The sequence below is a fragment of the Theropithecus gelada genome, chromosome 3 (assembly GCF_003255815.1).
Source record: "Theropithecus gelada isolate Dixy chromosome 3, Tgel_1.0, whole genome shotgun sequence".
Classification (NCBI taxonomy): Eukaryota; Metazoa; Chordata; class Mammalia; order Primates; family Cercopithecidae; genus Theropithecus; species Theropithecus gelada.
This window is the reverse complement of record NC_037670.1, coordinates 37,200,458-37,272,050: the sequence shown is the minus strand read 5'-3', so window position 1 is coordinate 37,272,050 and position 71,593 is coordinate 37,200,458. Positions and strand designations below refer to the sequence as shown.

The 71,593-nt window shown below is 38.4% G+C and overlaps 3 protein-coding genes and 1 pseudogene across 20 annotated transcripts in view; 2 read left to right on the top strand and 2 right to left on the bottom strand.

The window, feature by feature from the left end:
* JAM2 (junctional adhesion molecule 2) overlaps window positions 1-6,982 on the top strand; it is a 78,544-nt gene extending 71,562 nt beyond the window's left edge. The window contains exons 8-10 of one of the 3 annotated variants that reach the window (XM_025380111.1): window positions 1,464-1,479; window positions 4,380-4,422; window positions 6,702-6,982. In XM_025380111.1, the coding sequence (XP_025235896.1) occupies window positions 1,464-1,479; window positions 4,380-4,422; window positions 6,702-6,734 (92 nt within the window). In that variant the 3' untranslated portion in view covers window positions 6,735-6,982. Of the gene's footprint in view, window positions 1-1,463; window positions 1,480-4,379; window positions 4,423-6,286; window positions 6,636-6,701 lie in introns of those variants that run through there. The other 2 variants (XM_025380112.1, XM_025380110.1) reach the window with 2 other exon arrangements.
* A 9,673-nt stretch (window positions 6,983-16,655) lies between these two features.
* ATP5PF (ATP synthase peripheral stalk subunit F6) lies at window positions 16,656-27,882 on the bottom strand. 14 transcript variants are annotated; one of them, XM_025378840.1, is made up of 5 exons: window positions 27,062-27,862; window positions 26,545-26,587; window positions 21,744-21,914; window positions 17,384-17,508; window positions 16,656-16,833 (listed from the first exon to the last, which is right to left on the bottom strand). In XM_025378840.1, the coding sequence occupies exons 3-5, from the start codon at window positions 21,905-21,907 to the stop codon at window positions 16,796-16,798; spliced, it is 327 nt and encodes a 108-aa protein (XP_025234625.1). In that variant the 5' UTR covers window positions 21,908-21,914; window positions 26,545-26,587; window positions 27,062-27,862; the 3' UTR covers window positions 16,656-16,795. The 14 variants fall into 14 exon arrangements, with proteins under 14 accessions (XP_025234625.1, XP_025234624.1, XP_025234626.1 ...); XM_025378839.1 differs by lacking the exon at window positions 26,545-26,587 and having other exon boundaries at window positions 27,198-27,882; XM_025378841.1 differs by lacking the exon at window positions 26,545-26,587 and having other exon boundaries at window positions 27,524-27,863.
* GABPA (GA binding protein transcription factor subunit alpha) lies at window positions 26,676-64,646 on the top strand. Of its 3 annotated transcripts, XM_025378829.1 has the most exons (11): window positions 27,830-27,930; window positions 29,111-29,164; window positions 33,805-33,907; window positions 37,453-37,597; window positions 41,454-41,538; window positions 44,381-44,626; window positions 50,469-50,663; window positions 54,775-54,828; window positions 56,602-56,742; window positions 56,987-57,179; window positions 61,209-64,646. In XM_025378829.1, exons 3-11 carry the CDS (start codon window positions 33,831-33,833, stop codon window positions 61,435-61,437), a joined length of 1,365 nt encoding a protein of 454 aa, XP_025234614.1. In that variant the 5' UTR covers window positions 27,830-27,930; window positions 29,111-29,164; window positions 33,805-33,830; the 3' UTR covers window positions 61,438-64,646. The 3 variants fall into 3 exon arrangements, with proteins under 3 accessions (XP_025234613.1, XP_025234612.1, XP_025234614.1); XM_025378828.1 differs by lacking the exons at window positions 27,830-27,930; window positions 29,111-29,164 and adding an exon at window positions 26,676-27,279; XM_025378827.1 differs by lacking the exons at window positions 27,830-27,930; window positions 29,111-29,164 and adding an exon at window positions 27,227-27,787.
* LOC112620371 lies at window positions 55,398-55,784 on the bottom strand (annotated as a pseudogene).
* Window positions 64,647-71,593: the final 6,947 nt, after the last annotated feature.

Genomic DNA, 71,593 nt, shown 5'->3' with positions numbered 1-71,593 from the left:
TCCCACCTCAGCCTCCTCAAGTAGCTGGGACCACAGGCACATACCACCACGCCTGGCTAATTTTCTTTTATTTTTTGTGGAGACAGGTTCTGGCTCTGTTGCTCAGGCTGGTATCGAACTCCTGGGATCAAGCAATCCTCCCACCCCAGCCTCCCAAAATGCTAGGATTACAGGTGTGAGCCACCACTCCTGGCCTTAAAAAAACATTTTTGTGCCAAAATAAAACTTAAATATAAAATGTGTTCCTAATAATACCTACAATTAGGTATTACGGCTCATAAAATGTTTCTGTGGACGTGGATTCCAAGAGATGCCCTATAATTAAGAATAACTGGGCTGGGTGTAGTGGCTCACACTTGCATTCCCAACACTTCGGGAGGCCGAGGCGGGAGGATCACTTGAGTCCAGGACTTCAAGACCAGCCTGGGCAACATAGGGAGACCCTTTCTTTACAAAAAATAAAAAATAAGCCAGGCATAGTTGCACACGCCTTTAGTCCCAGCTACTCAGGAGGCTAAAGTAGGAGGATCGCTTAGCCCAGAAGGTCGAGGCTGCAGTGAGTTATCTCACCACTGCACTCCAAGCTGGATAACAGAGCAAGACACTGACCAAACAAACAAACAAAAAGAGCTGCTCTGTCAATTAATACTTGTTCAGTGCTTCAATGCAGTCCACTGCAATGTAACTTTATGAATTGAATCCAGCTGTGTCCCCCTGCTGGTCATCAGCGAAAGTACAGACAAGTAAGATGACTCAAAATTCTTGTCATCTTTATACCCTAAAAGAATACCGGTCTGAGTTTTTTAACGAGGAGTTAGTAAACAAATTTTCCTAAAGTACTGAATTAATTAAAAGTTGACTTGAATATTAGGGGTTCGTTACCTAAGAATGTTACTCTCATTTGCATCTAGCAGAAAAATCTATCCAAGAGAACCATATTCTTGAACTTATGTTTAGGACACAGGTTGGCAGACTAATACCTGTGGACCAAATCTGTGGACCAAATCTGCCCTCCCCGCCTATTTTTCTATGGCCTGTGTACAAAAATGGCTTTACAGATGAACATTTACAATCTATTTGATGATAGGGACTACTGACTTTGAACCCCAATTAAAGAGAAATGTTATCTTCCCCAAAAGAATTCCATTTCTCTAACTAGTAGGCCTGCTTTTCAAGACTTTTATTATTATTATTATATTTTTTATTTTACCCTTAAAAATGTTTGGAAATTTGTTTGCTCTCTTGTTTTAAGTACCTACATAGTATCCTCTTGGCCCCAAAGCCTAAAATGGATGCTGTATGGCTCTTTATCAAAAGAGGTTGCCAACTCTTAATTTAGAAGGTATAAATGTCAACAAGATTAAAATTAATAAAAATAAATTAAACCCAAACTCATTTTTATATGAATCTGTATCATACCATAATAACCCTTGCATTAATGATATATATTTTTTCTTTTGTAGAAGAAACCTCCTTCCAGTAAGTATACTTTCCTACAATGCATGTTTCCTCTATGTCAACTACTTTTCTATTAATCATCTGTTTAAAGTCAAAAGAGGGAAGTTGGGTTATTTGTGTAGGTTTACTCTCCCAAGAAGTTACTCAAGTTTATCAAGAAATACATCTGTATTAGGCTGTTCAGCAAGCTTTGATAACTTGCTGATCTGTTGGATGTGGGCTGTGAGAGAAACAGAGAAATACCTGAGACGGGGTAGTTTATTTTAAAAAGAGGTTTAATTGGCTCACAGTTCTGAAAGTTGTACAAGCCTGGCACCAACACTGCTTGGCTTTTGGGGAGGCCTCAGGAAGCTTTTACTCATGGCTGAAGTTGAAGCAGGAGCAGGAACGTCACATGGCAAAAGCGGGAGCAAGGTTGGGGAGGTGCCATATACTTTTAAACAACCAGATCTCAAGAAAACTCAGTCACTATTCTGAGGACAGCGTCAACGGGGTGGTACTAAACCGTTCATGAGAAATCCGCCACCCCATGATCTCATCAGCTCCAACAAGCCCCACCTCCAACACTGGGTATTACAATTCAACATAAGATTTGCGCGAGGCAAATATCCAGACTCTATCAACATCACACTTCACACTTCATACCTACTTGTAAATGACAGTACAGAGAGAATGATGATTACCCAGACAAGAAAAATGGTCACTAATTTGATTTCATAAGCATATCTATAAACTAATTTTAAAAAACATATTCACTGTATTTTGCTAAATTGAAATTTTTCACATAAAATTTTAGTTAACAGTCATTTTTTACATTAATTGAATACCAATTTTGTGCCTAACACTGTTCTAAGGACTGGGGATACAGCAGTGAACAAAACAGGCCAAAAACCCCACAAAACTCTGCCTTATGGAGCTTACATTCTAGTAGAGAAAGGCAGAAAATAAACAGATAATAGTATATAGTATATCAGATGGTGGTATCATGGAGAAAAATAAAACGAATAAGAGAATATAGAATACAAAGGGTAGGAGTGGAGATTGTAATTTCAAATAGGGTGGTCGGGAAGGATCTCACTAATAAGGGATTTTTGAGAAAGGCCAGAAGACGGTGAGGAAGCAAGTTGTGCAAATAAGAATGAGAAGAGCGTTCAGGCAGAGGGGAGAGAGCAAACTGAAAGATCCTGAGGCCAGGCAAGCCTAGAGTATCTGAGGGATGTCAGCGGGACCAGGGTGGCTGGAACAGAGTGAGAGAAACAGAGGAGATGAGTGTACACAAGTAACGGTGGGGGCAGACTGTATAGAGTCCCTTTTAGGCAGTTGTGAGGAGTCTGGCTTTGGTCTGAGTAAGATAGAAAGCCGCTGGAGGGCACTAAGCAGAGGAGTGGTGTCATCTTAATTTTTCAAAACTCACACTGGCTTCTCTGTTAAGAATAAACTGAGATGACAAAAGATGGAAGCAGGGAGATCAGTTAGCAAACTACCACACCAAGTGAGGCAAGAGAAAACGGCGGCTGGTGCGAAAGCAGTAGCGTTGGAGATGCTGAGAAGTGACAGTGTTTTGGATATAATGTTTTAATAACTTGCTGATCTGTTGGATGTGGGCTGTGAGAGAAACAGAGAAATCGAAGATGGCTTCAAGATTATGAGAAGGATGGAATTACCATTTACGGAAGTGTGGAAGATCTTAAGAGGAGAGAGTTTGGGAGTGGTGATGGGGATAAGCGGAGAGGTTGGAGTGTTTGGAATTTTAACATTTGATATGCTTATCTGATTCCAAGTGGAGGTAATCAGTAAGTAACTGAATATTCAAAATCTAGAGTTTGGGGAAATAACTGGAAATGGAATGGTAGGAGTCATTGGTACATGAAATATGGATGAGCTCCCCAAAGCCCTGCAGTTTGTGCTTGTTTTATGACTGTCCTTCTTGTATGAATGGATGTGGCAGACCCAACTTTGGCTCCATAGGCGTAGAGAGAAGATGGATGACAAACTATCTGAGGTCATGGCAGTTGCGAGTGGAGAAGATACACTGAAGCCACGGCTTCAGACAGTTTGTCATCTCCTAATTCCTTTGAAGAATCAGCTGCCGTTGACTTCCTGTTCCCAGATTTCTGGCTCAATCCTGGTCTCTCAGTCTCGTAAGATCCTAATACAAGTCTAGGTTGAAGTTCAAATTATCGAGAACTAGCAGTAAGAAAGCCAGTGAGTTCAGAAGGGCACAGTAGCCTGAAAGTGTTGCTACTTCCCACCCCTAACCTCCAGGTGATTGTGAGGACTTCCGCTTTTATTGAGTGCCACAGAAAGTAATTGGAAGGTTTTGAGCAGAGCGGAGACATCGTCTTACGTTAAGTGGGAAGGGTGACATGGCTGCAGTGAGGGAGGTTATTCTTCCATCAGTATCTCTAGCAAATCAAGTAGTCATCTGGTGGGGAGTAACTTCATTCCTAGACATATGCCCTCACATTCATTAAATCTGTGGCCTTCAAAATATGTTGAATGACAAAATGGATGACTGGAACCCTAGTCACCATGTAAAACTTTTTCCATGGAAAAATAAAATAAATTTTGAGATTATAATAGTCAAGCTTTCAAAATGTTAAATGTTAATATATTAAATTAAAAGTTAGTCAGTCTCTGGTTTGTGCATTCCACAAAAACCTTTCTTTAGTATACCAGCCATAAGCTACATTTACGTGCACAAGGCTTCACACTGATGTTTTGTTGCGTGAGTTTCTCTGTGAATATTGTCTGTAAACATAAGGAATTCAGCAAGAATTCTTGTCTTGTTTTCTACCTAAGATATATGTTCATGTTCTTGCTGAGAAAATGTATGGAAGTAAAATTAACTAAAAGAGCATATGTGTTCCAGATTGGAAGTGATAATGCAGTAAATATTGTCTTTTATATTCCACAAACAGGAAGAGTAATTCTTCATCTAAAGCCACGACAATGAGTGAAAATGTGAGTAGTTTTAAAGCATATTTATAGAATGAATGTGTTTAGGGAATAGGGCAGGGAAATGAATTATATGGACTTTGTGAATTTTCACTTTTAATACACTTTGCACCAGTGTCTATCACTGGTGTTTAAAAGGAGCTAAATAGATGTTAGCTTCTGTACCCTGTCTAGGATGGCATGATAAAGATACCTGGCATTTCCAGTTGCAGAAGTGATCTTTAATCATATCACGATTTGTTTCATGGTATTTTCTATAATTAGTCTGTCTTCTTAGTCTCACTAGGTCTGGCATTATCGGCTCTCTTTGACAGATGAGTAAATTAAAACACAGGTTCTTACAGGATAACAGTGGTGGAGCTGGGACTCAGGCCCTTTTCTTCCCTGTAGCTTGACCAAGCAGAGTGGTTCCAGCAGATCTGTGGTTCTAGGACTCACCTTTGGTTATGTGAAGTACTTGGAACATTTTAGGGCTAGGCAATGTCTTAGTCATTGACTAAGGACTGCTATAACAAAAATACCATACACTGGGTAATTTACAAACAACAAATTTATTTTCAGTTTTGGAGGCCGGGAAGTCCACAGTCAAGGCGCCAGTAGATTCAATGTCTAGTGAGAGCCTGTTCCTCATAGATGGAGCCTTCCTGCTGTGTCCTCACACAGTAGCAGGGGCAAAACAAGCACCCTCCGGCCTCTTTGATAAGGGCACAGTTCCATTCATGAAGGTCCTGCCCTCATCACCTGATCACCTCCTAAAGGCCCCACCTCTTAATATTATTGCATTAGGGATTAGGTTTCAACATATGAATTTTGGGTGACACAAAGATTCAGACCAGAGCACAGAATATCCTGTTATAATTGAAGGAACATTTCAGAAATGTTTGAAAAGATGCAATAGTTACCTAACTCAGAGCGTTTAAGGAACATAGACATTTGGACCCTTTGTAAACACTACATTGATGCAGCAAATACCATTATTACTCAGATTTTGTAGCTCTTTGGATGGATATTCAGCCTTCTGGATGATTTTCTCAGGAATATAGTGGGTTGGGGCGGGGGGAGTTCCTATGGTTTTAGAGGCCTAAGTCGTTTCCTGAGAAACAAAGCATGGGTTCTCAGAAACACTTTACTCATCTATGGCTGGAATTCTCTCAGGTTTCCTCTCAGTAGAGTCTGGAGGGTGGGGCAGGGCGGGGGTCGGGGGAGGGGGGAGCCTGGACATCAGTATTTTAAATGCATAAGTGATTTTAATGGATAGTAGTGTTTAATATTCATCCACTTTTCTGTACAAATTTGATTTTTAAAAATTGTTCCAGAAACTATTACAGAATTCACCTTATTTTGTGGTTTACTACACTGAAAACATACTGATGTTTAATTAGGGGACAAGAAACTTTGTTCCTACCATTTTTGTTCCTACAGTTTACAGAAAGTACTCTCAGAGTGTAGAATCGAATACTCCCATCCCTCCAAACAGTATGAAGCACATTGTGGCTAAACTGAATGAACAAAAGCCATTTATTTTTTCTTTGCCTTCCTCTCAGTCGCCCTCATGAGCTAAGACCTAGAGTCTCCTTCAGTTCTCTTGTGCCCTACACCACAGGGTTTCTCAACCTCAACACTACTGATACTTTGGTCCACATCATTCTTTGTGTAAGGTGCTGTCCTGTACATTGCAGATGCGTAGCAACAGGCCTGTCCTCCAACACTAGATGCCGGGAGCATCCTCCTAACAGGATTTATCTGCCTCTGCCTTCCAGTCCTACCTCTTTACTCTCTGGGCAAAGCTTCAGAGTACCTTGTCTGCTAGGAGTTAGTTAATTAATTCCCCATAAAACGGGTTTAATTAAATATATACTGGTTTGGCTAGGTGCAGTGGCTGACGCCTGTAATCCCAGCACTTTGGAAGGCTGAGGTGGGTGGATCACAAGGTCAGGAGTTCTAGACCAGTCTGGCCAATATGGTGAAACCCCATCTCTACTAAAATACAAAAATTAGCTGTGCATGGTGGCATGTGCCTGTAGTTGCAGCAGATTGGGAGGCTGAGGCAGGAGAATCACTTGAACCCGGGAGGCGGAGGTTGCAGTGAGCTGAGATCGTGCCACTGCACTCCAGCCTGGGCAACAGAGCAAGACTCTGTCTCAAAAAATAAATAAGATAAATAAATAAATACTGGTTTTTACCTGTAAAATTCTTACAATAAGTATAGCTTGATATTCATAAGATTTATGTTTCTTTAAATACGAATTAATATATTTAAACTTGTTTTTTGTTTCTTTTCCTAGGATTTCAAGCACACAAAATCCTTTATAATTTAAAGACTCCACTTTTGAGATACACCAAAACCACCGTTGTTACACAAATTATTAAACTATTATAAAACTCTGCTTTGTCTGACATTTGCAAAGAGGTACATGAGGAAATGAAAGTGGTATTTCATTTTAATTTTTATGACTACTAACTCACCTGAACTTGTTATTTTAAACAAATAGTTCTGTCCACACCTAAAATACAGTCTGGCTTCTTGTGTCTGGACTAAGTTAAAAGAATCAAAATACTTTGTAATATTCTGGGCTTTGGGAACTGTTAACCATATCCTAACTTCTAGAGAACGTTACTAAAATGTAATATACTGATTGTGAAGTTAATCCACAGATCATGAAAATATAAATCAGACTCTGCGCGAGAGTCTGATTTAGGGCGTCCAACAAATACTCTGACAGATGCAAAAGGAACCTCTGGTCTCATTTCTGCCAGACTCCTCTTTTCTCCCCTCATATCATCTTATTCCGATGCTCGTTCATCACTAACATATCCACAGAAAGGAGGAAGCGGGATGGGTCTTAGGCCTGAGGATTTGCACTTAGTGTTTACTTCCATTCCTGAGAACTAAAAGCAACATCAAAAGAAATACCTAATGGCTGGAGCCCACAGGTGTGCACCACAGGATTCGCCTGCTGTGTGTCACTGATTTCTTCATTAAATGTAATTTTGACGGTCAAACACAAACCAAAGTGGCTTATTTCACCCCTACTGCTGCTTGCCACTGCTTCCTTCTCGTAAGATTTCTTTGAAGAGGATCAGTGACCTTGGCATCAGAACTCACCACTGGAGGCTACACAAGTTTGCAGATACCTTTCCCTGCAGGAGTGGTGACTTCACATCTTTCTGTCTCTAAAAATTGTGCAGTGACATTCCGGGTCAAGTTCCTTGGTCAGGGGTTGCCAATTCTGCTTTTGGAAAAGGAGGGATGTGGAGGGAAGAAGTAATTGTCTACAAGGAAGATGAGATGAGAAAGCTCACTGACTCCCTGCATCTGGTACCCCTCTTGATACATAGTGGGCACAGGAGAAATGGCTCAAATGAAAAGTGGGTCTAATGTGGGTTTCTCAACTGATGAACCACAAAAGCCTCCAGCTACTATTACAATGTGAAAATTCCAATGATCCATTTACCAGAGCAGTTAGACTATGTTAAAAATGCATATCATCTGTAACTTCTTTTAATTACCGAATTGATATTAAAAACAAAACATGGCTAAGGCATGTCCTGTTCTGGGCAAATCTGGATGAAAAGGTCACTTGCTACCTTTGACAACTATGAACATGGTTAATCTTCTTTCTTTTTTTTGAGACAGAGTCTCACTCTGTTGCCCAGGCAGGAGTGCAGTGGCACAATCTTGGCTCACTGCAACATCTGCCTCCCCTCCGCCTGCCAGGTTCAAGCAATTCTCCTGCCTCAGCCTCCCAAGTAGCTGAGATTACAGGCATGTACCACCACACCTGGCTAATTTTTGTAATTTTAGTAGAGACGGGTTTCACCATGTTGGCCAGGCTGGTCTCGAACTTCTGACCTCAAATGATCCACCCACCTCAGCCTCCCGAAGTGCTGGGATTACAACCATGAGCCACCGCACCCGGCAGGTTAATCTTCTTTCAAAAGAATCTTATCTTTCTACCCAATTGGCAAAGCAAATCCTCAGGATTCACTGAACAAATGGATTAAGCACCCACTGAGTGCCTAGCATGTGCCTGGACACCAGGCCACTGGGAAGATGCTCCCCCTTTGACTTAGCTGTGACATTCTATGTCTCTCACCAGATCCCTTCCTGGAGGTCGGGCTTCTGTAACATGGCTCTGCCCCCAAAATCAAATTTTCTTTTTTTTTTTTTGAGACGGAGTCTCGCTCTGTTGCCCGGGCTGGAGTGCAGTGGCCGGATCTCAGCTCACTGCAAGCTCCGCCTCCCGGGTTTACGCCATTCTCCTGCCTCAGCCTCCCGAGTGGCTGGGACTACAGGCGCCCGCCACCTCGCCCGGCTAGTTTTTTGTATTTTTAGTAGAGACGGGGTTTCACGGTATTAGCCAGGATGGTCTCGATCTCCTGACCTCGTGATCCGCCCGTCTCGGCCTCCCAAAGTGCTGGGATTACAGGCTTGAGCCACCGCGCCCGGCCAAAATCAAATTTTCACCACATGATCAGGGATCAGCAAATATTTTTTGTAAAGAGCCAGAAAGTAGATATTTTAAGTCATAAGGTCCTTGTTAACAACTACTTGACTCTGCCATTGTAGCACAAAGGCAGCCACAGCCAAAATAAGCAAGCGGTCATGTCTGTGTTCCAATAAGACTTTATTTACAAAAACAGCAGGCACAGACAAGATTTGGCCCACAGGTATAGATTCCCAACTCATGGTGGTGAAGGACAGAAAAAAACACCTGTTTACAAGCTTTTGTAAGAAATCAGGCTAAATATTACCTGTTTTGGTTGGAAGATTTCTTTGGTTTGAGAAATGCTTTCCTCTTGCCTTGGCATGCCAAGAGGATAGATGACTCTGAACGACGCCTCTTCAGACATACCTGTCATCACACGAGATCAACTTCTTCAGTTTAAATGACACAAATCCACATTGTGGAGGGAAAATATGTAGTGCCTTAGCTTCACTAATAGTTGTAAAACTTCTTTTGAAGACATCAAAGGCTAGAGGATTCATTTTATGCAGTGTGAACATCTAACACTCTCTGTGTCAAATATATATTGTACATTACCTTAAACTATTGTAATAGCTAGGTAACAATCCTTGTATAAAGAATGTTTTCTCCCACACAAAGGGCACAGTATTGAGCACTAATTTCCTAATTATTAAAAGTACATATATGTATCTGTGGGTCACTGGTGTCCAGACTTGTATTTCCATTTGTGTTTACTTGAGGAGTTTGAACACTAACAATTGGTAAAATCCCATTGTAATTCTTACAGCATTTTGACTTTACTTTCTTGCAGTGAATTGTGTTGTGTAAAGATTAGGGCTTTAAAATCTTTATTAGCAAGCTTTGTTTTGTTTTCATTATTGTTGATGTTGTAACCAGATTTAATTTATTTTTAGTTGGAGGTTTGACCTAGCTAAATCTGGACCAATTGTTTTTCAATACAACTTTGCAAAGAACTTCCTTCGTCCACAGGTGGCTTTGTTTGATTAAAGTCTACACTAATAAAAATAGCTGAACTTGTTAAACTTTTTAGCCCCGTATAACAGTGCAGGGAAAGAGTCATCCACCTATTGTTATTCATAAAACCCAGGAAACTACACCCTTTTACCTTCTGTAGCTACAAGGCTAGCTGCTGGTTAGCTGTTTAAGATTAGAATCTCATCATCTCTGTTTGGATGGCTGCCAACTTCTCAAATGCTGAGAAAAATGCTCTGAAAATAAAAAGCAAAAACTATTTATTGAACACTTCATATATGTCAGAGGTGGAGATGGATGGGGGTGAGGATGTATAAAACGTCATTCATCTCAACGATACTATAAAGTGGGTAATGTCATCATTTTGCAGATGAGGAAACAGTTACTGACTTGCCAAGTTCACGGAGCTGAGGAGTGAGGAATCAGGGTCTGTGGGGACCCAGATCAGTCTGATCCAGGATGTTTCACACACCATGTTTTTCTCCACCCCATGATTTCCTTTTAAATTCCTTGTTGTTATTGTTGAGATGGAGTTTTGCTCTGTCACCCAGGCTGGAGTGCAGTGCCGCAATCATGGCTTCCTACAGCTTTGACTTCCCAGGCTCAAGTGATTCCCCCAGCTCAGCCTCCCAAATAGGTGAAACCACAGGTGTGCATCATGCCCAGGTAATTGTTTATTTATTATATTTTATTTTTGTAGAAGCGAGGTCTTGCCATGTTGCCAGGCTGGTCTCAAACTCCTGGACTCAAGCGCTCCTCCCTCTTTGGCCTCCAAAACTGCCAGCATTACTATAGGCTTGAGCCCGGTCCTTTTACTGACTGATTGATTGAGACGGAGTCTCGCTCTGTCACCAGGCTGGAGTGCGGTGGCATGATCTCGGCTCATTGCAACCTCCAGGGTTCAAGCAATTCTCTTGCCTCAGTCTCCCGAGCAGCTGGGACTACAGGTGTGCACCACCACACTTAGCTAATTTTTGTGGTTTTAGTAGAGACGGGGTTTCACCATGTTGGCCAGGATGGTTTCGATCTCTTGACCTCGTGATCTGCCCACCTCAGCCTCCCAAAGTGCTGGGATTACAGGCGTAAGCCACCATGCCCAGCCAAGCCCAGTCCTTTTAAATTCTTGTGTTATTCTCTGTTACTTTCCCTTCATCCTCAGTTATCTCTGGCCCCTCCACGGCCTTCCAGTCTCACTGTCAGACAAAATGCCTTTTTGTCGTGCCTTCCCCCCAAACCAGTCTAAATACCACAGTGGACCATTTCATTCTCTTCCACTCTCCTGTCATTCTCCGAAGATGCCCAAATCTCATATTATTTTGAAAAATATTGAGGCTAACCAGGATGAATGCATTTAAATCCTATCACCACTACTGCCCCCTCCTATCTCTAAATCTCTCCATCTTTAGCCTCCCATTTACATTGACTACATCATTCATTGTCTTATTTGATTCTTCAGTCTTTCACCTTTATCTCAGGCTTTCACTACTATCTCAACTTTTGTCTCCTGGGAACTTCTACCCTCAAGTACCCTCTCACAACATCAATCTCTCCAGTTCCAAAGGCTCCTTTTCCCTCTAATCTCTTCTTCCCCTGACCCCGTCCATTAATTTGCTCCATTTCTCTTGAACCATGTCAACTCCCTTCTTCCTTCCCCTGGCTAAAACCCTTTCACTCTTCCTTTACCTGGTCTATCACAAAATCTAAACTCCTCAGCCTGGAATTCAAGGTTTCCCACCCATCACAGACACATCCCGTCATATTGCCACAGCCTATGTATTCAGCTACATGTTCTACTAACTTCTTTGGTTGCCTTATGCACCCATTAAACTGAGCTATGGTCATTTTCTCTTAACCTGTTTTTCCCCCTCCTCTATACATCTACTTATAATACCCCATCCACCTGGAATGCTAATTCTCGTAAACACAAGACTTGTATATTCTATCTACTCATTAAGAGACAGGTCAAATTCCACCCCCCCAGGACAGCCTTCTCTCATTTCCTCTGCTGGAAAAGGTTTCTTTCTTCTCTGAATTTCCATAACCCTTGATTCACTTACTGGTTTCTATCCCATGATAGGAATGAACATGTTTGACACCCCTACCAATCTGGAAGCATTTTGAGAAAAGAACCATGTTTTACACAACCTTATAAGACCCAAATAATTTAACAGCATCTAACACGTGGTTGGCATTTAATAAGTGATAAATGAATTTTTCAAAATCAAAGGAACACTTGTCAAAGAGCAAATTTAGCATTTAATTATAAAATTTCCCCATAAATTGTTAGAATATTAATAAATGATTATATTCTGAAATATGTAATTACAATAGTTATCTAATATGTGAAGTTACAAAATTGTTCCATGAATGAAGGTTGGATAGAAACTATTTTTCTCATACCAGTCTTTTAGCAATTAGACATGAATTTCCACACAGTTCTTAAGAAGCTCTTCAAATATTTTTCCAACTTTAAAATTTTAAAATTTAATTTTCCATCTTTTGTTTTCTCTTTTTGGAACACTTTTAGCATTAACAACTGGTTAAGAAATCCAAGGTAAACTAAAAGCTTTCATTTGTGATACTTTCAATATTTGTTTACTTTTCAATATATGCCAAGTTTTTACTTGACCAGGTTTGAAAAAATGTAAGACAAACTAGAGTGTAAAACGTCTTTTTACTTTCTACCAAGAAAATGCTCTCAAAACAAGTGAAGAGTGTGTGTCAACAAAGGACCTGTTTAACTTCTTTGAAACTGAAAGTAGGCTGTTTCAAAGCTCCATCTCATGATCCCTTTATTTTCAACTTCAAGTGTGCTATTTATAAAGTTTCTTAAAGATGGTATAAAAATAGAGATTTACCAAGAGCTATAGTTGGAGTCCTAAAGTTGCTTATGCTTTTTTTTTTTTTTTTTTTTTTTGAGATAGAGTCTCGCTCTGTCACCCAGGTTGGAGTGCAGTGGTGCAATCTTGGTTCACTGCAGCCTCCTGAGGTGCAGTTCACGCGATTCTCATGCCTCAGCCTCCTGAGTAGCCAGGATTACTCGCACTGGCCATCATGCCTGGCTAATTTTTGTATTTTTAGTAGAGACAGGGTTTCGCCATGTTGGCCAGGCTGGTCTTGAACTCCTGACCTCAGTGATCTGCCTACCTCAGTCTCCCAAAGTGTTGGGATTACAGGTGTGAGCCACTGCACCCAGCCAACTTCTTTTCATTCTCAAACTTTCTTTCCAAATATTTACTATAGAATTTAACTACTGATAAATTGAAGTTACTGTAGGTTAATAAACATTTTATTTCTAAATTTTAGGATAACATACACCAAAGAGAATGAATAAGCATCTCTTTACAAAGATGCTATATTCATGTAACAGGATGTTAATTGGGACTTTCTCTGTTGCTCAAAGACTAAAAACAAGTATCCCACTTTCGAGGGAAAATGAAGGCTGGACGCAGTGGCTCACACCTGTAATCCCAGCACTTTGGAAGGCTGACGTGGGAGGATCATTTGAATCTAGAAGTTTGAGAACAGCATGGACAACACAGTGAGACTGTCTCAAAAAATTGAAGAACTAGCTGGGTGTGGTGACATGCGCCTGTAGTCCCAGCTACTCAGGAGGCTGAGACAGGAGGATCACTTGAGCCCAGGAGGTTGAAGCTGCAGTGAGCTATGATCACAGCACTGCAACTTTAGCCTGGGCAAAAGAGTGACTTTGTTTCAAAAAAAGAAAATGAAAAATACATTGGGTATAAATACCCCTTCACTGTTCATGAAGAGACAGCTACCCTGAAATAATTACTCCAGTCCACCACTACTCTTTACGCTTCACCTCATCACACAGTCCTTATAAGCTGAAGTGTATATGGATGGATTTGGGATGGGAAGGAATGAGGGGACAGAAAGAGACAAAGAATGAGTTTGCCAAAGTCATAAGGAGTACTATTCCCCAAGTCACCCCCAAGGGAAGTAAAGAGAATGTTTAAGAGAATCACTTGCAAAAACTGAAGGCACCTGCCAAGGAAACAGGAGCTATTTGAGCCGATGGAAAGAGAGCTGGAAAAAAATATCAAGAAGAGGGGGAGGGCCAGGCGTGGTAGTGTGTGCCTACAGCACCAGCTACTCTGGAGGCTGAATTGGGGGGATTGCTTAAGCCCAGGAATTCAAGGCTGCAGTGAGCTATGATCAAGCCACCGCCTGGGCAACAGAAGAAAAGCCCATCTCTTTTAAAAAAAAAAAAAAAAAAAGGTGAGTGAAGTAGGGGAGGATGGTGAAACACCTGTTTTCCCAAGATTTCTTAGGTCAAGGACATGAGTGTCCCGTGGGTCCAGTAGGCACCACTGGAAGTAGCTGGCCTTGAGCCTTCTTGCCAGTGCCTCCCCAGAGCAAACATCGGAAACAGTGTGTACTTATCATTCCAGTGGGAGCTAAGGGGAGTTTGGAAGGGAGTAGGAGTGAATCTGCCATTTAAGAGAATGGAATCTGTACGACTGGGAAGACCTCCTCGGCCACAGGGCCCCCCACAAGAACTCATACATGCACCTTACTAGAGAGCTAGCATTTGGAAGGCTGCTACTACCCCAGGAGCAGCAACAATCAGAGAAACAGTAACAGCCAAAAACAAACAAAAAAAGCCTACACTGAATGTTAAATAAGTAAAAATTGCCAAGCCTTCTTGGGTTACTATTAAAGGTAGTGCTATGTAAGTAACAGACACATGTCCCTTTCTAGTTCTCCTTACCTCTCCTCAACTCAAATTTCCTCTTCGTATAAGGACACCAGTCAGATAGGATTAAGACCTACCCTAAAGGTCTCATTTTAACTTAAAGTCCCTATCTCCAAATAGTCACATTATGAGGTAGTGGAAGTTGGGCTTCAATTCAATCAAGTATGAATTTTAGGTAAACACAATTCAGTTCATAACACCAGGCAAGGGGGAAAATAGCCATTTTATATAACCACAAGCCTGAGATCGTTTGTCATAATCACATAAAGTGGTTCTGAATGGTTAAGTGCAGGACAAGGAGTGACCTGGCAGGCTGAAGTGCTGCACAAAGGCCAGCGTTTGCAGGGTTGGAGCAGTCTAGCCAAAAAGAGGAAGGGACTCTGAGGAAGATGAAGCCTTGGTTAAGATCCCTGACTCACAGCACCACAAGAGGTTCAGCTGGAAAACAGGGAGTGCTTGCTTGACCAAAAGTTAAATGTAAATGCACAGCCCTGTAATATAGGGCACGAGAACAGGATGCTTCCTACAGTCAAACAGAACCCTGTTTCAATAATGAACAAAGAGACTGGGATATTCAAGCAATTCTACAGTTGTGAGACAAGTAAAAAATGTGTTAATGAGATAAGTATGTGTTAGCTGATAAAAGGTACAATTCAGCTAAACTCTGAATGAAGAAGGAGGTAGAGACAGGGAGAGGAAGCATATGCAGAAAAGGTCAGTTTGTTCTCTACTGACTGGCAGTTCCAGCTGACACAAGACGGCTTTGCAGCCACAGGTGGGTGGAGGAGAGCTGTTTCAGGGTAGGTTAGAGGAAGACACTGGGTCAACTAGACTTCTGTGATTACCTTTAGATAGTGCCATAGTTAAATACCTGATTCTCTGTTCCAACGCCTGCAATTATTTAAGTAAAAGTAGTTCAACTGCTCTGTCACTGCTTAGCCACATTTGAAGAAAAGTGGGCTGTTTCTTCCTACTGTACTGCCCTCCCCAATTCCTTCTCTACACAGCATATTAATCGTATCTACATAATTAGGAAATATCTGTAGATCTTTCAAAAAGGTATTCCCTAGTAGGTTTTGCCTTCAGCTATAGTATGCCATAATAAAAATCTATTCCCTTTGGCCCAGGCACAGTGACTCAAGCCTGTAATCGCCGCACTTTGGGAGGCTGAGGCAGGTGGATCACCTAAGGTCAAGAGTTTGAGACCAGCCTGGCCAACATGGTGAAACCCTGTCTTTACTAAAAATACAAAAATTAGCCAGGCATGGTGGCGCACACCTGTAATCCCAGCTACCCGGGAGGCTGAGGCAGGAGAACTGCTTGAACCTGGGCAACATAGCAAGATTCCATCTCCGAAAAAAAAAAAAAAAAAAAAACACTGTTGGCTTCACACTTTTACAGAAAATCTTAAAGATCTATTAAAGACCTATATTTAACACATATCAGAGATATTGTCAAATACTAATAAGACATGGCTGTTTTTCCTTTAAAATTTACTTTTTTGTAAGCCTGATTTTGACCATTAAAAAAAATTTTTTTAAGTAACTTGAGAGCCAGTTATAGTCACTAAAATTTTGACCATGTCTGATATGACACTTATCTAGAATGTATCTGTTGGAACTCTTCTTATTAGGACAAAACAACACCATATAGTTTACTCTTTTAAAGTAAGTTCCTTTATAGAACCCCATTCATCCCTACCTTTCCCTCATCAATCTGAACAGAATTGTAACATACACCGTGACCTGCAAGCAAAGATGAGGGACCTGGGTTACTAGGAGAAAATTATTTAACATTTGAGGAGATCAAAGTTAAAACACAATAGATGTTCCAGGACATATAAAAAAATTACACTCAGATTTCTGAGAAAGCTATGACAAAGAATTTATAAACCATTTCTTCATGTTCTAAAGGAACGGTAACGTCCCTCCACGACAAGCAGGGTTACGGGCGAGTTGTGCCCAATTTATCCAAGGTCTTCATCTGCTTAATTATAACCAAATGAAAGGATCTAAAAACATCCGTAACACACAGCACTTAACTCATCAAGAACACACTCAACATCACCAAATAATTTATTTGGACTCAGAATTAAAAGAACATTTGACAGTTATGAAATGCATGTTTATTCTGAAACATCTAACTAGTTGTACAGCTAACCCATGACAAATTACCAGATTAATTTTACTTTATTTCTTCAGGCCTGGGGTTTTTCGATGACTTCAAATTCGGGATCTAAGAAGAAGGGAAAAAAAGGGTCAAGCTTAGCTATACTGCAGGAAAATGGATTATGTAAAATGCTCAAGATTTAACTCATCAATCTTCTGATTTTGTTAGTAAATATCTACTGTTTGTAAACATTTACATAGAAATATAGCTAAACATTTATGCAACACTTTCTATGAGCCACGCATTCCATTAATTGACTTTGCATATATTATGTCATTTAACTACATATGCAGAAGATACTATAATTCTCCCCTACTGTCAGATGAGGAAATATGCAACAGTTAATTACTCAAGATTACACAACTGAAAGTGATTGTCAGGATTCAGGATCAGGCAATTCAATTTCAGATCCCCACCATTTAATCGCTATGTTATGTGATTTCCTATACTGCTCTTATTCTAATGGCAAACATTTAGCCGGCAGCTTCTCAGGCACACATCATGGTCCTAATAAATTCACGTTAACACTGTCATTCGATTCTCCAAAAATCCAAGTAAGGGTAAATATTCTTCACTTATCCCCCACAAGAATGAATCTGTGATTCACAAGATGTACCTTCAAATTTGAAGGTGGGAAATGTATTCATGTCTGCTTTACCAAACATTTGCTTGAGCTTAAAAAGCTCCTTCTCCAGCTCTTGCTGATACTCTGGACTAGTATCAACAGGTCCTCCAGATGTCCTGTTAAGTAAATGAGCAAACAAAAATTAATTTTATGTACTAGTTTACTAAAACAAAATTACTCTTCACCACATTTCAATAGATCTTTTTTTTTTTTCTTTTTTGAGACGGAGTCTTGCTTGGTCGCCAGGCTAGAGTGCAGTGGCACGATCTTGGCTCTCTGCAACCTCCAACTCCCTGGTTCAAGTGATTCTCCTGCCTCAACCTCCTGAGTAGCTGGGACTACAGGCGCCGCCACCACACCCAGCTAATTTTTGTATTTTTAGTAGAGAGGGGGTTTCACCATGTTGACCAGGATGGTCTTGATCACCTGACCTTGTGATTCGCCCGCCTCGGCCTCCCAAAGTGCTGGGATTACGGGCGTGAGCCACCACACCCAGCCAATAGACCTTTTTAAAGCATTCATGTAGTCGAAGAAAAAACTTCAGAAAGAAAAGTATTTCCACTTCAATTTCAATTCAAACTATTTTATTATGATGAGGTTTCACATAAATGAGGTAACTTCAAACAAATCTCTAACATTCAAGGTTTCTTAGTATCACAGACACTAAGTCAGAATTTCTCAGGGTCTAAGTTCCAATAAGGTGTATCATTAAGTCTACGGGCTCTGGAGTCAAAGACTGGTTCCATTTGAGTGTAAGTTCAACTATTCAGCAACTGTGTAAACCTGAGCAAGGCACAGAGCCTCTAAATTTTAGTTTCCACATCTAAACATGAAGTTCCTATCAAACAAGGGTGTAAACGCACACATACCTCTAAGCACAGTGCCCAGCACACAGTGAATACTCAATTATTATCTACTATTATCATTTGCTTTAAGTCAACCATCACTAAATGGCTTTTAAAGAACTTAGTAACTTTTAAGTTTCTACAATAGGGGTTCTATTAAAGAAGCAAATTATTTCCTACCCTCAGAGATTTTGCAATTTAGAAGAAAAAAATTACATGTTTATAAATATTTATGCTGTAAAGGAGTGATGTGGTGAGCTTCAAAGACATGGTTTAACAAAAAGCTATTCAAGTTGAGGAAGAGATCACTTTTGCTAAGCTAATCAGGGAAAATTTCATTTTAAAAAGGTGGCATTTGAGAAACATCAGGCATTTGGGGCCAGGGTTTATTTTGAGACCTTCTAAGATGGAAAAAGCAAAGACATAGAGGTGGTAAAGGATTGACTATATGTGGGGAATGCTAAGGAGTCTAGATGGAAAAATCAGCAAACCCCAGATCATGAGAGGCCTGGAATGTTAGGCCTGGGAGTTTGTATTTTATTTTATTTGCTAAGCAACAAAATGACAAAATTAGATGTGTGCAGTTTGGGAAAATAAATATAGCATCATGTACCAGCAGCAGGGCCAATTGGGTCTAATTAATTATTTGAAGAAATTCTTCTGTTTTTGTCATAAATATTACTGCCTACCTGGCAATGAACAATATTCTAAACGTAAAAAAAAAATGTACACGTGAAAATTCCTTCAAGGGTAATAACATTTTTACACATGCCTATGATCAAAGTATAGAGTCTTATTTAAGTTAAAGAACGTGCACAAAAAAATACATAGGTGGCTCCAATTTAAGAACTTGTTAACAATGTTTCTTGTTAGAGATCCAATTTTCTTTCAGATTAGCACTGTTCGATAGAACTTTTTGTGATGTTAGAAATATTCTCTGTCTGTGTTGTCCAATATGGTAGCCACTAGCCATATCTGGCTATTGAGCGCTAGAAATAGAGCTAACATGTATGAGAAAATGAGAAACTGAATTTATATATACATTTAATTGTAATTAGAATTTGAATAGTCTCATGGATAATGGCAACCGAAATGGACAGTGTGGTTCTAAATAGATCCTTCAACTAGATACTCTAATACTGGTTACTGATGGATGATGGCTATTTTAACTTTAATATGCACTCTTGTGATAAAAAGAGGCCAGAAATCATCTACCTCCTCAAATGAATGTAAGTCTTGCTGCTTATCTTGTTTATTACTATATCCCTAGGCTCTCACATGGTGACATGGTGACTGGGACAAAGCAGTCACTCAGAAGACACTTGTTCATTTCACTAGCAAATACTAGGCACGCTAATGTACTGAATCATTTAATTTTTATAATATCCTATGAAATGGGTAAGTACTATCATCATCCCCATTTTAGTAAGAGAAAACTGTCCTACAGAAGGTAAACCTGCCCGAGGTCATAGAGCTCATTAGTGGCAGTGCTGGATGCCAGCCCAGGGTCTATCCTCAGAACTCTCCATGTATGTGTTTGCACAAACGAATCAATGACCCACAAACAAGACTCCTTAGATTTCGGGTACACCTAAGAATTCACTTCTTACTAGATAGGCTTTTAAGGACAGTTAAAATGATGCGAACAGCATCAATACTATAACGTAACACCACATTTGGACAGAAGACACTCAAAATTCCCTGACGAGTCCTGTACATCTGGTTACTTCATAGTATGATTTTTGGCAAATTCTAACTGTCAGCCTTGGTTTTCTCATATATAAAACTGGGGTAACATCTATAGGGTTGTCAAAGCACATAGTAACTTACTACATTTTTAATCCCTTCACTATTTCTCCTCAGTTTTGGCAACAGTAACACCTTTGTTAGTTACCTCGCCTCAAAAGTCGGTTTTCTTTTATTGTTCCCTCTCCTCTTCCTTTCCAGCAGCTCACCAAAACCAGTCATCAGTGTTTCAATGTCTTGACTCTGTCACTTTTACATTATCACTGCTATAAAGTCAAGGTTCTCATCAACTAATGTTTAGGTTACATTTTGCTAACATATCTATCTTTGCTCTCTTCCCATTTCAAACCTAAGTTATCCTCCTAATTCAGAGTAATCTTCCATCCCCACAGTCATGTTCAAAAAGCTTTAATTTCTCATGAATGCCTACCACATATCTTACTTGCTCAGTCTATAATCAAGGCCTTCCATAATCCCTCATTCTAACCCTATACCATCCTTATACTCTTCATATACCCTATACTTCAGGGAAACAGAATTATACCATTCACCAAATGTATCTTGTGCTTTCTAGTTTTCATGCCTTAGTTCACACCATTCTTTCCTCCTAAAAGATACTCTCCTCCTACCTTCATTTATCTGTCCAACCTTCATACACTGATCTTTAGAACCTAGCGTAAACCCCTGGGTTTAGTGTCTACTGAAGGCCTCCTGTGGGTTTGAGAACCATTTCATGCTATAAGCAAAATCATGTAAGTAAATTCTTCATGTTTGTTTCTTTAAACTGGGAAGATGATCCACAGTTGTCCATGAGATTCTCAAGAGGGATGAATACCCAAACACTGCCTTCCAAAAAGCCTCTAAAATGCCTCTAGCTGGAAAAGAGTATTCTTTCCTATGAACTCCCCAAGCACTCAACGTTTCCCTATCTTAGCACCTAACTCATTTTACCTTATATTGTATTTATTTGCTTACTAGCTTTCTACTCCTGTCAGACTTTAAGAATATTGTAAAAAAATGCCCTGTGGCCCATCACAGTTAACAGCCAGTGCTTTACACACAGTAGACAACTATATGAAAGAAAATGGAACTATGAATTGATGCACATCACTCTTCCTAAGACTTGGGCTTTGGACCTGATGACGGCTAAGGTGGTCTTCATTTCCAAAACTAGGGTTCTACAATTGTTTTTCTTGGACTTACATTATGTCATTTCAGAGTCTTTTGTCCTTTAATATATATTCTCAGAGATCTTAACTATGGAAACAGCGTTTTAAAAAAAAGAGCTGTGCTTATACATTTCTCCCAAATTACGAGGTCACAGAAAGGCCACTAAATTGAGGGCTAAAATATACTATGATAATACATTTTTCCCCAATTAGTTTTATGATCTTAGGCTAATTAATGTCTAAGGGAGTTACTTCTTTCAAACTTAGCTGCTAAATGATTTCCAAGACCCTCTGTATTTCTATGAATTGATGTGGTTTATAATATATGACATTACAGTAAGGATATATTTGAAATGGCAATAGATTTAATAGGATTTTCCCTTATAACTAGTACGAGGAAGATACAGTTTATGACTTAAAAACATCAAGATCCTTACCTTCTTTTCTGAGGGCACCTAATGAACCTCTGTGTCAGAGATGAGCTCAGTGAAGGTCTGACACTTTCAAATACCACGTCATTTTTTATTACCACCTTGGAGCTTACATACTTTTGAATATTTATATTTACACTGTAGTTATTTATTCACTTACTGTCGCTTAGATTTGTATTCTCTAATCTTGTCCACAAAGAGTTTCTGTACAGGATCAAGTTCCTTATTAAATGCTACTGCTGTAACACCAATGTTCCTCCGAAAATGGACTGAGACTGCTGACCGAATGATAGAGGAGAACCTGAAGAGCCTCTGAAGAATCATGCTGATTCTGTTACTGAAAACAAGCATCAGAAATGTTAATATACTTATCAGAAATCACCTCTAAATATATCATGAGATTCAAATTCTACTAATTGCTACAGAATTACATCATATCAGATCTCAGTCTATACCTGACCACAGTTCCCTTCTCCTCCTCATTCCCCATTGCAAGATTTTTAGGTCTTAACCAAAAGTCCCTGGGATATAGGAACAGTTAAAAACTCAGGCCTGAAGCTTCATCAAGGTTAGAGCACAAAATGTGAGGTGAGGTATTTCTTCTCCCTTGAACTTAGTCTTGGATCAGAGAAAACAGTAGAGGTAGACTGTTGCAACACTGTCCACTCCTAACAGGAAAAACATACTGGTCCCCAAACTGATGTACAAGGTTTCCCATGCCTCAGCCAGGCATGATAATCTGAAAGCGTGGACTTCTCAGGCCCATAGAGGGAGAAACTGCTCTGTCCGTTACAACAGGATTCCAGCCGTTTAAGAATACTGTAACAACTAAATCAAAGTCCAGAAGAACCAGCAAAGAAAAACAGCAGCCATACCAAATAAGCTGTGCATGACACGGGGGAGGGGCTGGCAGTCCAATTTTACCAGTGAAATAAATTGGTGAAGGAGATGGAAGCCTGAACTTTATAAATAAGGACTTATGGCCAGGTGCTGTGGCTCATGCCTGTAATCCCAGCACTTTGGGAGGCCGAGGCGGGCAGATCACCTGAGGTCGGGAGTTCGAGACCAGTCTGACCAACATAGAGAAACCCCGTCTCTACTAAAAATACAAAAATTAGCTGGGCGTGGTGGGGCACGCCTGTAATCCCAGCTACTCGGGAGGCTGAGGCAGAAGAATCGCTCGAACCCGGGAAGCAGAGGTTACAGTGGGCCAAGATCATGCCATTACACTCCAGCCTGGGCAACGAGAGCAAAACTCCGTATCAAAAAAAAAAACAAAATAAAAAATAAGGACTTAAAGACTTTCGAATCCCAAGACTTCCTTAAGCTAAAATATATTATTTTCTAACTAAAACATTTCAGTAGAGGACAATCCCTGTTGAGATTTACTTTAGTGATTTAAAGATCAAATGCAAAAAGTATTCCAAATTACAACAAATAGGTGTAAACAGGAATTCTAGAAGAAAAGGAATAAAGAGGGCCAAGCACAGTGGCTTGTGTGTGTAATCCTAGCACTTTGGGAGGCCAAGGCAGGTAGATCACTTGAGGTCAGAGGTTTGAGACCAGCCTGTCCAACATGGTGAAACTCTGTCTCCACTAAAAATACAAAAATAAATTAATCCCAGCTACTTGGGAGGCTCAGGCAGGAGAATCGCTTGAACTAAGGAGGTGGAGGTTGCAGGGAGCCCAGATCACACCACTGCACTCCAGCCTGGATGACAGGGCAAGACTCCAACTCAAAAGGTAAAAAATAAAAAATAAAAAAATAAAAATAAAAAAAAAGGAGTGAGAGACCATAAATAATTAGAAGAATACATTTTTCTCAGATCAAGGCCGAGTCTATACATTGACAGGGCTTGCCAAACCCCATATTGGAATGGTGACAAAATGCTCACAATGCACCACAGCCTGGTAAAATTTCTGAATCATTTTTTTTTTTGAGACAGGGTCTCACTCTGTTGCCCAGGCTGAACACAGCTCGTTACAGCCTCGACCTCCTGGACTCATGCAATCCTTCCACCTTAGCCTCCCAAGCAGATGGGAGCACACTTGTGTGCCATCACACCAGGCTAATGTTTACTTTTATTTTTTTGTAGAGACAAGGTCTTGCCATATTGCCCTGGCTGGTAAAATTTCTGAATCTTCGAGTGAAAACCTGATATGCTAACATGCTTCCATGCCTTCCCAAATTTCCTAATGACAATACCAGTCATCATCGTGTTGACACTGGACTTCTACTAAGTCACAATAGGACTAGTGGAAGTATACACGCTATGTTATTGGTCTAAAGTAATACAGAAATTAGATATAAGTATTTAGAGGTCAGGTGAGGTGGCTCACCTCCCAGCACTTTGGGAGGCTGAGATGGGAGAATCACTTGAGGCCAGGAGTTTGAAACCAGCCTGGCCAACATGGTGAAACCCTGTCTCTACTATTAAAAAAAAAAAAAAATTAGCCAGGCATGGGCACACCTGTCATCCCAGCTACTCGGGAGGCTGAGGCAGGAGAATCACTTGAACCTGGGAAGTGGAGGTTGCAGTGAGCCAGGATCACACCACTGCACTCCAGCCTGGCCTACAGAGCAAGAGCCTGTCTCAAAACAAACAAAGAAATTAGAAATAAGCATTTAGAAACTTATAACGACTCAAGAGGTAATTTGTTTGCTGAATTTAAAAATAAAAAAAATAGAGCTTATGAACCGGGTGTGGTGGCTCATGCCTGTAATCCCAGAACTTTGGGAGGCTGAGGAGGCAGGATTGTTTGAACTCAGGAGTTCAAGACCAGACTGGGAAACATGGAGAGAACCTGTCTCTAAAAAATTAGACATTGTATTTTAAGTGACTTCATTGTTCTGTTTTTTAAATTTCATTTCTTTTGTAATTCATTTTCACTGTACTCAAAAGTGTCCACAAGAGCGGGTGTGAGAATGGCCCTTTACCACTGACAGTTTGAGAAGCACTAGCTAGAAAACTGTAGAGTAGCACAATAGTTCTCAAAATGGGGTTGGGGGTGGGGGAAGAGGTGAGATTTTCCCTCCATGGAGACATCTGGCAATGTCTTTAGACATTTTTGGTTGTTCTCACCAAGCTGAGTGCTACTGGCCTATAATGAGTACAAAGCCAGGAATGCTGCCAAACACTCTATAACGACAATAACAGCCCTCTCACCCACAAGAATTACCCACAAGAATTATCTGGTCAAAATGTCAATAATGCCAGGGTTGACAAACTCTGGAATGGCATGTAAAAATTATCAAAAGAAATCCTACAATGAGCCAGGTGCAGTGGCTGATGCCTGTAATCCCAGCACTTTGGGAGGCCAAGGCAGGAGGATCACTTGAGCCCAGAAATTCAAGACCAGCCTAGGCAACATAGTGTGACCTCATCTCTAAAAAAAACCAAAACAGCCAGGTGTGGTGGTGAGTGCCTGTAGTCCCAGGTACTTGGAAGGCTGAGGCAGGAGGATCACTTGAGCTTGTTAGGTAGAGGCTGCAGTGTGCTGTGATTGTACCACTGCATTCCAGCCTAGGTTACAGAGTGAAACCCTGTCAAGAAGGAGGAGGGGAGGGGAGGGCAGGGGAGGGCACGGGAGGGGAGGGGAGGGGAGGGGGGGAGGGGAGTCCAACAATCAAGCCAGGCACCACGGCTCACGCCTGTAATCCCAGCACTTTGTTGTAATCCCAGCATTTTGGGAGGCCAAGGTGGGCGGATCACCTGAGGTAGGGAGTTCGAGATTAGCCTGACCAACATGGAGAAACCCGTCTCTAAAAATACAAAATTAGCTGGGAGTGGTGGCACATGCCTGTAATCCCAGCTACTGGGGAGGCTGAGGCAGGAGAATCGCTTGAACCCAGGAGGCAGAGGTTGCGGTGAGCCAAGATCGTGCCATTGCACTCCAGCCTGGGCAACAACAGCGAAACTCTGTCTCAAAAAAAAAAAAAAAAAAGAAATCCTACAATCAATACAATCAAAATATGCTTCACCTGAATGAAAGCAAAGTATTTGAAGAAATTAAAGAATTCATAACATATCACTTTTATACCCCATTAGGGAAAAACACTTGAGAAAAGGCTACAAGCAAACAACAAATGACCTTTCATAAGGTCATGTGCCACTTATTAGCATTCCTATGTTTAAACATACAGAAACTGAGGATTAGCATTATCTGGTCAAAGTTACACAGCAAAATCTAACTTAACACAAATATGTAAAAAAACCAAAAACTTGTGCAACTCAATGCCTACTTTCCTTTCTAGCAAACTAAGGACATGCTTAACATTCAGCAATAAGTTCACCCAACATTTGCTCGGCCCTATATACTGTGTAAAGTACTTCCATATATATCCTCTCCTTGTACCCTTACAGCAATACTCTTAAAAGAGTTAGAAGAAAGTGTTCTTATCCCTGCTTTACATATGATAAAACTATATCTAAGAAAGGTGAAGCTGCACATAGTCACACAGTTAATTTGCTCTAAGTCTGACTGCAGATGTTATTCCTGCTACAACATGGGTAAACTTCACTTTCATTGTTTCAATTATCTAAGTGCCTATGATTCCCTAATCGCATTTCTAATTTTAGTATTCATCCTGAACCCCAAATCTATACACAGTATTCAACAGTTCTCGTCTCCCTTACAAGTTCTACGAACTCATCCAAAGAACGAACACATAATCTCATATCAAAACTTGTTCCTTCTCCTTTAATCATTTTCATTTTTTTCACTGATCAGTGAATGCGTATTGTCCACTGACACGCAGAAGACAGTCATTACACAAATAGCTGTGAAATACCACCTGCCATAAATTATCCATTCCAGTACCATCGGGTGCCACAAGAGAATATGATAGCGTCTGACATGATCAGAAAGACTTGGGAAGGCAACAGTAAGAAAACACTAGTCTGAGCAGAGGCCTCGTCGTGGGCGGGGACATGGTTCTCCTATTTATAGTGATGACTGACCGGCTATAGGTTAGTAGGTTCGCTGCCTCGTCAGTGCATATTCCTAAGAACAATCCATAAAGTCGCCTAACGAAGTGTTAGCACTATCATCGTTTTTAGGTGGGATGCAGACTTTCAAGATTGTAACTATTCTTTTCCCTCTTACGGTGCCCGTTCTGCCTAAGTAGCTTAGACGGTCCCGTGCGCCCGGGTAGGCCTGGCCGAAAACCTCTCCCGCGCGCCTGACCTTGGGTTGCCCCAACCAGGATGCGGGCCCGAGACCCCCAGGCCTCCCTTACCCCCGCGCCGCCCCATTAGCCCTCAGAGAGGGTATCGATCTTATTTCTGGGTCTAGGCAAACTCCCAGGTCTAGAAACGTAGAGGTCAGCTGTGACCCCGGGCCAAGCAGCGCAGGTATCCAGGACACAGAGCTGCTCTCTCCTAGTAGAGTAAAGGTGAGAGGCAGCCCAGGCCTCGTGAAGAAACCCAGAACTGGAGTCCCAAGAGGCCACGCTGATCTAGCTACCCTCCCAGTCACCTTGCACTCAGTCCCGAGCTGCCAAAGCCTCCGCCGCCACCGCCACCGCTCTACTTCCGGCCCTGGCTCCGCCCCCACACGCCTACCCGCCATCGCAATGCATTATGGGCCGCCGTTTCAGTCGGTCGACGCTCACCGGACAGGAAGCGTCTCGGAGACAGTCTGCGACCGGACGGGTCTAGGTGAGACAGAAGCCAAACAGGAGGAGGAAGTGGAGGGTAAGTGCTTCCGGGTCCCCTGGCAAAGCCTCCGCCATCTTTTCTTCCCCTAATTTGACCCGTTCTTTTTCCCCTCCTTGAAACCTTGCTCTGTACGCATGCGCCCTTTGACTGGCCTTTCCCCTAGTTCAAGCTCCCCTCCGAGTCAGCGTCTTGTTCGTTAGGGTTATCGAGGTGTATAATGGTGCAGGGAAAGTGAGACTATGTAAAACAGAGCGGATTGGGGCGTTGTGCTTCCTTGTGCCTCGTGAGCCTCCGTTGCCTTGGGCGTTCGTTTTGCGCACCCTGCTGGGAGTTGTAGTCCTGGACCCGGAGGTGCCTGGGAGGCGGGAGGGGGGTTGGGGCTTCTCAGCGCCGATTCCGCGGGAAGGGCCCTGGGGCCTCACACTTGTAGTCGCGGGAGCTGCAGGTCTTACCCGGAGAGACACTGCACGTGGAGCCCGCGCCGCTGCCGTTCTTAGCCGGCTCTGGAGTGCGGGCGGGGGCAACAGGGCCGATTCCGGAGTGGGTGAGTGCGGCCTCCGGGGAGGAGGGGAACGCGGGCCCGCGCGGGCCGGCCTCGTTCCGGGGCCTTTTCCCCCACAGCGGCCCCCCCGCGGCCGCCTCTGTGTTTTGTTTCCGCTGGTCCCCGACGCTGTGACTCCCATTTCCGTTCGTGGAGACTTGAGGGAGTCGGGTGGGGAGGGGCGGGAGAGGCTGTGCGGGGAGCGAAGGGGAGGGGCGGGGGGCGAGCGGCCTGGAACCCGGGGGGACCGGGCGCCGCCGGGACCCGCGCCGGACGGGTCGCCTGTCGCCGCTCCCTCCCTTCCGCGTCCCTTCCTCGCCGGTCCACACTCCGCCGCAGTCTCAGCCTGCTCAGCTGGGATGTGGTCCTGATGCCCCCAGATTTTAAGAGCAAAAGGCAGACCCTGTCTCATCGCGGGACTCAGCGATTCACTCACTTCAAATCCAGTGTCTTTGTAGAACAACACAGTTACACGAAAATCATTTATCAGCGTATATGGTAGTCATCTGGGTTTGGTTTTTTTTGTGTTTGTTTTTAAGCGAGGAAGTAAACCAAGGAGATAACAATGGGTTGTCTACTTTTAAAGTTTTTTGTGTGCTGGAAGACACGCTGTGTGTGCGTGTTTGGATTTAGGGACCCCAGTTTGATCGGGTTAGCGACCGAGAGGTCAGTGCCTAATATTGCACTGCAAGATGATTAGAAATGTAGACATAAAGTTCACTTCATAAATAGTTTCCACTAATAGCAGTAGAGCTGACTCGTGAGAGGAGTAAAGATTTAGCAGGATTCACTTGAGCGAATTGTAGAACGAGGCGGTGATAACATTCCTAGGTAGTGTTATCTTGAACTTCAGAAGAAACCGCTCAACTCTTCAGCAATTGCTTGAGGGACCAGCCTGTCTCTCAGGGTTCCCTCCAGGCTTTCCAAGCTGCTTTATTTTTAGACAGACAGTGACGCTGGGTGGACTTAAGTCAGTTTTACCTGAATTGTGTATACAAGAGCATCTGTCATGAGGCGTGTATGGTAATGAAGTAATTAAATCGTGAGCTAGATGTTAGGTTGAAGTAAGTCATCAGACCGAGTAGTAAGTTAAAACTGTTGACTTTAGCCTTCCCTCAGCTCTTTATACATAAAACTCCAAACCTATGGAAAAATTGGGGAAAAAATCATACAGTGAACACCCATATACCCTTCACCTGGGGGTCCCAACTGTTAATCTTTCACTGTATGTACTTTCTGTCTTCATATTAAATAGATGTGCATGCTTTGCTTTTTCTTAACTGCTACTTTCATTTTTGAAATAAAAATGTCTTTTAATTTCCTCAGACACTGAAAAGCATTTATTTAATAACTTAGGAAAATGTGCAGTAAATTTCGCAGGTACTCCTACACTCCACTTATATTTATAATATATTGGGAAAAAATGTTCTAAGTTCTGTAATTAATAACGCACTCCAATGAAGGACAATTCTCAAATTTATCTGTAATTTCAAAAGGTAATGTTACATCTATCTGTATTTTAAAAGACACTAGCTGTTCCCAGAATTTTTCGTTAAATTCAAGTTCAGTTTGTATCCCATCTTGTGAAACATTCCGAACCCCAGGTTGGATTTAATCCAGCAGAACCAGAGTGTCAGTGAAAGTATATGAAATTGGTCTGTGCAGTTCTGGCGGGGGCAGCCCTTAGATGGAGAAACTGCTAGTAATTTTCTCTCAGTTTTCCTAAGTGTTGACGTAGAAGCCTGGGGAATTGGTTTCAGAAAAAGAGATAAGACTCACTCAAAAACTGATATGTAAGATTGGGACTATTTCTCAAATCTCTGTTTTGCTTCTCTAGACTAAGCATAGATAGAGAACCTGGAGAGAAAGATCATTTAAGAGACTGAGTAATATTTTTTGAAAGATCATTTAAGAAACCGAGTTTTATATATATATATATATATATATATTTTTTTTTTTTTCCCTCCAAAAGGGCATGAGTTTTTGTTTTGTTTTTTTCTCTATTTGGCACTTTCGAGGGATTGGTCTATAAATTTTTTGAAAGATCATAGGATACATTTCTTTGTAGCAACTTCCTATATTAGTGTTTATATTAGGGGAGCCCCAGGTGTCCCTGTTGGCAAGTCATTAGGGCCGCTTCTCAGCCTCTGGCTACATCATATGCTTTTTTTTCTATTTTGCCAAAGTTTCCAGAAAATTATGTTTTCTAATCATTAAAAAATGGGTTGTGGAGATGGGAGTGGACCTCTTTATAAGCCCTGAAAATAAGTGATTTTTTTAAAGTGCTATTCTGCTGCCAACCTGATTCTCACTGTTTTCTGTAAACAACAGTTTTTTATAATTTATTTATTTTGTGTGGACGTTATTTCCTTTTAATCAGTACTAAAATTCCATAGTGTATGCTTTCTCCGTGTTTTCTTTGATTAATACTTTCTTAACATAGACACTTGGATTGGCACCAGCTGTCACCAACAAAGCTGCCCTGAACATTATCAGTCAATCCTGTTAACCAATTGGAGAATTTTTCTGGAATGCTTAGTTAGGGATGAACTTGCTGGGTTGCAGGTGTAAGTATGCTTGATATACTTTTCTGCAGAATATCTACACCTGTGTGTACCACAGCTACAGAGACAGGGGAATCTTATGTTCCTGCTAACTGCTCTCGTTATTTAACTTTCTGACATTTGCCGCCTCCCCCGTGCCGCAACACACACACACGCAGTATAAAGTGGTAATTTCTTGTTTTAAATTGAACTTTTGAATGATTTGAATTTGGGCATTTTTTTTGTATCATGAGTTATTTTGGTTTCCCTTTATGTGAAAATCCTTTTCCTAGGCTTTGGCTACTTTTCTAATTTGTCCCTTTTTTTGGTTATCAAATTCCAGGCCATTGTCTATTCCATTGTCACTTTTGGGTATTGGAAATACCTTCCCATTCTGTAGCCTGTCTATGGAACATAAATCTTGATTTTTATGTAATCAGATTTTTCTCGTTACGGTTATGTTCTTGGAATTTTATTTAAGAAATCCTTTTCTATCATGAGACCACAAAAATGTCCCCACCATTTTCTTCTGTTTCATAGTTTTGCCTTTTATGTTTAATCCTTTAAGGCATCTGTAGTTCATTTTATATGGTGTGAAATAGTTCTTACTCATTTATTCAACACATATTGGTGGAGTGCCTGCTGAATATCTACACCTGTGTGTACCACACAGTACCACTCTTCAGAGTACTTTGTATATATCTGTGAACACATATTCCTGCCCTGTGAAGCTTATGTTGTCCTTCAAGGTAGATCCCTACTGGTTTTCCACCTGTTTTCTTTAGCGCTCAGGTTGAATTCCACAATTTTACACATAGCACCAGTTGAGGAATAGGCTTTATTGGAGAAAGGGAAGGCTTATTAGGCCAGCATCAGCAAGAAAAAAGAAAACCAGAGAGTCTTCATTTTTTCATCATCCCTAAAAGAAGCCTGCTGGAACCTGTGCAGTCTGCCAGATAGGCGTGTGAACAGAGCCTGCGCAGTCTGCTCCATGTGCATGCGTCCATCCCAGTGGAGAACCTTACCCTTTTATTGTTTGTCCTTTAAGGACAAGCCTGCGAGCAACGTTAATTATGTGGGAAAAATTAGCTCATTTTGTATCAGGCAGTCTAGATTTGGATGCTAGCTATTTGTCAAAAAACCAGCTACCCCAGAGTTGGAGATACTGAGAACTGAGGAGAGTTATAGCCCTTTCGAAAGTGGAAAGGGAGACAGTTTGTTAATGTGAGTGTGACAAAGTATGCAAATTTAATGGCTTAAAAACACCACCAGTTTATTATCTTACAGTTTTGGAGTCAAATATGAAGTAGGTCTCTGGGCTAAAATGAGGTGTTGCCAGTCCTGTTTTTCTAAAGCCTTCCAAGGAGAATCTGTTCCTCGTCTAGCTTTCAGGAGCTACCTGCATTCCTTGGCTCATAGCTCCTTTCCTCCATCTTCAAAGCCAGTCGCAGCTAACCAGCAAGTCTTCACATTGAATCGCTCTGGCCCTCTCTTCCAATTTCCTCTTCTACTTTTATGGACCTTCTACTTTTATTTATTTATTTTAAGAGCCAGGGTCTCGCTGTTGCCCAGGAGGGAGTGCAGTGGCGCGATCATCGTTGACTGCAGCCTCGACTCTTGGTATCAAGCGATCTTCCCACTTCAGCCTCCCGAATAGCTAGGACTGCAGGTGCACACCACCATGCCTGGCTAATTTTAAAATATAGGAGACAGGTTCTTTTTATGTTGCCCAGGCTGGTCTTGAACTCATGGGTTCAAACATCCTCTCTCCTCTATCTCGCAAAGTGTTGGGATTACAGGTATGAGGCACCATATCTGGCCCTAGCTGCGTTTTAAAAACGATCACACTCTGGCTGTTTTATTGGCTGAGAATAGACTAGGAGGGGGACAAGAGTGAACACAGGGACCTCCTTTAGGAGATTGTTGCAGTACTCCAGGTAAGGGGTGGTGGTGGCTGTGGTACTGATATACGCAATACAGAACCTATATTTGAACAACCATGGTTCATCTGCATCTGGAATGATACCTGCTTAGGTTGATACACCAAAACTGTGACATGGAGCCACAGGTGGTTTAGCGTCACCTCTGAATAGTGTTTGTATGAGATGGGGCTCCAAATAAGGTTGCTCTATGCAAAACATTTGAATGCAGTGCCTGATGCTCAGTGAGTAATGGTTATTAATATAAATGAATATTTAAATTCTTTATTTCGTCAAATCTTGTAAGTGGGAACACAACTGTTTTGTAAATGTCGGAATACCAAATTTAGTGGAGCATTCATTATAAAGGTACGCCTCTTTTTAGATGTGCCATACACTTTAACGTCTCAGAAGGTGCTGTGGACTGAAATTACATATGGAGTCCAAAGACAAATTTATTGACCTACAAGGGGGTAGTTAATAACAGAACCTGGTATTTAACAGTAGTAACACCTCAGAAATGTCCACAAAGAAATATCTATGTGTATATAGCTATTTGTGCATTACTTAGCATTTTAAAAATTCTAATGTTTTTGTATCAGTGGTTTTAAGCAATAGATAAAAATTTTACATTGGATAATTAAAAACTGAAGTAGTGGTTTGTTTAAAATAAAACCACATCTGAAAAAAATCATTAAAAATTTTCTACTGTGTGTAATCAGGGAAATAATATGCATATCTATACTTTATTACTTTGTTTTGCTGTTTTATAATGCATTTATAAGGGACATCATTTGTATCAAATCCTAGCTGATTAATTTGCATGTCATTGTATCAGTGTGATACTTTGCAGTAAATTATGCTACTAAGGTACAACTTTTAGCTGAATAAACATAGTTCATCTCCATGTTAAGCTTCAGGTTTGAATCTTTTATTGAGACTGAGTTGCTTTAATATAGTTAACAGACCCTTAACTTAATTTTGAGGTAACTTACTGATTGCGATTGGTCCCAAAAATATCCCAGTAAATCCAGTAGATTGATGAATTTGTCATGTCAGGTTAATAAACACCAGTTTTTAAAAAAATTAATTTGTAAATGTCATTTGTGGATTTTCTTTATTTTATTTTTCCAACAGGGTCTCACTTTGTCGCCCATGCTGGAGTGCAGTGGTGAGATCATGGCTCACTGCAGCCGCAGCCTCCTGGGCTCAGGTGATCCTTCCATCTCAGCCTCCCAAGTATTAACAGCTGGGACTACAGGTGCGTGCCACCACGCCCTGCTAATTTTTGTATTTTTAGTAGAGACAGGATTTCGCCAAGTTACCCAGGCTGATTTCAAACTCCTGGGCTCAAGCAATCTGCCTGCCTTGGCCTCCCAAAGTGCTGGGGTTAGAGACATGAGCCACCACGCCCAGCTGATTTTCTTCTATGAGTAAAGACTACTTCCCCCTCTTCTGCTTGCCCTTTGCCTTTTATTTGAATTGGGTCTCTACTTCTTGTGTGTCGTTTCTGTTTATGTAGATAATTTTAAAGTATCTTAAAAAGTCACTCTTGCAGGACCGATCCTTTGAAATACTTCAGCCATGACTAAAAGAGAAGCAGAGGAGCTGATAGAAATTGAGATTGATGGAACAGAGAAACCAGAGTGCACAGAAGAAAGGTAGGTGTTTCTGAATTTTATCATTTTTTTCAAAATACCAATATACCTAATTAAAACCAGGAAACAAGTCATAGTTCTTTTGGACTTCCTTTTTTTTAAAAAACTGTTCTCAGCATTTTAGGGGATAATGTATTGTTTGATTTCCTCTGACTTAGTGTGCTTGTAGCTGAGAGGGAAAGACAGTTTTAAACTAATGATAGTAAAAGGGTGAATGAAATCAAAAGCAATTGATTTCAATAGTTTTCTCCTTTGGGGCATTTAATTCTTTATTCTTTTCCTCAGCACTGGTTGCTTTAATTTCAGAAATAGTTTAATTCAACCTGAACTATTTTAACAGATATTTATGAGTAACTGTTGTAAACAACTAATTGACAAGAATATGTGAATAAATAAGATACTAATCTGCCCTTATAAAGGCCACATTGTATTTGAGGAGACATACAGGTATATGAGTAATTACGTGACCAGTACTAAGCATAAAGTGTAGTGAAAAGTGTTAATTCTTGGAATAATAATGGAATCATACTTATTTGAAAGGAGGACAGTAGTAGCGAGTTCAGAATCCAAGGAGAGAACATGAGTAGAAACAGACATTTGGGCGTCAACAAGAAGATTGAGGAAAGTAGTAGTTAGTGATCCCTATTTTACTCTGTGGAGTAGGAGGGGAGATAATAAACTGACAGTAAAAGGGACTGAAAAGTAATAGAGAATCTCCGTGGAGTAACAGGTTTAGAAATCTCTGTAGTGCAACTGGACAAGATAATTAAGGTTAAGGAGGATACTGAGTGTTGAGAGTACAGTTGAGATTTAAAACCTTAAATTTTTAATAGAGCTTTTCAACTTGTTTATCCCAGTTTTTCCAGCATAAGAGGGAATGCATGCTTCTGTGGAATTTCATGTATAGATATTTGTGTAACAAATTACCCCAAAATTCAGAAACTAAAAATGCCCAACATTCGGCCAGATGCAGTGGCTCATGCCTATAATCCCAACACTTTGGGAGGCTGAGGTGGACAGATCACTTGAGCCCAGGAGTTCAAGACGAGCCTGGGCAGCATGGCAAAACCCTGTCTCTATAAAACATACAAAAAAAAAATTAGCCTGGCCTGGTGACATGTGCCTAAGTCCCAGCTAATCTGGAGGCTGAGGTGGGAGGATTGCTGGAGCCCAGGAGTTTAAGGCTGTAGTGAGCCATGATTGTGCCACCGCATTCCAGCTTTAGTGACAGGACAAGATGCTGTCTCAAAAAAAAAAAAAAGCCCAATATTTTTTATTGCACATTGTTTCTCGGAGGAACCTGGGAGCAACTTACCTGGGTGGTTTGCCTCGGGGGTATTTCATGAGTCTGCAATGAAGCTGTCAGCCCGGGCTGCAGTCTCCTAAAGACTGGACTCTAGGGCTCGGGTGTCTGCATCCAAAGTCATGCTTGAGACTCTTAGCAGGATACCGCAGTTCCTCATCACATGACTGTCTCTAGGGCTGCTCATGGGATGGCAGCTGGCTTCCCTTAAAGCAAATGGTCTGAGAGACATAGAATGGCAAGGTAGAAAGCCCCAGTGTCTTTAAGTAATCTAAGAAGTGACATATCACTTTATCTTAGTCTTCTGGTCGCACAGTCCAACCCTGGTACAGTGTGGGGCGGAACTTTGAAAGGGCATGCATTTAAGAATCGTTAGGAGCCCTCTTTGAGCCTAGCATGCGTATATTTATGTTTATACAAGCATGCACACAGATGGTCCACAAAGTCTAAAGTATATACTATCCGACCTTTTGTGGATAGTCTAGGTTAGGCGACAGATCGGTAATTAATATGTATGACCTATGTGGAGGCAGTAATTGACATTTACCTAATGTAGATTTTTGCTGTACAGGAATTTAGGTCCAGTTTTTTGAGATCATCTACTTTTTTTTTTAAAGAGAAATTGGTACTTTAGATATTTGTATGAAGTCTTCCAAGGTTTTAATGATAGTAATAAAAACTTTAGAAAAATGTTTAATGTTCAGCTAGTATAAAATAGTTCTTTAAAAATTTGTTTTAAAGTGACATCTGAATCTCAAGAATAATTGTTACAAAAAAAGAAAAAGCTGGCCTGGCATAGTGGCTCATGCCTGTAATCCCAGCACTTTGGGACGCCAAGGCAGGTGGATCACGAGGTCAAGAGATCGAGACCATCCTGGCCAACATGATGAAACCCCATCTCTACTAAAAATACAAAAATTAGCTGAGCGTGGTGGCACATGCTTATGGTCCCAGCTACTCGGGAGGCTGAGGCAGGAGACTTGCTTGAACCCAGGAGGTGGAGGTTGTAGTGAGCCGAGATTGTGCCACTGCATCTCAGCCGGGCGACAGAGCAAGACTCTATCTCAAAAAAAAAAAAAAAAAAACAGCAACCTACCATGGCTATAGCTGAAGACTTTGGTAAAAAGGCTTACCTAAGATTTTTTTTTTTTTAACCTTAAAAAATAACAATAGTATACTAGTATTTTTAAATAAGCTTGTTTTTAATTATGAGGGGTCTATTTTATAAATTTTAAATGTTTTAAGTCAGGTGCAATGGCACACACCTGTAGTCCCAGCAACTTGGGTGGCTGAGGCAGGAAGATCACTTGAGCTCAGGAGTTTGGGGCTGGCCTGGTGTGAACATAGGGAGACTGTCTCTAAAATTAAAATATAAATAAATGTTTTAGAAAAAATTTTAAGTTATATACATTCATTGACTATCGTGTATGTATCTCATTTTACTTGTAATTTATGTGAAGACTCAACAGATTTTTTAATACATACTGTTTTTGACAATCACAAATGAGATTTAAATCATGTTTAAATTAAACATGTTGGAATACTTAATTGAATTCCACATTCACCAATTCAGCAAATATTACTTAGTGTTTGTCTTCTATTTGGTCCTATATAAGGATTTGTAAGAGATATATAGGATTACTTACCAAAGATTTTAACCCTTTTGAATTCAAAGTGTGAAATAATATGAAAGAGCACTAAGACAGTTTTTAGGAAGAATATAAACTCTTTTGAACATGGAGCTGTCCTGATTACAACCAGTTGTGTTCATACTAAATTAAAGGGAAAGTCTTTTATTTAACTTATTCTATTTTTATATCTTTATATTTTTATTTATGTGGGGAAGGGAAATTGACTAGTAGAGATGGCATACAGATTTTGAGGAGACAATGTGTCTTCCTTTCTGGGTCTAAAATTCTTCAAAATAACTTGAAAATATAATGCAAATGCAAACATAATGTATGTGCAATATTTATATGTGTACACATACACACATATGTATGTACATACATAATCAGGCATATTTACAAGGATGCTTTAAATTTCAAGCTAGCATTTCTTTATGAAATTCAGTGTTCATTTTGGCAATACTAGTTGGGGGTGAGCCTACCACAGCATCTATGTAGAAATGACTTTTCAAAGACCAGAAATGTGTTTTAGTTTGGAATTATGTTTTTAGCATATTGTTACTTTGAAATCCAGGCTAAAAAATGTAACTGTTAGCACTTACATCTTTAACATTTAGCATTGTAGAACAAACCTACGCGCCAGCTGAATGTGTAAGCCAGGCCATAGACATCAATGAACCAATAGGCAATTTAAAGAAACTGCTAGAACCAAGACTACAGTGTTCTTTGGATGCTCATGAAATTTGCCTGCAAGATATCCAGGTAATTTTTATTTTTGTAAATTTGTATTGCAACATTTTAGTCTACATAGGAATATTTTTTTGTTAGCCTTTATAGCTTTAGACTTTATCTCTGTAAGATTTGATTGGTATTACTGTAAAATTTAAGTGTTTAGAAATAAGGTTTTCAAGCAAAATTTTCTCCATTTAAAATTATATTTTAAAAATTTAGTACTAAAACAAATGAAACATTTGTTTTTTACTTTTCACAAATATAAAATGAGAAGTTTAAATAAATAAGAATCAAAGCTTAAATATAAGTAGTAATAGTAGGGAGCACATTGACTTTTGAAACTGAAGTATATTTCTAGCCAGCTTCTAACTTCTCAAATGTATCATTTAACTAAATGATTTCCACATTTCCCTTTTACCTTTATTTTCTCTGACAGTAGGTTTTGGATAAGAATTTAAATGTTAACTGATAGGTCCTGGAATTTATTGTAAAAGGATTTACTCACGGTAGTATTATAATATGTTATGTCTGAAACATATTCCGAGTCATATTTTGCAGTATGTTTTCAAGACAGGTAGTACTTTTATGTATAAAAGTATAGTACTTTTATGTATAAAAAAAAATAGAATTGCCCATACAGTTTTCCATGACCTTTCTTAAGCATATGATTAAATACATATTAGAGTTTTATACTTTTTCTTTTTTCTTTTTTTTGAAATGGAGCCTCATTCTGTCACCCAGGCTTTAGTGCACTGGTGCGATTTCAGGTCACTGCAACCTCCACCTCCCAGGTTCATACCATTCTCCTGCCTCAGCCTCCCGAGTAGCTGGGACTACAGGCCAATGCCTCCACACCTGGCTAATTTTTGTATTTTTAGTAGACAGGGGGTTTTGCCATGTTGGCCAGGCTGGTCTTGAACTCCTGACCTCAAGTGATCCGTCCGCCTTGGCCTCCCAAAGTGCTGGGATTATAGGTGTGAGCCAGTGCACCTGGCTGAGTTTTGTACTATTTTTATTTATTTATATATGTATTTATATATTTTATATATATGTTTATATATATATATTTTTATATTTTTTATATATAAGATTTTATATTACGTATTAATTATATATAAAATTTTACATATTTATATATTATATATAAATATATGTTTATAAATATATATTTATAATATATAATAATAAATATATATTATTTATATATTTATTATTAACTTAGATTAATGTATATTGTGTCATCTTTTGGATCGTTCTTTACTCTTTCCCCTGCCTGCCTTGTGATATGGGTATTCCTTATATTACAGAACTTTTGTGTTAGTTTTTTAAAAATTCAAATCATCATATGCTGCTACTATTTTTAATAAAATACTGTTGTACAGTAAGTTGAAATGTTTTAACAAAATTTGTGCATTTTATTTGCCTTTTAACCATACTTTAATCTTTTCATTTCAATATAAATCTAGTAATTGGTGGTGGGTAGGGATGATAGAGTGCTCCAAAACTAGGGAATGTGGGAAGGTCTAGTAATGTTACAATTTTAGGATTTAAAGTATTTTTCTCTTAATGACAGGATGAATTAACTTAGTCTTTTTGGAAGACTACGTCCCATTGAATATCTGTTAATGTTAAATGTGAAATAGCTAACGGTTCCACTTCAGCAAATTATTCCTACAGAAATGCTCAGGGTGGGTAAAGGTATATGCATGAAGATGTTCATGGCTTTGCAAAAACTGAAAACACCTCAAATGTTCCAAAAATGAGATTTGATATGTTAGTTCCATAGAATAGAATTTGAGGTAGCTATTAAAAACTGGTGAACTTGAGCTATGTGGGCAAGGTGCATTGAGTGAAAAAAATACTTCCAAAACACTCTAATTCGCTCATGTAATCTTCACATCAGACTTTGAAATCAGCATATTACTAGTCACATTCTGCAGATGTAGAAACAGATTTAAAGAGGTTAAATAATGTGCCCAGTGTGTGGCTACAAAGGGGTATACTGGAATTTGAACCCAGACCTCTGTGATTCCAGAACTCTCTTCACTTGTTTGAGGCAAAAAAACAAAAAACTTTTTTAAAGGTTTATAGTGAATATAACTCAGTGTCGCTGGACTTTGCCTGGTTTGCTCATATGTAAAGTAAAGGGGAATCTGGACTTAATCTCTTAGTTGTCTTTCAGCTGTAACATTTATTGCTTTCTTTTTAATACTTGACCTATCCAAAATGAAAGTATGGCCTGCAGATTACCCAAACTCTTCCAGATTCTCAGTAAATATTAGTTGGATAAATGGTAATATTTATAATTCATATTGTCGTGGAATTCAGGGCTAGCTTTGGATCTAAGGGCATTTTGCGTTACTCCTTGTCCCCCTTTCCTCCTTAAAAAGGATATGAGGACCACCACTTCTGTTCTTCATGTCAATGCAAACATACATTTGAATCAGAAGTCTTGCTGCTTATGGTAATGCTCTTATATTTTCAGATGTGGGCTGACTTGAAAGCTGAGGGAACAATGGCTAAGTTGCACTTTTTTGAAGAATGTTAACACAAGATCAAATACCAGGCTTGAGTTTTGTCCTTATTCTGGCTTTTAGTGAACTTGCTAATATGTTCAGTACCTGAGCGCTTATACTTTCAGAGTTACATTTGCCATAGCTTCTAGTGGATAATACCAGCGTCCACCAGACAAGAAGAAAAAACTTGACCTTAAGACAATTTTTAATGAAATGTATATTAATGGATGTAACTGTCATATTTAATCTGTCTACAAGATTACACAGTCTTTTTTTTTTTTTTTTTTTGAGATGGAGTCTCGCTCTATCGCCCAGGCAGAGTGCAGTGGCACTCACTGCAACCTCCACCTCCCGGGTCCAAGCGATTCTCATGCTTCAGCCTCCCAAGTAGCTGGGATTACAGGCGTGCGCCACCACTCCTGGCTAATTTTTGTATTTGTGTATAGACAGGGTTTTACCATGTTGCCCAGGCTGGTCTTGAACTTCAGACCTCAGGTGATCCACCTGCCTTGGACTCCCAAAGTGTTGGGATTACAAGTGTGAGCCACCACGCCCAGCCCTACACAGTTTGTCTTATCCCCTGTTCAAGTTAGATTCATAGTCATTTGTCATATGTTTGTGCCATGACGACACCATCAGGTTAATTATTGGGATTGAGAGTAGACCTGCAGCTATATGACATGCAGACACAGTTATAAATTATGCGAGATGATTATAACGGAAGCCTGTCTATAAGCTGATTACAGAAAGTGTCTGGAAGTCAGAATTAACATCAATTTGCCATCGTGTGAAATACATTCATTTTAAGGATATATGAAGGAAAAAACACTAATACTGAAGTAATACAGAATTAGGATTCAAGATATTTATAGCTAGGTTAGGTAGTAAGGTCATAAGTGCTTTAATTTTATTAACTTTATGATGAGAGATTTAGAGTAAACCCTTACCTTCAATATGTAGCGCTGGTTACAAGGCAGATATGGCAAGAATATGTTAATATATTTAGATAAATTATCACCACTAATTAAACACTCTTATTCATGACAGGTATAGTGTACTTTAAATACATTTCAGAATGAATAATTGACTTTTGGAATTATTTAAAATCCCAAACTAGACTCCAGAGATAGAGAAAACTGACATGACAAATTTGGTGGTATGCTGTCCTGAATTACTTCCTCGGTAGTGAAAATATTTTAAATTTTGGCAAAGAATTAAATATGACAAGCTAGATAATGTGTTCTTATAATTTAATTAGTATGTTCAGTAATTAAGTTCTTTTTGGTACATCCATTTATTCTAAACCAAAGGCAAGGGACTTAATCTAATGATTGCACTAAAATAATCTTACTCATTTTATCCATGGTTAGCTGGATCCAGAACGAAGTTTATTTGACCAAGGAGTAAAAACAGATGGAACTGTACAGCTTAGTGTACAGGTAATTTCTTACCAAGGTAAGTTACTTTTCATGATAGTTATTTAAAATTTTAACTCATGTTTTTCTGATATAATTTATAAGTGTTTTAGATGGTTGTCTGAATTACTTGATACGACAGCCAAATATTCCTGCTTTGGGTTTCGTAGTTGTATTTGACAGGGTGAAACAGAGAGTGTACCACATTCTACCTAGTTTAATCCTAAAAGGATATATGATATGGTAGTAAATAGCAGATTCACAGAGAGTGTAACACATTCTACCTAGTTTAATCCTAAAAGGATATATGATATGGTAGTAAATAGCAGATTCACAGAGCGTGTTGGAAGTCAGCAGGTTCCAGCTGACTTCCTAAGAGTACCTCAGCCACACTGCAGAGCTGGACTGCTAAGGAAGCTGCTGCCCTGCCATGATCTGGAAAATACAACACCTGAAAGCTACCATGGTGGCTGTCACTTAAACCATGTTGCCTTTACGGTGATCCACACTAGTAAAAAAAATAGGATGTCTGCTGGCTACGGGGGTGCACGCCTGTAATCCTACCACTTTAGGAGGCCAAGGTGGGTGGATCATTTGAGGGCAGGAGTTTGAGAACAGCCTGGCCAATGTGGTGAAACCCCATCTCTACTAAAAATACAAAATAAGCTGGGCGTGGTGGCACGTGCCTATAATCCTAGCTATTTGGGAGGCTAAGACAGGAAAATCACTTGAACCTAGGAAGTGGAGGTTGCAGTGAGCAGAGATTGTGTCACTACACTCCCTCCTGGGCAACAAGAGCAAAACTCTGTCTCAGTCAGTCAGTCAATCAATAAACAAAATAGATGGCATATGCCTCAATGGTCCCCAACCTTTTTTGGCACCAGGGACCAGTTTCACAGAAGACAATTTTTCCATGGATTGGGGCAGGGGAATTCAAGCGCATTACATTTATCGTGTGCTTTGTGTCTATTATTACTACATTGTAGTATATAATGATACAATTATACAACTCACCATGATGTAGAATCAGTGGGAGCCTTGAGCTTGTTTCCCTGCAACTAGACAGTTTCATCTGGAGGTGATGGGAGATGGTGACAGAGTATCAGGCGTTAAATTCTCATAAGGAGCACGCAACCTAGATACTTCACATGTGCAGCTCACAATAGGGTTTGCGCTCCTGTGAGAATCTAATGCTGCCAGTGATCTGACAAGAAGTGGAGCTCAAGCGGTAGTGTGAGCGATAGGGAGCAGCTGTAAATACAGATGAAGCTTCATTCACTCGCCTGCCAGTCATCTCCTGTTGTGTGGTCTGTGGCCTGGGTTTTGGGGACCCCTGATCTGCCTGCTTGCCCCCTCAGCTCATTTCCAAATAGAAGGCTTATACCAGTGATTCTAAAGCCTAAATCACACCTGGAACCCTAGCTGCAAAGAAATCCAGTCTGTACAGTTTAGCATAGAGAGAAGAATTTGTAATAGACAGAATCATCCAGTCAGCCTTATTCATTACAGTATTTTACTAAACTTGTATAAATACCCACGTTAGAAAAGAAAATTAGGAAACTATTTTTGGTAGGTTGAATTTTAGCTTTTTAAAATTTAGAATAATGTCATCTCTAACATATATTGTTCACAATTAACGTTTCACAAACCACGTTTTTCTTCAGACTCTGTAAATGGTAGGTACGTACTTCTGATCCTTAATTTCCTCAGGATTGATTATTGGGAACAGGAAATAAATTAGTAGTTTTTATCTTCAAAAGCCTAGTGACCTATTGATGCAAGTGTGTTTAAGAAGAGTTTACTTAAAGCCATAAACGTGTGAAATTTAGATGAAGGATTAGGAAATAGATTTTAAGAAAAAATACTTTTGATTCTGATTATTTTTATCATGTGTATTTGAGAAGTGATTCTGTTTATACCACCTGAGAATGATAGTAGTAGTTTCTTGCAATACTGGTTTTCACAGAAGATCAAAGTTGAGTTGTGCTTTTTCTTTAAACTGTACTTTGGTTGAATTTTGATATAGATTGTAATAGATTCAGTAAGGAACAGAAGCAGTTATATAATATGATAGTGTCTTAGAGCTGTCATTTTAGTCTGAGGTTATTTCATAAAGGGCTAATTCCATTTTGAACAGATAAATAATAGTATGTCTTATAGAGAGTACTGCACACATACTGAAATAACTGCTTTTATGGCATAATTTCTTAATTATAATTTCTGAAACAGGTTTCAGTGTTTTGATTCTGGATAGTTGAGGAGCCTTTGTATTAATAAATTATTTATCTTTATCTTTTCCATAGGAATTACAATTCTTAATACCTTTATACTAGGAGCTTAAAATATTCAGGATTTGGGTTTTTCTTCATCTAATTTAAAATGAAAATTAGAATTTAATGGTAAATTTAATTTAGCAAATTTGGCATCGTTTTTAACACATCTACTTTGTCCTTTAAAAAGAAAAACTGAGTCAGTAAATAATTTTAATTTGTTTAGAAGGATTTTTTAAAATTCCAAGGATAGGTAGCTGCTCGTTTATACTCTGCATAGTCTAATTTTTATTTTGTTTCATATTGGTAATTTTTATTTTTATTTATTTTATTGTGGTATGAACAGGTACTTTTTTTCTAATGATGTTTATAGGTAGGGTTTGTGTGTGTCTTATGTTTTATAAAATTATTTTAAACTTATAGAAAAGTTGCAAGACTAGTAGAAGAATTCTTGAATATTCTTCACCCAGATTCCCCAAATGTTAACTTTTACTACATTTGCTTTATTCGATGTAGTTTTTCTCTACCATTTTGGAACATATACCCTAAATTATGTTTTGGTGACTTCTGTGTTTTCATTTAGATTCATAATTTTTTTTATCCACTGTTAAGGAATTGAACCAAAGTTAAACATCCTTGAAATTGTTAAACCTGCGGACACTGTTGAGGTTGTTATTGATCCAGATGCCCACCATGCTGAATCAGAAGCACATCTTGTTGAAGAAGCTCAAGTGATAACTCTTGATGGCACAAAACACATCACAACCATTTCAGATGAAACTTCAGAACAAGTGACAAGATGGGCTGCTGCACTGGAAGGCTATAGGAAAGAACAAGAACGCCTTGGGATACCCTATGGTAATGAAATACGTAATTCTATATTGGGTAGAACAGTAGGAATTAAGCTTGACATAGAAGACACTAGGGTAAGTTATAATCTATTTTACATGTAGAGTTATTAGAATGAATGTTGATTTTCTTATCTCTCTTTTTTAATTGTAATATACATTTAAGCTCATATGGTGGACAGATTCAGTCCTGCGTGCCGGAAGTACAAAGAAGTCTAAAAAATTTCTGCTCTTAGGGTGTTGAGAGTGTAGTTGAAGAGAGAGAAGATAGATGAAAAGTGATAATTGCTGTAAAAGGTAACATGTTTTTAAACTGTCAGTAACTCTTATAGAAGCAGCATGCTATTGGAATCTCAAAGGGATCCTAGTTGCCCTGAGGGAAAGGTGAAAAGGGTTTATTATAAATAAGGTTTATTATAAATAAGATACTATTGGGCAGAGAAAGACATTTAAAACAGGAAGTGTTATGTACAAAGCTTAGACCTGGGGGTATGCGTGAGTAGTGAGAAAATTGAGTGGTTAAGGAGTTACTCTGTAGCATTACAGAACTGTTTTGATTGACGAAAATAATTGGAAAATGAATATGGTGGTAGTATATGGCGTCAGTTGGAACAGATAGAGACTGAGTGAAGGGAAAACAGGAGCATATTATAATTGTGGCTAGATGATAGGTGATTTCTTTGGGAGTAGAAAGGAAAAAGTAGATGAAAACAGTAATAGGACTGAGCAGATTGACAGATTTTATGAGAGTAGAGAGAGAAGATACAAGTATTGATCTAACTTCTCAAGCTTCATCTTGGTGACTAAAACAGTAATAATCTTGATAAAAATTGGTTCCATCATCATTGCATGTTTAGTGAACACTACTGTATGCCAGGCACCGTGTTAAATGCTGGGCTTAATTAAGATGGTGCACTAGAAAGAGCATGCCTTCAATAGCCCAGTTGGGGAAGTAGAGAAGTCTGGTATAGGAAATGCTTTTTTCAAGAGAAGGTGGATAGCACTTGATTTTGAGGTGAAAGTTTATATTCAGCTGGAGGTAGCCAGAAAATGGTTTCAGTTATATAAGATTTGGGCTGGAGACAAAGATGTTATATGAGACTCATTCACATTGAATTTGTATTTGAAGCTATAAAAGTCTACGTAGTCCCTGATGGAGAGCAAGGAATGGAAAAGAACACACAACTAAAGCATATATCCTAGACCCTATAAACATTTAGGGTTGGAGAAAAGGGAGACAAGAAATAACTGAAGAGACAGAAAGAAAGAAATAACTTATATGTATAGTGTCACTGAAATTGAGGGGAGAGTTTGGATGGTCAAGACTCTCAGATGCTGCCGAGAAAGTCAAAGAATGCTCACTATATCTCTTAAATGTGATGATCAGAGGATCATTCTTAAATTTAGACAAAAGTAACTAGAGTTGGTGAGACAAAACAGTATTATAAGAAATAGACATCTTAGAAGTGGGGGCGGATGAGGAAGAATGCTGGGGTAACAAATAAATACTATTGATCATCCAAGAGTTGGTGGGGACCTCAGTGTATTTGTAAATGAAACAGTATTGTTGGGTTTTTTGTCCTTTTTTTATTTTTTATTTTTAGAGACAAGGTTGTACCTGGGGAGCAGTGCTGATGACAGAAAGGCTGTGTTATAGAACTGCTGTTTTCCCTAAGACATTTTTTTCTTTCTTTAAACCAAACCTAAAAGATACACAATAAATGATAGAGCTTACCCATGAAACTGAAAGAGAGCTACGGAACCAGACAGCTAGTGTAGAATTTCAGTCTGTCCCTCTACTGCCCAGGACTGTAGCCACTCATCACGTGTGAGCACTTGAAGTGTCCCTGGTCAAAATTAAGATGTGTTGTGAATGTAAAATACCCATTAAAAGAAAGAATGTAAAATCTTTTTAAATTTTTTATATTGATTACTGGTTGAAATAACATTTGGAACATTAAGTTAAAATAAATTCATTATTGCTGACGAGTTGATGGGTGCAGCACGCCATCATGGCACAAGTATACATATGTAACAAACCTGCACGTTATGCACATGTACCCTAGAACTTAAAGTATAATAAAAATAAATAAATAAATAAATAGTTTAATGAAAAAAAAAAAGATGTATTTCACCAACTTTTTAAATGTAACTATTAGAAAATTAAAAATTACATAATGGTCTGCATTATATTTCTGTTGGACAGCCCTGATCTTGATAGTTGTCATCTTTAGTTCTGGATGTTCTTACTGCATTCTTTTGATAAATACTTCTGTGTTCTTTTTTCGGAACTCCTGTTGAATCTCTTGAGTTGATCTGCTGCATCTTTTTTCTTGTTTATTTTTCGTCTTTCCTATCTGCACTACTTTCTGCCAGATTTTCTTGTCTTTATAATAGAACCTATCTGATTTTTAATTTACAAGGGCTCTTCGTTTTTGTTTGTGCCTTTCTGTAGCATTCTGATCTTATATTGCCAATGTCATGTTTTCTCCTACTTCTTTGAGTATATTGATTATAGTTTTAACTTTTAAAAAGCTTTACTGCAGTATTTCTGTTTCTTGTGGATTCTGCTTTTCTTGTGGTTTTTGTTTGTGTTGTTTTTAACCTCTCTCAAATACCTAATTATTTTTGCCCATCTTTTCACATTTAAGAATTAATCACTTCAGGCCAGGTGTGGTGGTTCACGCCTGTAATCCCAGCACTTTGGGAGGCTGAGGCGGGTGGGTCACTTGAGGCCAGGAGTTTGAGACCAGCCTGGCCAACATGGTGAAACCCTGTTTCTACTCAAAATATAAAAATTAGCTGGGCATGGTGGCGCATGCCTGTAATCCCAGCTACTTGGGAGGCTGAGGCATGAGAATCTCTTGAACCTGGGAGGCAGAGGTTGCAGTGAGCTGAAATTGCACCACTGCACTCTAGCCTGGGCAACACAGTGAGACTCCATCTCGAAAAAAAAAATAAGAGTAAATAACTTTAAAGCTAATTAATGTGAAGTTCTGAAGGATTTGATAACTATATGCTGATAAAATGAGGCATTGACTCTTTCATTAAAAGAATTTCAGGCCAGGTGTGGTGGCTCATGCCTGTAATCCCAGCACATTGAGAGGCTGAGGTAGGAGGGTTTCTTGAGGCCAAGAGTTTGAGACCAGCCTGGGCTATATAGCTGGACTGTCTCCACAAAAAAAAAAAAAAGAGCTGGGTGTAGTGGCATACACCAATATCCTGGGAGGCTCAGCTGGGAGAATTGCTTGAGCGCTGGAGTCTGAGGCTATAGAGAGCTGTGACGGCACCACTGTATGCCAGCCTGGGTGGCAAAGCAAGATGGTCTCAAAAAAAAGGCAAAGGAGTTCTTTTCAAACGTATCAGTATTTATAGATCTTTTTGCAGATACCTGTCAGCAGAAGATGGGGTGAGCATTTGGGATCGGTGTGTATGTGAATACTGCGTTCTGGAACTGGAAAAGGAAGTGGAGCAGAGAAGACGTAGAGACGGTCTCACTCTTCAGTTTATAGGGTTTTATTACTGAGAATTGTTCTGTCAGTGTCTGTTCATTTCATGTCTCTCCCCGTATATTAATAAATGTTTTCCCGGTGTCCACATGTGTGGGGTACGCCCATTTAACTGGCGCCCCAAATGAAAGAGAGACCCTGAAGGTTCTAACCACACCATCTACTTTAAATCAGTCTCCTCATTTTCAGCTTTAAGCCTCTGTTGCTACTCAGAACCACCAGGACTGGAACCGGTGAACAGGGTTCTGTGAGCAGGAATTCTCTCACTTCTTACTGGTATCCTCCTTGGCAAACATTTTAGGTCACAGTTTCCCCCGCTCTGCCAAATCGATTACCACTCTGTTTATTGTCTTCAAAACATTAGATTAAATCTCTCATCCATGCCTGTCGCTTTGTACTCATGTTCCTATGATTTTACATCCTTAAAAAATTCCTTTACTGTTGTTTCACTAGAGGCTGAGAGAAAAGAGGCAGAACATGGATGGCCAATTAGTTATGTTAAACTAGAAGTCCTGATACTTGAGAAAACAAATCAGACAAATTATATTTTTCCCTGAGTTTTTTTTATTCTTAAATTTTTATGTAAAATTATCTTTCTTTTTCTTTTAAAAGAGGTGGGATTCAGGATAGCTTTTCTAATTTAACTCTGCTTCTGTTGTTTTCCATTAGTATAGTATTCACAGATAAGGGAACTTTCTTTTTCAGTTCTTGTTGACTTTTACCTGGGCCTTCTCCTTCTCTTTTCTTTTCCTTGGCGTCCCTCTGCTGCTCACTTCTAATTCTACTCTGCCAGTTTCTCCTTATTGTGGGCCATTCTCCTGGAAGTGGTTCTTGGCTCAGTTTGAAAAACACCCAGGTGCTACATTGCTTCAGCACTTTAAATCTTAACACAGACTGCGGCTATTGGATTGGGCAAAACTGCTTTAGCGTTGCTTTCAGCTTGTCCTGTTGTACTTTCAATGCATGCTTCTTGGCTGTGCTCAGGCTTTCCTGTGATCAGAGTGGGTCAGATTTCTCTTGCTTCCGTTTGCTTTCTCCTGCACACAAGCTAAGACCATGGAGGTCTTACAACCCTTACTGCTTTGTCTTTACTCTCTTGTATCTTGAAGTCCATGAAGATATCTTGTCACCTGGTTTTATGTAAATGTTTGTGGGTTTTTGGTTTTGTCCTCTAGTCACGTTTTTAATGTTTATGTGTACATTCAGAAAAATTAAAAAACTTTGCCATCATCTTCCTAGAATCCTCCCTTAACTTCTTTGTGGAAAAATTTAAAAATATATATTCTATGGCTATTAATCCTGTATTCTTTGAAGCTAGGGCACCTCTGTTCCTTTAGTCTCAAATGGAATAGTTTCAGTCTCAATAGCACTTTGCCTCTTTGAATAACTTTTATAAAATTCTTATGTTTGATTTATTTTAACTATAATTTGCCCTCAATACCTAAATGTTATTTTTTTTCTACTTTTCTTATTGAATAGCATTTATTTATTGGGTATATAAGCAATATTATTTGAATAAATCATCTTCTTGAAGCGGGAGTACCAGAACCAAAACCAATTTAGCTAATACGTATTAAACTTACACAGATAGAATGTTCTGTTAGGTGCAGGTGATACAGCAATGTAATAGTTATAGATATTGGCTATATTTTTTTATTTATGAATTCAATTAGATAGTAAAAAATCATAGGGAAAAGGAAATTATTTGGATATACTCTTTAAGATTAAACAAGTGTATGAGCAAGGCACTGTTAGGTTCTAAAGATATAATGGTTTTTACAGGACACATTTATTGTATTTCTTAGTGTGTTGTGAGGGGACAGCTGAGTAAAACAGGCAATTACCATGTTTATTTATTGGAAATGCATCATAAGGGTAAATGCAGGAGCAGCCAGCTTTTTACAGGAAGGAAAAGGGAGGAAAAAGGATATGGTTCATATTTTGGAGAATAGAGAATCCCCTTTTGATTTTTTTTTTCAATGCAACTGCAAATTTTTTTAAACTTGGATAATTTACTTTATTCTGTACAGAATAATCTCATATTTTATTCTTTCATTTGACCCACTGGAGAGCAATTTTGCATTTTGTTTTTCTTGATACAGTTCCAACTGAGGTTGAACCAAGTGACTCCATCAGAAATTTAGATTACAAAATTGAAAAGGAGCTGAGGAGAAAATTACAGCATAAATTTTTGTTTTTGTTTTTTGCTTCATATAATAAGTTTACCTCACATACTTAGGGAAAGAAAACATCTGTGTGTATGTGTGTGTATTAACAAGTTAACTGTAAATTTACACAGTATCTAAAATGGAACTAGGCTAAAGTTAATATTTTTCTTTCTAGATCCCATACAGTGGTCCACAGACCAAGTCCTGCATTGGGTGGTTTGGGTAATGAAGGAATTCAGCATGACCGATATAGACCTCACCACACTCAACATTTCGGGGAGAGAATTATGTAGTCTCAACCAAGAAGATTTTTTTCAGCGGGTTCCTCGGGGAGAAATTCTCTGGAGTCATCTGGAACTTCTCCGAAAATGTATGAAATTACAGTTATTTCTTTACATTGTAATTTAAGCTGAATTTTATTTCCTTACAACTTTGTTTTCGTCTTGTTTATTGATAATGATAAGTAATAAGCAGTAATATTTAACATTTATTTACTGTATAATGCTATGCTGAAAGCTCTATATGTTATCTCATTTAATTCCTATAGTAATACCACAAATCATTACTTTGCTTATTTTTTAGATAGGAAAGTGAGGCTTTGAGAGCCCCACAAAGTCACAGCTAGGAAGTGGCAGAGCCAGGATACAAGCCCAGGCTAACATTAGAATCCAAGTTCTTAAATCAGGTGCTGTGCCCTACACTTGGCCCTCTTCATATATTCTATTTGTTGCCTTCTGTTTGATCAGCTCTTACATTTACTGCTCATCTAGAAACTGAAGAGATCATTTGTTTGCAGGTGGCTTCCTTCCCATTCTCTTCATTATTGATGAGATTAAATCTTTGTTCAAGTCTTTACAATTAACTGAATAGAGTCTTAAGAGGGAAGGAAGTGTATGCAACCACCTTTTTGAATTGGAAGCCACCGGTTATAAGTTTTTCCACTTACAACTTACAAGGCTTCAGACATTAATATGATTCAGTGACCATATAAAGAAATTGGACCAGCACTTTGGAAGAATGAGACAGGCAGATCACTTGAGGTTAGAAGTTCAAGACCAGCCTGGCCAACATGGTGAAACCCTGTCTCCACTAAAAATACAAAAAAATAGCTGGGCAAGTTGCTGTGTGCCTGTAGTCCCACCTACTTGGGAGGTTGAGGCAAGAGGGTAGCCTGAACCTGAAAGGCAGAGGTTGCAGTGAGCTGAGAGCGCGCCACGACACTCCAGCATGGGTGACAGAGCAAGAGTCTCAGTTGGAAAAAAAAACAGAGAAATTTGGAAACTACTTGGCTGTCCAAGAAAACAAGGCACAAATATAAATTATTTTTGCTTGAATATTAATCCATCTTATATTTCAGTGACTGTTAAGACACTGAATCAAGCAACCCATTCCTTGACAGTTTTGCATATCAGAAATGCTAGCCGGACCCACATATTTTTCAGAACACATGAATACAACAAACTCTGACTTTGCTTTTGTATCAGTTATGGATGAAAATGTTACTGATAGCATTTTGTTCTGTTATATACCCAATAACGGAAGAGCTCTGGTGGAGGGATTTTCCACCTTAATTCAATGCTTGCAGTTTTCACTCAAGGTGCTTTCTCTGGCCGGGTGCAGTGGCTCACTCCTGTCACCCCAGCACTTTGGGAGTCTGGGGCGGGTGGATCACTTGAGGTCAGGAATTGAAAGTGCTTTCTCTGCTGGTGAATAAGAAGTGAGCTCTGGAGAGAGGCATTTCCTCATTGTTTATAATTTTATTCTTGTAAGGATTCGCTCAGATTTTTTTTTTAAGTATCTATGATACTAAAAGACTTAGTATATTCATTGTATTTGCAGCATTTATTTCCAGTGTCTGTTCTTACTAGATAAATAAGTTGAATGTCTTGGTTGAAGCTTTGTCCTTGGTTTCACAGATTTCCTTCCCTGCAGAGGTTTTGAAATGAATAAGGTAAATTCTGAATTGTGAAACATGTGAGTCATGTTTATTGAAACACTTTCTTGTAAGAAATCTCAAGAACACAACAAGGATAGTGCATAGATGATAGTTTTATTTTTCCCAAATCCACGTTTTTTCCAGTCTCTCCCAGGTCAGCTCTTCGTTGTGGCTGTCTCTTTCTGCTTCTCTTATTGCATCTCAAACTTTAAAGTTCATTCACAGGTTTTTCCTAGAACAGAAGTCAAAGGTGTCTTGTATATCTTTCCATTTCCATGCAGCTGAATGAGTCTTCCTCAGAAAAGCTCTGCTCTGGAACCGTTGCTTTGTCTTTTAAAGCAACAAAGTCCCACAGCCTAGATGAGTGTCTCACAGAATTTCTTGGTGATCCAGCCATGGTTCTTCACTTAGCCTGGGCAGGGAATTCCTGTCTGACTTGGAAATGTAGTGCTCAGTTCAGAATTGAGAGATGGGCAGGATGATGTGTAAGGGTATTTCTAACAGACTTTCTAGAATTCACAAGTCTCGCTTCTCAGAACAGGGTTTTTTGAGCACAATGCAGTAATCTGGTCCCTTCTGTAGAGAGAAGTCTGCAGCCTCTCTGTGAAAGGCACTGATTCTGGGACAGAACCCAGCCTCTATTATCCATCCTCAGTGATCTCTCAAGAAGCGGCAGTACTGAAGAGGTAGAGCTCCTTCTTCAGATATTTGTATTAGATTATTCACCTGAGCGGCCACCTGCCTGCAGTCCCCGCTCTGCTGAAACTTCATCCAAGTCCTACTATACATGGGAGATAATTAGGAAATGTTCCAGTACTACCAGTTCCATGATGTCCTTCTCGGTGTGAATCTCTGTCTTCTGTCACCAAAGGCATAGGAAGTTCTCAGTTTGCTGAGGGTTTTCTTTAGGAAAAATAATTGTTTTATTCGTGTAGTATCTAATGTTTCTTCATAAAATGGCTCCATATCCCCCAGGGCTTTGCCTCTCAAGACTGCTTCCTTTGTGCCTAGCAAGGATTTGGGAGTTTCAGGGAGAAATACGATATTCAGGGTGCCTGTACTCTGAAGAGATTGGTCTTGGACCAGTCTTTCAAAAGCTTTTTTTTCCCCCCTGTGGTCTGCCTTCTGTCTTGAGAGCTTCCAGGAAACAAACCAAACTCCAATCTGAGAATTAGGACGTAGAAGGTGATTTTACAAGTTGATTACGCCTGTGCTGTGGGATGGTGACGCTTTCGTTTGCCACTTTTGAAGCTAATTCCTTTAGTCTTCAAATGAAACGGTTCCTCTTTGAGGAACTTCTATAAAATTCTGAGGAAAATTTACTACAAACATAAGGTACGTATTTTTTTTTTTTTTTTCAAGAGAGACACAGTTCTGGAGGAGAATGCTCAGAACTAGGGGTCTGGATAAAACAGTGAGGTTGTCAGTTGACTGAAAAGTAATTGTTTTGTGCACTGTGCTTACTAAAAACATGTTTCTTTAATCCTCACAATAACCTCATGAGGCGATAAGTATAGGTGTCTAATTTAAACATGAGGAAGTTAATGTTGAAAGAGGTTGGTGATTTTACCAAAGTCATATAGTCAGTAAGAGCTGAGAACTGAATCCAGATCTGTCTGAAGCCAGTCCCATATAATTGTTTTAAGTCCTCAGTCTTCAGACCCTCAAAGCTCCCATCTGGTAGGATTCAGACCTGTTTTTACTTGCCCAACCTTTTCCAGCTCTGCGTGTCTGGAACTGGGTCCTGGCAAGGCACCCTTAGCAGAGTCTTCTTGGGAGCCCAGGCCTCAGCACCCAGAATGATTGCTGGAGGGTCTAGTTTCATTTTTAAGAGAGAGGCATGCAATTTATGATGGGCACAAAGTAGGCTGAAGTAATAAGAGACTGGGATGTGCAGTTCTTTGAGAGGTAAAAAATAACATTTAAGTGGGTAATAGCAACAGATAAGTAATGAATGGTTCTGTAAAGGCTTATCTTAGGACCTTTTATAATATTTTTATTTGGGGAGCTATATTTTTAGATGTGAAATTATTTAGTTTAATTGAGACATTTAGGACCACTACAATTGTATTGAAAATTTGCTATCTTTAAGTAGAAGCATTATAAAGCTTAAGCAGCTTTAGTCAAAAGCGGATGTTACAACAGATAATGGGAAGGAGGCCTTTTTGGTGGAGATCCATATCTAAATAATTTCATTTTGGTGTATATTTTATCTTTGATATGATCTTGAAGATTTCCATATTTTTACATGGTTTTATACAGATTTTGATACAAATATTTACATTTAGAAAACCATAGTTCTCTGCAGAACTTTACTGAACACTAAAAGACATTGGAGCTTTTCCCTGTGTTACTTCTCTTAAAGGTATCTTTTCCTTTTAAAGTGACTATCAAATATTTTTATGGTTTTTATGCCAGTAAGTTTCAGTTCAGTGTTTTGGTTTTAATTGTGGAGTTCTTTTTTAAAAGAATCATGTTTATTAAGTTGAGTTTTATTGGATTGCGGTTTTTGGTTTTAAATTTTAAAAAATTGTGTTTTTTTCAGATGTATTGGCAAGTCAAGAACAACAGATGAATGAAATAGTTACAATTGATCAACGTGAGTATTCGTATCTATATTTGCCCTTTTATTGAAGAAATGTTTATTTGATACTGCAAGGTAGTAAAAAGGAAAATTATTTAAAAAAATTTTTTCCCACACACAAAATATCTTGTTTTGTGGAATGAGAGCTCAACACAAATACTTCATAAGATCCACTCATGTCGTGTTTTTAAATGATACGATTCACATAACAGCTTGCTTTGTATCTGAGTTCACTAAAATTTGTTAGGACATCATTTGTTTCATCTTTACTGACTGTTAATTACCAAGTTGTAAGAACAATTCTAACCACATTCATACCTGACAGAACTTTCATGCCTGATAATAACTGGATATTGGGTGGCATCCAATTAAATATCAGTATAGCTTGGATACAGCAAAGGAAATATTCAAGTGTCCAAAACAAACTTGAGGAGTTACACTGGGTTTGAAATGAAGAAAAAAGGCAAGTTAAAATAGGAAAACGAATAGTTTTCGTTTGGTGAGAGTTGCAATCAAAAGTATACATTTGTATACATTCTAATTGATCATCAGTCCCATGTGGCATTTTCCGAGGTTTTAAGAGTCTACCAGGCCAAACCCTTCGCCGCCTTCACTACTTTTGTTTGGCTTTTCCCCTTTCTTTTCTCTCACTTTGCATTCAGCTTTATTCTTTACCTTTGGTTCATCCATATTGGGTACTGTGCATGCTGGTCTAAAAGTCTTTTTGTTTCTCTTAGTATCAGTCTCCATTTTCATGTCATATTTTCCAACTTTTACCTCACACTGCATTTTCTCTTAGCATGTTTGGGTTTGGGTACCACCACAGTTGCTATCTCTTAAACATTTTTCGTTAAAACATTACTGTCTAGTTTGAGAATCCTTTTAAGCCTGCTGAGCTCTTTGGGGCATTTTTTTCCCCCCTTTTCAGCAGACATCTTTCTTTTCCCCTTACGCCATAAGCTTTTAGCCATGTTTTACCTGAGATACGAACACACACGTCACAAGATCATCCCAACCGGCTAAAATTTTTAATGAGGAATTTGAGATACACAAAGAAAGTGTAACACCTGTGTACATATAAGAAATAAAATTTTATATACCAAGTTTACCTGTTGTAGATTTCATTTTCCTCTTACCAGATAATTGACTATCTTGATTTTTATTACTGTCTGTATATTTTATATTTTTACCACCTATGTAACCATAAACACTGTATAGCATTGTTTTGCACGTTTATTTTCTGTAAAATAATACATTGTACATATTCTTTTATAACTTTATCATTTGAGAATTACCCATGTTGATACTTGTAGCTGTTTCATTTTCATTGCTGTATAGTATTTTTTAAATGCTGTGAACATCATTGAGTGAATATTTGTAAGAACATGTGTGAGATGTTCGTGTCATAGGGTTTCTAAAATCCTTTCAACCTTACTCCAGATACTGCCAGAGTCTCAAAGTGGTGGTATGAATTCTCATTTGTCCACATTTTCTACAATATTTGACAAACTGTTTTTATGAACAAATGTTTTAAAAACAAACATGTTAAAATACTCTAATGTGTGTGCATCACTAAGTTATTTCCAAACAAGAATACTAGCTCTTACTAAGATGCACAAACTGTAATGCAAGCATTATACTGTACCATCCCTCCTTTTTTGTTATTTTGTTTGAAATTGTGGCTTGAGGCTTTTTGTAGTAAAATACTTTCTTGGGGTAATTCATAGGGCATTAGTTAAACTGATAATGTCTTTCAGTAATTTTTTTTCCCCTTGTCTGTCTTTGCAGCTGTGCAAATTATTCCAGCATCAGTGCAATCTGCTACACCTACTACCATTAAAGTTATAAATAGTAGTGCGAAGGCAGCCAAAGTGCAAAGAGCACCGAGGATTTCAGGAGAAGATAGAAGCTCACCTGGGAACAGAACAGGTAGTTTTGTATTTTCTTGTATTTGTAAAATATATCTATCTAATTAGGTATATTTTGTTTTATTTCACTGTATGAAAAATGTGAATTTGGACTATTGCTCTGGTAGTATTTAGACAGCATTTCTAGAAAAACAAAAATTATTTTTGCCATGGCTGAGATTTGAACCAAAGAACCAGTTTGTTGCCTTTGCCTTGGGCTAATCTATAACACTATAGCCAATGCTTTGTTCCTCTTATCAATTTAGGAAACAATGGCCAAATCCAACTATGGCAGTTTTTGCTAGAACTTCTTACTGATAAGGATGCTCGAGACTGTATTTCTTGGGTTGGTGATGAAGGTGAATTTAAGCTAAATCAGCCTGAACTGGTGGCACAAAAATGGGGACAGCGTAAAAATAAGCCTACAATGAACTATGAGAAACTCAGTCGTGCATTAAGGTAAGCCTTTATTACTGTTTTTTCTGTTAAATAGCTGCTGCTTCTAGATGTAAGCATTGTTACGTAATGATACTAAAAACTTGTTCATGTTTTCTTTACAAATTAAAAAACCTTTTTAAAAAGATCTTAATAATTTTGAGGTACTTTTTTAAGATTGTTTTTATCTGATTTGAAAGCATATAATACTGTCAAAAAATGTTTGATTTTTATTATTTGCATAGATGAATTGAGTGTTAATTTTTAATGAGTAAGCAGAAACTGTCCTGTTTTTACAATTACATGCAAAATATTGACCCGTTTTCTATACAATCTGCCTAAATCTGGATATCCAATCTTTACATTGATACAAACTCCATTAGTAGTATAAGGTTTTTCGACTGAAATTACTATCAGAAATTATACCTACTACAGTGATGGAAATTCAGCAAGTACATTTAAGTATCTGAGAAGAAGGATATATAAGAATATCACAGAATTATGTCTGATTTTTGGGGGGATTGAATATAGTAAAGTAGTTCTGCAATTTACGAGTTTTTCTAAATAGCATGCTTTTACTGCTTCTTGTTTCACTTGGCCATTTTCACACTGAAAGATTATAATTTAGCTCACACACACACTCTCCCTTCCCCTTACCATCCCCTCATCTCAATATCCCAATATGATTATACAGAAATTTTGGTTCAGCGAGTATCATTGTTAGAGTATTATGGCCATGTAACTATTACTACATAGTTGACCGTTATTATTTTTCTTTTCCTGAATGACCTGTTGTTTCTCAGAGTTCGTAAGTAACTAAAATGTTTAGTTTTCAATATGCTTATCATTTTTCAGTCTCAAACACATTGCCAACTGTCTAAAGATTCTTTGTGTATAATCAGAACTAAAGCTGCCATTTTTGAGAGTTGATGCAGATTGTATACATACAAGACCCCTCAAAATTACAGCGGTAATTTTGATTTTTCAAATCAAACTAAGTTTTTTCATAGAACTTGAAAAGATAATTGTAAAATTTACATGGGACTATAAAGTACCATGGTAGTCAGTAGTCAGGACACCTGAAGATTAGCAAAGTGGAAAGACTTGTCCCACAGGATATTGAGACTGACTCTAAAGTTACAGTAATAAGACAGTTATGCTATTTGCTCAAGACAAATAGGCCATACAGTAGAATAGGGAGCCAAAATAGAACCAGGAATACGTAAGCATTTGATTTAAAGAAATGGCACTGGGGAGAAAACATATGAGGAAACAATCTGCTTTTCAATCATCAGTGCTGGGATAATTTACTATCCATCTTGGGAGAAAAGTAAAAGTTGACCTCTTCCTTATGCCGTACCAAAAATCAATTCCATGTACCTTGTAGCTCTACCTGTAAAAAGTAAAACAGAAAAGGATCTAGAAATACTTTCATAACTTCTGGACATTTAAGCAGAATCAAAAGGACTGATTATAAAGGGAAAGATCAATAAATTGGACTATATTTAAATTAGGAACTTTTGGTCGTTGAAAGCCTTATTAAGAGAGCCACACATGTCTTACAGAAGTATGTAGAATATCTAACCAATTCTTACGAATCAGTTTTTTAATGGGCAAGAGACTTGAATAGACACCTCAGGCTAGAGATTATCCAAATGGCCAATGAATATATGCAAAGGTGTACAGCCTCATTAGTATTCAGAGTAATGCAATTGAAAACCATAATTAAATGGTACAACACACCCCCTAGAGTGGCTACAATTTAAAAGATTGCCAGAACTAAGTGCTGTTGAGGATATGGAGCAGTGGGAATGCTTCTACCCTTTTGATAGGAATGCAAATTGTAACAGTTGCTCCCCTAAGCAACTGTTCGATATATATCAAACAGAAGTGTACTTGTATGTCCATACACATGTTCATAGCAGATTATTTGTAACATCCAAACCCCAGAAACAACCAGATATCAACAGTAGAGAAGAAATCATTTATGGTATATTCATACAAGAATACCTTGCATTCTTGAAAACTGAGCTCCTGCTACAAATGAAGACCAGTGAACCTCACAATGTTCAGTGACAGAATCCAGACCCAAAAGACCAAATTCTGTATGATTACATTTATTCAGTAAAGTTCAAAAAACAGGAAAATTAAATTGCAGTATTTAGGGATGCATGTTTGGGAGATAAAAATATAAAGAAAAAGCAATGAAATTACCGTCACGGTGCAGGCTTGTGTTTACCTTTTAGAGCCAGGATTTGGGGAATGATTGGGAGGGGACATAAAGGGGATTCTAGATGCTGACAGTGTTGTTTCTTGAGTGATACTTAACAGGGGAATGAATGTTCACTTTGTAATAAGTCACTGAACTGTTCACTTCTGTGTCCTTTTGTGTGATATATTTGCAATTAAAAAGTTTTTTAAAAATACAAGTTCAAAAAAAGGGAAGAAAAGAAATCATATCCATGAAATACAGGTATTGTGTATCTTTCTACTTTCTTCATTTTAGGGAGGGAACAAGTGGAATAAATGCTACTATATACAGTTGTGTGATGCATGTGCTAGATCAAAGGAAGTATTCAGTAAAATTCAAATTTATGTGTGTATATTCTTTTTTATCACCTCTTACCAAGAAATATAATGCCAACTCCTAGAACTGGCATAATCATAGAATATATTTTCCTCCTAGAATTATAAAACCTCTTTTCCATTTTCCTTTTTCCCCATGTATAGTCTTACATATTAATGTAGAAATTTTTTAAAGCAATTGAAACGCCTACAGCATTTTTAACTGGATGGCAAGGAATTGTTGGTTTGTGAGCTGAGATCCAAATTCTATACTAATGTAACTGACATAAATGGAAACTACAAGACTGCGCAATGTGTTATATCTCTTACTGGGAAATCAAACATAACTATTTTCCTTTAACTATTCTGGAATTAGGGAGATGACAGTTTCCTGTATATAGGTCAGTCGTTTCATTAATAGACTCTTGATTAAGCCAAGTGACTTTTATCCTGCTAAATGTGACAGTTTATATCAGTGGTACTTTTGCAAATAGTTGTTTCTTTTGTAGTAGTCCTTTGTCAGTGGGCAGTGCAATTTTAAAATAAGGACTTTGCATTCTGCCAGTCCTGGAAAGAGCTTGACTTGCCTCTTTTTCCTGTTGTTGGAATTAGCAGTACATAGTGTTTGTTTTCCAGAGGAAACATAAATCCAACTCTGTTTGCATCTCTATAGAATGCAGCAGTAAACCAGATTTCTAGAATGACTGCTGGAACTCTGCTTGTGTACATTTAGAAATATTGTCTCTTTACAATGCCCTTTTCCTGTATCCTCTGTTTCGTTTAGACCTTTTCCTTAGACTTAAAGCTACCTATTGGGCTTGGATAATTTATCTGAAATTTGGAAAGCATTTACATAGTGAAATAATAAAGATGAAGACATGACTTCATCATATAGGATTCTTTACAAGACAGAAAAGAAATGGAATATATTAGTTTTTTTCATATTAACGACTTTTATTAACATAGCTTCTATTTTGTAGAGGGCTGTGTGCCAATCATTGTATACTAAGCACTTTACAAAGATTATCCCTTTAATCCTCAACAGTGATATGAGGGTGTAAGCACTGTTCACCTCACTTTATAAATGACGAATAAAAACTTTGAGAAAATGACTCCTGTGGTCTCAGAAATGTTAGGTTTTGAATCTCGGCTCTGACTCCAAAGCTCTTGTTCTTAGGCTCTTCTACTGCTCTAAAGGTTTGTTTTGTTTAATAATTACTTTTAAATCAATGTTTCATCCTAATTGTTGAAAATATGTTTTGAAAGTTTATAGAGTTTTGGAGTACTGAGCGTTGAAATTGTAGTAAATGATGTTTGGATGTGCTTCATTTGATAGTAGCATTAAATATTCTATATAACTTCAATATTAACTGCTATTGTGGTGGGTGCAGTACTCTCCTAGGCTTCTGCTTACGGAATAGTCTGTAAATTATTCTAAGTCTCATTTATTTTTTATGAAGTCTCTAATTTTTTTTTCTCTTTTTAAAGGTATTATTATGATGGGGACATGATTTGTAAAGTTCAAGGCAAGAGATTTGTGTACAAGTTTGTCTGTGACTTGAAGACTCTTATTGGATACAGTGCAGCAGAGTTGAACCGTTTGGTCACAGAATGTGAACAGAAGAAACTTGCAAAGATGCAGCTCCATGGAATTGCCCAGCCAGTCACAGCAGTAGCTCTGGCCACTGCTTCTCTGCAAACGGAAAAGGATAATTGAGCCCCGAGACATTCTGGGACTCCAAAGTCTTTCTTAAAATGTTTAGAGCAAGTATAGCTCTTACCTTTATTACCGAATTTGAATCTTCTTTTATTTCTAGACTGTACAGTCTGATGCATGATTTTTTATAAATATTTCATACTCTTGTGAATTTGGATCTTTTTACTTTGAGCATATATTTTAGAATATGTGTATGTTAAAGGATCTCCACAATGTCTGCAGCGTGAAGGCAGGTTCATTGTGGAATAGTTTGTTAACAGTCAGGAAAGCTAAACTGGTCAGTATTAATGTGTAGCCCTACCAAAAACAGCCAGTAGTATCTGAAAATGAAAAATAAATGAAGTATCTCCAGGAAACAGTCTGGCTTAACTATTTTTGAAAATATAACTGTTTCCCCTCTCTGCTGCTTTAGATGTTGCTTTACATAGAACCAGAAAATGGAATTTCTCAGCTAAAGCATGTGTGCCTGTTTCATCTAATCAAGCAGAGCTAAAATGTTCATATCAAATAAATTTATATTAATAAATTACTAAACTAAGAGTATCAGGTTATTTATATATTTGCAAGCAAAGGACAGTAAGAAGTTGACTGGCAAAAAGAGCAGTGCTGAAGGAGGAGATCCAGGTTTAAATCTGGCTTATTAACTCAAGCCAATTGTAAGGATTTTCTGTATAGATTATTCATGTCAGACCAAGAATTTAAATTATTTTGAGAGAGGAATTTAATTCTAATAAACCAGCTGTTACAAAAATTATAAAATGATCTCTGTTTTTCCTGTCAGAGATTTAAAAAACTGAAAAAGTATACCTCAACCCAAAAGTAAAGGTTTGGTTTGGTTTGTTATGGCTTCCTTTTTTTTAAAATTACCCTGTAGTGCCAGTTTATTATGCAAAGCAGCTTATATTCCTGTGTTTCTGATAAAATGAAGACTTTAAATTAGTCAGCAGTACTTTACCTTTCAAGGCATTAGTAAATTACTTGCAAATAGTTTTAAAAAGAAAATTCGACCTCTGTTATAGGCAGTCTTCTCTTTAAGATAATACTTTTCCACTTATTTTTTTTCCTTTTCCATATTATATATGTGTATACATATATCTATATATTCAGTTGATCATTTTATAAACATATATGAAGGCATAAAGATATACAGAAGATTATTCATTTTGATTCAAATTAAATAATTCCTGCACATATGACATTCCTTACATAAGCTAACACTAAACAAAAATGGCTAGAAATGTCTTTTTCTTTCTTTTCTGTTTTTGTTAAGGTATTAAGCACAAATTATTATATGAGACTGGCAGATAGCTATTAATCCTCTTACAGATTTGAGAAGGTTGATTCTCAAATATTTATGCACCTTCTCCTTCATTGTTTTCTTTAAATCTGTCCCCTTAAAAAGCTTCTTAAGAGCTCAGTTAATGCTTTTAACTTAACTAGGAGAAAAAGGCATGTTAATACAGGCAAGATGGCATTGTTAGCAATTCTGGTAGTGGTTTGGAATGAATCATAAGAGGCAGGGATCTTAAGGACAAGGAAGAGAGGAGGGATCTTTGATCTCTTTCTCTGGTAATCTTAACACATAATTTTACTACAACATGTTCTCTTAATTCATTTATATTAAGTCCTTTCTGCAGCTGATATCTGAGCAGAGTAAAATTTGTTTGTCTATTACTTTTTTGAAAGAGAATATATGAACAAATTATTAGTACAATTTGGGCACTGTGGTTGTAAGAATGTCTGAGTAAAATAACAATATGAAATAATATACAGAAGCTCTAGTGTCAGATGACAAATAGACAGCTAGAAAGGTTTTGCACCATCCTCTTACGGCCTAGGGAGTTGACAAGTTGCTTGTAGTTTTAAAAAAATAATAATAAAGTATACCGTTCTGGTATATCATCAAGAGCTTAAGAATCTTGGCTTTCATATTTAAAATGCTTTTGGGGAGACATATTAAAATTTTAGCCAAGATGACAGACATGTCTCAGTTACATATGTGTGTGTATGTTTTTAAAGCTAGAAACATTAGTTTTAGATCCCTAGAATGAAAATTCTTTTCTCATCTATGCAATTCCCATATGGTTTTTTTAAAATCATATTTTATTCATTTTCTCCCTTTAGCAATTTTCATTTTATTTCTCATAATTTGAACAGCGACAGTTCTCATACATGATCAGATGTTTTTTCTTCTTACCATCATTTATGCATGACATAGGTAAAGTAATATGACTAATTTCTCTCCAGTTGATTCAAGAAACTCATTACTTTGCCTTAAATTATATGTAAAATATTTGTTTTACTTACAGTTGTCAGAAAGCCAGGCAGTTTTTCTTCTTCTATTAAAAGATAACATATTGTGAAAGAAAATAAAATTCATGCTATTCATTCTTTGCTTTGTTTTTATAAAGGAATTTTTCATACAATTTACAGTATATTCAAAGAAAGATAAAATTATTGGTCATCATTTGTACTTTAGAAGTACAATAATTTAAGTAAAAGAAATGTTCCTTTTTGTTTTAAAACTTGTTTTCCATGTGAAGTTTTTATTGAGCCAACTTTTATACATATCTCGCTAGCCTAAAGTCTAAATATTTGTGTTGGCATCAGAAAAACCAATTAGGCAGAATTGCTTTGCGTGGTTGATCTTCAGATAAATTGATCACATTTATTTTTGTATCAGTCTATGTCATTTAATTAGGAAAAATTGTTTAGGTGTTTTCTCCCCTGATTAATGGTGATACTCAAGTATGATACAAAAAGAATTGTACCACCAAATATTTTTGCAAGGTCTGCCGTTTTCCATATTCCTTTTATGCTACTGCCTTTAAGAAAGAACTAGTATCCTTGAAATAGCACAAAAATGTTTTAAAATTCATAATTGCAAAACAAACCTGTGACTAACTTAATGTCTTCAGATCTAAAGGGTGTAAAAATATTGATACTTCAATATTTCACTTGCTGCCAGGAAAAAAAAAAATTCTCAATCTTTTGTAAATGGGAGGAGGACTTTTGCATACATTTTTACTCTTTAAATAACGACAACGACACTTATACTGTCATAATAACAATTATGTATTTCTTTGTGGTTTTAATTTTTTTTGTAATTTTACATAAAACAGTTATTTTCTATTTTTACGCAGATAAAAAATATTTGTGCATAAAATGTAAAAATAGTAAAATGAGAAAAATAAAACTATTATACAGTATGTTTCTGTGTTGCTTAAAGTTTTTTTTTCCTGAAAACAAAATCTTAAATCCCCAGGATATTTTGTTGGATAGTAATCTGACAGTCCACTTATACATTGTACATATGATTCCCATGCACTTTTTAACTTAAAAGCTGTCAATTTGCGAAGAACATACTTCACTGAACTAAATTTAGTAGGTTAATCTCTTTAAGAAAATGAAATTCCATCTACAAAGCCAAATTGTTTTAGAATAGTAACAGATGAAGTGGTAAGACTGAGTAGCTGTCAGAAGGCAAGCTGATGATTGCTAAATTGTAAACCTTTTGTAAAGCCTTTTTTTTTAAAAAAAACAAACAAACAAACAAAAAATCACCTGTTCATGTTGGCTATCAGCAGGTTGCTTCAGCCAGAATCAGAATATAGAAGAATGGATGGAAGGGGTTAGGAAAGAGTGATTCATGCCTGCCTTTATGGTGAAGCAATGATGAAACTTTGATTGACATGCTTAAATAGAAACTTACGGTTAGAAATAAATTGCTTTAAAAATACACAGTGTAACTGTATCTAGTTTGAATCGATATCAGCCAGGACGCTAGTGAGGTGTATTCTCCCAGGACTGCAGTTTTGTGTGTGTACAGCTTTAGAGTTTAATTTGCAAGCCAAATATGTGTTTAAAATGCTTTTTACTAATAATAAACTGACAGCTTTAGAACATTGCTTTTAAAACTTTCTGTAGTAAAGGACCACTTTCTTATTTCCAATTTGTCACAAACATTTGTAAAATAAAAACTGAATTAGTAGCAGGGAGGGGGAAATGGGAAGTTACTGTTTAATGGGCATAGAGTTTCAGTTTCGCAAGATGAAAAACTGGAGATGGTTACACAGCTATGAATATGCTTAACAATACCAAACCATAGTAAAGATGGTTAAGATGGTAAATTTCCTATTGTGTGTATTTTACCACAGTTGAGTTTTTTTTTTAAAGAATCAATTACAAGAATTTTAAAAATCAGTATTTACCATATTAACAATACAATGGGGGAGGAACATGTTCAACTCAATAGATGCAGAAAAATATACAATTTATCATCCATTCATGATTAAAACTCTCAGCAAACTAGAAGAGAACTTCCTTAACCTGATAAAAAGGTATCTATGGAAAAACCTGTAACAAACATCACGTTTGTTGCCCCTCACCACTCTGCCTCCCTCCCCACAAGATTTGGGAAACAAATCTGCTTTTATCATTTTTTTTCAGAATTGTATCAGCCTAGCCTGTGACATAATGTAAGAGAAGTAAAAAGCATACATACTGCAAAAAATAAAACTGCAGAAGACATCAGACATGTTAAACGCCCCCAGGAATAAAAAAAGTTGTGAGAATAACAAGGTAAGGTACAAGGTCAATATGCGAAGTTCAATTTTATTTCTACATGCTAGAAACTAATAAATGGAAATTAACATTTAAAAACCACCATTTGCAATAATATTGACATGAAATAGGGACAAATAGAGCAAAATTTGTGCAAGACCTATCAATGAAAACTATAGAACTTGCAAAGAAATGAAAGAATGTCTAAGTAGGTGGAGATATAACACCATAATTCTGGATTGGAAGACTCAATTTTGGGTTTTCTTACTTTTTTTCTTTTTGAGACAGTCTCACTCTGTCACCCAAGCTGGAGTACAGTAGTGCTATCTCAGCCCACTGCAACCTCCGCCTCCTGGGTTCAAGCGATTACCATGCTTCAGCCTCCCGAATAGCTGGGATTACAGGCGTGTGCCATGATACCTGACTAATTTTTTGTATTTTTAGTAGAGATGGGGGCTTCGCTATGTTGGCCAGGCTGGTCTCGAACTCCTGACTTCAAGTGATCTGCCTGACTCGGCCTCCTGAAGTGCTGGGATTACAGGCGTGAGCCACCATGCCTGGCCTAAGACCCAATTGTGTAAATGTAAATCTTGTAAATGTTAGTTATTCCTAAATTGATCTATAAATTAAATTACAATAAAAATTCTGCCCGTCTTTTTTTGTAGACAAGCTAATTATAAAATTTATGTGTAAATACAAATGACAGAATAGTCACAATATTTTGGAAAAAGAATTAGAGAACTTGTACTGTGCTATATAAAACTTTGCTATATAAAGTTACAGCAATCAAGAAGTGGTATTTAGGTAAGGATAAACATATAGGTCAATGAACAGACTAGGATCCAGAAATGGACCCACATATATGGCTCATTGATTTTTGACAAAGTTGCCAAGGTAATTCAATAGGGAAACGGTAGTTATTTCAACAAATGTTGAACAACTGCATCTATTCATGGAGAAAAATGAATGTCAACCCTTGCCTCATACCACACGTAAAAATTAACACAACGGATTCTAGACCTAAATATAAAATCTAAAACTTATAAAAAATTTTCATAACCTTGGAGTAGACAAAGATTTCTCAGATATTAAAGAAGCAAAACTAGGCTGGATGTGGTGGCTCCTGCCTGTAAATACAGTGCTTTCGAAGGCTGAGGCAGGAAGATTACTTGAGGCCATGAGTTTTGAGACCAGCCTGGGCAACATAGCAAGACCCCATCTCTACAAAAATATAAAAATTAAAATAAAATTCGCTGGGCATGGTTGTGTACGGCTGTAGTTCTAGCTACTCAGAAGGCTGAGGAGGGAGGATTGCTTGAGCCCAGGTTCAAATTTGAAGTTCAAGTGCAGATCGAGCTTGAGGTTACAGTGAGGTGTGATTCTGCCACTACAGCACTCCAGTCTGGGGGTGACAGAGTGGGACGCTGTCTCTGATAAAAAAAACAAGACAGTAAATTGGACTTCATCAAAAATTTTTAAAACACCTGTTCTTTGAAAGACACTATTAAAAGGCAAGGCTGGGTGTAGTTATACACGCCTGTAATTTCAGTGCTATGGGAGGTTGACTGGGGAGGATTGCTTGAGTTCGAGAGGATTGCCAGGAGTTCGAGACCAGCCTGGGCAACCTTGTGAGACCCCCTCTCTACGAAAAAAAAATTTTTTTTAATTAGCCAAGTATGGTAGCATGCACCTGTAGTTCTGGCTACTCAGAAGCCTGAGGCAGGAACATTGAGTCTAGGAGCCTGAGGTTATGATGAGCTATGATCACACCAGTGCACTGTAGTCTGGGTGACAGAGCAAGACCCTGTCTCAAAAAAAAAAAAAAAAAAGTAATTAAGTTAAATAAAAGGCAAGGTACAGATTGGGAGAAAATATTTGCAATACACTTATCTTACAAAGGTAAGTAGTGCTATCTCAGCCCACTGCAACCTCCACCTCTTACAAAGGTAAGATAAGTGTATTTGACCACACTAATTTGCATTATTTTGTCATTAAGCGATGAGCATCAGTTTTAACTGAATGATTATGGCAATGTTACTATCTTGCAAAGGTAAGATATTTAATATCAAAAATTTATGAGAAACTCTTTTAACTCACTAAGACAATCAAATAATTTATGGTCAAAGGATTCATACAGACATTTCATAAAAAAAGATATATGTATGGCCAGTAAGCATATGAAAAGCTATTTGGCATTATTAGTTATCAGGAAACATGAAGTCACAATCCAGTACCACTAAAAACGTTACAACTGCTCGAAGTTAGAAGACTCACAATAGCAATTGTTCTCAATGACAAGGACCAAATGAAGTCACGCACATTGCTAGTGGAAATGTAAAATGGCACACTGCTTTGGAAAATTTAAAACACTTCTGTCACGACACAGCAATTCTAATCCTAGGCATTTTTTTTTTATTTTTTTGAGACAGAGTTTCACTCTTGCCACCCAGGCTAGAGTGCAATGGTGCAATCTTGACTCACTGCAACCTCCACCTCCCAGGTTCAAGTGATTCTCCTGCCTCAGCTTCCCAAGTAGCTGGGATTACAGGCACCAGCCACCACATCCGGGTAATTTTTGTATTTTTAGTAGAGACAGGGTTTTGCCATATTGGCCGGGGCTAGTCTCGAACTCCGGACTTCAGGTGATCTGCCCGCCTAGGCCTCCCAAGGTGCTGACAATACAGGTATTAGCCATCATGCCCAGCCCAATCCTAGACATTTATTTAAGAGAAATAAAACACGTTCACTGAAAGACTTGTACACGAATGTTTATAACAGCTTTATTCATAACGTCCCCAAACCGTTAACAACACAACTATCCATCAACAGGTGACTGAATAAACAAATTATGAATACCCATAGAATAGAAGTATGACTCAGCAATAAAGGGAGTGAACAACTGCCTCATCAACTCTGAAAAAGGCAAATCTCATTGTAAGGATAGAAAGCAGTTCATTGGTTGCCTAGGGCTAGGGATAGTGGTTGATTTCCTGGATTCGGCATAAAGAAATTTGGGAGGATGATGAGCATAGCCTATATTACGCTTTGTTGACGATTATCTGTATGAACAGATTTGCCAAAACTCATCTAAATGTATACTTAAAATAGGTGCAAGGGATTATGTAAATTACACCTCAATACGTTTAAAAACTGAATTACTAGAGAAATGAAATTTAAAAGACACATAACTATTTTAAAAAAATTATTAGGTTCCACAGGCATAAGATTTCTCTATCAAATTACCAAAATTGTTTTAATGCTTGCACTTATCTCCCTGTAGACTGACAACAAACAGTTCACAGACTGACCATACTGACTTACAACATTTCATCGTCAACTGATGAGCATCCGTTTTAACTAAACGATTATGGCAGTGTTCATGGGATTTGAAACTTTCTCTGTAAACTTTTTTTTTTTTTTTTTTTTTTTTTTGAGACCCACAGTCTCACTCTGTCGTCCAGGCTGGAGCACAGTTGATCTCGGCTCACCGCAACCTCTGCCTCCTGAGTTTAAGCGATTCTCCTGCCTCAGCCTCCCCAGTAGCTGGGATTGATTACAGGCCTGCATCACCACGCCCAGCTAATTTTTGTATTTTTAGTAGAGACGGGGTTTCACCATGTTGGCCAGGCTGTTCTCAAACTCCTGAGTTCAAGTGATCTGCCCACCTCGGCCTCCCAAAGTGCTGGGATTACAGGCATGAGCCACCGCGCCTGGCTGTAATCTGAGAAAAGCATTTTCTCGTGTCCACTAACAAGGTAGTTGATTTGGGAATCTTCATTCCATGATACTAGTAACACCCAGTTAACACTTACGCTATTTTTATAGGTAACACCACAGTAACTAGATAGGAATGAAATAGAACATTGAAGAAAATGTTATTTATCAAATCTATGAGCAACTCTTTAATTCACTTCCTTAGAAAACTATGCAAAAAGGTTTGCTCTAATACTCATCGTAGGAATATAGAAAGTAAGCTTCCTATCGCTAATGTTGGTTTTACTTTGTGAATGAGATGGCATGTTGCATATTAATACACTGATAAACATCACTGAATAGTTGAATTAGAATGTTCATTTGACTTAATGGTTAAAGGAAAAAGCTATGCATTAAGAACTCCATGCTAGGATTCTTGCTCCAGCTCTCAGATCCTAAAAGTAGAGGATTTTTGTTTTTGAGACAGAGTCACTGTGTTGCCCAGGCTGGAGTGCAATGGCATGATCTCGGCTCACTGCAACCTTTACCTTCCGGGTTCAAGCAATTTTCCTTCCTCAGTCTCCCATGTAGCTGGGACTACAGGTGTGAGCCACCACATCTGGCTAATTTTTGTATTTTTAGTAGAGACAAGGTTTCACCATGTTGGCCAGGCTGGTCTCGAACTCCTGACCTCAAGTGATCTGGCCGCCTCGGCCTCCCAAAGTGCTGGAATTACAGGCGTGAGCCACCGCGCCCGGCCTAAAAATAGAGGATATTTTAAATAAAAGTAAGTGTGAGAATCTGCCCTGTTGGCCTAAAATGCATTAGCTAGTTGATTAAACAAATAAAGAATACCTAGAATAAAGGTATAAACAAATAAAGAACCTTCTGTTGTGGAGGATATGTAAAGTGGCGTGCCAAAGGAAAGAACCAGAAGAAAGATTATGGTCCTTGTTTTCCCACTACCAGATATGAAACTTAGAGCAAGTTGTTTAACCTTTCTCCTCCTCCATTTTCTCTCTCCTATGCTAGGGTCATTGACACACTTGCCTGCAGTGCAGGGCCATTGAAAGGGTTAAATGAACTCATGTATGTGAACTCATCTTGCAACTGTAGACTCCTAAATAAGTATAAAGGTCTAGGAAAGAAAAACTGCCCTCCAAAGAATCCAGTGCTCTAGGTTGAAACTGGTGCTCACCTCATGTAATGGTGAAAAATCATAAAATAGCGTAAAAAATGTGTTGAATGACTGAATGAGTAAGGAATAAGAGCTAATTCTGATCTCTTATGATCTGTCAAGTCCTTTATTTGTCTTCTCACTTATCTCTCACAACTCCTTGAAGTAGATAAGAGAACTGTCCATTTTATAAATGGAGAAATCGAGGCATAGAGGGATTAGTCAATTTGGCTGAGGTCACTTGCATAAGGGCCAACCCAGGCTTGAAGCCCTGCCTGGGGCTTTTCATTAGGATTAAGTCTGTCTCAACAGAAGATTGCTGTTAGCACCTACAGTCAATGGAAGGGAGGTGTGTTTAATACGTCTAACAAATGAGAATTGCAAACACTGGGTACTTTTCTCATTTCCTCTGGCTTTTGTCTTATCCAAAGTGAGAAGCTTATACCAAATTTTACTTTAAGTAGTATTCATCTCTACTAAGTCAACGGAGTTTTATAAAATATTACCATACAACCAACCCTTAGTAAAATAATGGCTCTGGGCAATCATCACCAACAGCTGCTAAAACCATTAGGTGAAAAGTTGGTGAGACAGTTTGTAAAGGATGGATTTGCCTCACAATCCCTGAATATATCTATTGATCTTAATATCATGAAAAGAGAGACAACCCGGGCCGGGCGCAGTGGCTCACGCCTGTAATCCCAGCACTTTGGGAGGCCGAGG

What these genes read in the sequence shown, in the direction of transcription:
- GABPA (XM_025378828.1), top strand. Translation starts at nt 33,831, where the DNA reads ATGACTAAAAGAGAAGCAGAGGAGCTGATAGAAATTGAGATTGATGGA. An exon ending in ACAGGTAATTTCTTACCAAG is followed by an intron (nt 41,539 to 44,380) that starts GTAAGTTACTTT and finishes TCCACTGTTAAG; the next exon opens with GAATTGAACCAAAGTTAAAC. An exon ending in TCTGGAACTTCTCCGAAAAT is followed by an intron (nt 50,664 to 54,774) that starts GTATGAAATTAC and finishes TGTTTTTTTCAG; the next exon opens with ATGTATTGGCAAGTCAAGAA.
- ATP5PF (XM_025378830.1), bottom strand. An exon ending in GAATACAAATCTAAGCGACA is followed by an intron (nt 17,509 to 21,743) that starts GTAAGTGAATAA and finishes TTTACTTAACAG; the next exon opens with GACATCTGGAGGACCTGTTG. An exon ending in TCCCACCTTCAAATTTGAAG is followed by an intron (nt 16,834 to 17,383) that starts GTACATCTTGTG and finishes CCTTCTTCTTAG; the next exon opens with ATCCCGAATTTGAAGTCATC.